This window comes from Lygodium microphyllum, chromosome 3 (assembly GCF_053477565.2).
Source record: "Lygodium microphyllum isolate KBCC chromosome 3, Lygodium_microphyllum_v1.1.10, whole genome shotgun sequence".
Lineage (NCBI taxonomy): Eukaryota > Viridiplantae > Streptophyta > Polypodiopsida > Schizaeales > Lygodiaceae > Lygodium > Lygodium microphyllum.
In genome coordinates, this window is record NC_141137.1 from 187,548,855 (window position 1) to 187,620,943 (window position 72,089).

The window sequence follows — 72,089 nt, forward strand, 5'->3', positions numbered from 1 at the left end:
GTTGATTAATCAAACAACACAATAAATGCTTTTACAATCAACTGAGTTTTGGATTATGGTTTGGATGATTATTCCAAGTACTTGTGTTTGATGGTAAATTTATGGCAGGGGTCTGTGATGACAAATTTCCATGAGGATGAAGGAATGTTTTCTTGGAAAATTTATATTAGGATTGAATGCCTTGTTTTTGCTTGATTGTTAAAGGATGTAATTAAGAAAGGATAACTTGCACGGGTGGATCACCTCCATGATTGCATCGTGGATTAACCCAAAGAGGGCACTACTCGATTCATGGGTCGAAGGTCGAGTGGTGAAAAGGCCAACCACGGGAATGATGTTTTGCTCTCCTAGATAGCTTGCGAGTCAGGTGGAGCTCTGGACACCCCTTACTAGGTCTAGAATGGAGTTGAAGACCTATGTGGCCCCCAATGTCCAGGCATGTTGGGAGACCCTATTCTAGATAAAGGGTAGAATTTGTGGTGCCATGTGATTTGGACCAGTTACTTCTGTTGGACAGAAGGGATATATAATTTCTCTTATATGGTGGGAGACAAAGATTAACGTGAACATGAGTTAAGGAATTTGTTTGAACTTGTTTTTCTTGCTCTGTTTTCGTGTCTGTGCTGTAAGTTACACGAACGAACCGTGTTCCCTAAAATGCTTAATTAATAAAGCTGACTTTAAGTGTCGCATATAAATGTGGTAGGACATAATTAGAAAACTTAAGCTATTGAGGGAAGCTGGTGGGCGGAACCCCTGGTGGGTCCATCCTACGGTAGGGTGGTCCTAGAGAACAGGGATGCTTCTCACAAGATTTTTCGACCTTTAGGTATTGTTAGGTTAAAATCCGATTCATTCCGTTTAAGAGGACCGAAATGGGACTATGCCCTATAAGCAGAGAGGTCGAGCAGCGCATCTCTCTCATTTCCTATTCTCTTTGAACTAAGTGTCACTATAAGGAATTGGGCAATTAGCGACGCCGATTAGCGATGGTGGATATCGGCGTCGCTATAGGCGTCGCTATTGGCGTCGCAACTAGCGTTGCTATTTGCGTCGCTATTTGCGACGCAAATAGCGACGCCGCAGGGAAAAAAAGCGCGGCCGAAACTAGAGCGCCGTTTTCATTTTCTTTTCTTTGCCTTTTGAGAGCGAGAGTGAGGGAGAGAGCGAGGGAGAGAGCCAAGGCTTTGTGAGAGAAGAAGAGGAAGAGACTTGCCGCCACCACCACCGCCATTGTTCGCGAAGGAGAGGAGGAGCCCTCGTTGCAAAGAGAAGCCACCCACGCTCGCCATATCTCATTGGTGAGTCTCTCTCTCTCTTTCTTTTACTTGTTGAAGGTTTAAATTGTTCTCTTTTGTTTGTTTAGGAGAGAAAATGAAAGAGAAGGAGAGGGAGAGGGAGAGAGAAGGAGAGAAAGAGAGGGAGAGGGAGAGGGAAAGGGAGAGAAAGAGAGGGAGAGTGCATTCTCTCTCTCTCTCTCCCTTTTGCTTGTCTAATGTTTAAATTACTTTCTTTTTTGCTTGTTTAGGAGAGGAAACGAGAGAGTAAGAGAGAAAGAGAGGGAGAGGGAGAGGGAGAGGGAAAGAAAGAGAAAGAGAAAGAAATAGAAAGAGAAATAGAGGGAGAGGGAGAGGGAGGGGGAGGAAATAGGAGAGGGAGAGAAAGAGAAAGAGAGGGAGGAGGGAGAGTGCATTCTCTCTCTCCCTCCCTCTCCCTTTTGCTTGTTTAATGTTTGAATCACTTTATTTTTTGCTTGTTTAGGAGAGGAAATGAGAGAGAAAGAGAGTGTGAGGGAGAGGAAGGGGAAGGAAATGAGAGAGGGAGAGGAAATGAGAGGAAATGAGAGAGAAAGAGAGTGAGAGGGAGAGGAAGGGGAAGGAAATGAGAGAGGGATAGAAAGAGAAAGAGAGGGAGAGTGCATTGTATCTCTCCCTCTCCCTTTTGCTTGGAGGATGTTTAAATCACTTTATTTTTTGCTTGTTTAGGAAATGAGAGAGAAAGAGAGATAGAGAGGGAGAGGGAGAAAAAGAGAAAGAGAGAGAGAGGGAGAGGGAGAGGGAGAGGGAGGGGGAGGGGAAGGAAATGAGAGAGGGAGAGAAAGAGGGAGGGGGAGGGAGAGGGAGGGAGGAAGAGGGAGAGGGAGAAAGAGGGAGGGAGAGGGAGAGGGAGGGGGAGGGAGGAAATGAGAGAGGGAGAGAAAGAGAACGAGAGGGAGAGGGTGAGGGTGAGAGAAAGAGAGGGAGATGGAGAGAAAGAGAGGGAGAGGGAGGGGAAGGAAATTTAAGATAATATACGTATTGATAATGGTATGCAATGTGCTTTGCATACGGCCACGTACTTCATCAAAATGAACCCAAAATTATTGTTATAGAAGAAGAAACCCTTAAATTGAGTATAGGATAATTTCTCTAAGGTATTATGACTATGAGTAGAATTGATTGAAATAGATTTTATTACTATAGTTATAAAATTTCATAGATGGCGCGCATTAATTTTAAAATGGATTACTTATACTCAAAGCCAAGATATAACAAAATATTATCTACTGGGACAAACAAATCGTTGAGCATGATACAAGGCCGAGATATAACATCGGAAAATCTCTCGACTACTATATACAATGCAAGGTTTATGGTCAACTTGCAACTTGACGTACATCTCCATAAAGCTATCCATTTAAGCCTCATTTGCTATAATGTAGATAAGATGGCAAATAAAGAAGGTCTTATTGTTCAAGACCGCGAGTCGTATCTTAATCAGTGTGTCCCATGTCCTTGCTCTCAATGCAAGTTGGCAATTAGACGAAAACGCCGATTGTCTATAGAACACGTACGACGATTTGGCGAGTTTCAATCTGAGATCATTGATCAGGCGATTGCAGATTTTTAGCAAACGGTAATTTGAAGTTAGCATTTTTCATGCATTTTACTCTCAAGCTAATTGAAAACCATACACAATAAGATTGGGTCTTGTTGGCAAATTTTGTATCCAGGGGGGTGATGTCTCAACCCAAGGGGGAGTGCACCCTTTGCGGCCAATTAGAAGAGTTCGTGGACGTGCGATGGATGGATTGTAGGAGCCAATCAACCATCGCAAGGCCCATCTATACCGTCAATGCCAGAGGAGACAGACAACCTTCCCGACTTGCCTACAATCTTGGAGCCTGAGATGGAGGCAATGATCGATGCATTGATTCCCATAAATGTTGAGACATCTGACCTGCTTAGAGAGGAAGCATCCACACCATTATATGATGGGTGCCGAGTATCTCGGTTGAAGACATTGCTTGCACTCTTAAGTGTGCAAGCAAAATACGGTTGGAGCGATACGAATGTGACTGAGTTATTCAGGTACCTTGCACACATACTTCATTGTTTTTTTTTTTAATAGTATTATTGCAAACATGGATGGATTTTTCAAGGTGTTTTATGATTTTTTTAGGTTATTGAAATATCATATATTGCCACCTGCAAACACCATGCCTGAGTCTCGTGATGATGCACGACATGTTTTACGGAAGCTTGGCATGGACTACAATAACATCCATGCATGTATCAATGACTGCATATTGTTTCGAGATGAATATGAGACTATGGAGACATGTCCAAAGTGTGGTGCTCACAGGTATCAACAGGACTTGCAAGGGCAGACCATCCCTCAAAAATTCCTTAGACACTTTCCGCTCATCCCCCACATAAACCACATGTTTCGCACGTCTGCCATGGCAAGCTTGACAACGTAGCATGTGCAGAATAGGTCGACGGATGGAGTGCAACGAATATCAGTAGATTCGCGCGTATGGAGCCACATTGACTCTACCTTCCCAGGCTTTGCGCGAGAGCTAAGGAATCTTTGCCTCGGTCTCGCCATGGATGGTGTGAACCCATTCGGTCTGCGCTCGACTTCTTACAGTGTGTGGCCTATAGTGCTTGTCAACTACAACATTCCTCCATGGCTTTCTACGAAGAAAGGACATCTCATCCTTAGCTTGCTCGTCCCGAGCCGCTACAAAGTAAAAATTATGGATGTGTATCTTCGTCCATTAGTCGATGAGCTTAAGATTTTGTGGGAGGAGGGGGTCGCGGTGCAAGATATGAGCAGGCGCGATGGTCGGCGGTCAGCCAACATTCGAGCCATTCTCATGTGGACGATGTATGACTTTCTGGGATTGGGAGAGTGCTCAGGTGAGCAGACCTTTGTTCTCGCTGGTAATATCTATATTTTATTTCATTCAATCAAGTATTCACTAGGTGGTGGATTGCCTTGCAGGTCTCGTTACCTCAGGTCATCATGCATGTCCATTGTGTCGCACTCCCTGGGTTTTGTCTACCAAAGAAGAGCGCATTGTGAAGCAAGTAATCAAGTCTATCCGCACTCCGACGGGTATGATGCGTTCTCTCAGGTCCACATTTTCTAAAGATGACCAAATGTCTGGGCTAAAATCCCATGATTGGCATAAGATATGTCAGGTTTGTGAACAGAATGGATTTTAATTAGCGTGGAAATTTTGAAATTTGAAAAGTGACCATTATTCTTAATGCTTTCTCATTTGTGGCAGTTTGTCCTACCGATCGCGATCGCGGGATGCCTAACTTCAAAAATTCGCGGGGCCATTTACAAGTTGTCGACTTTGGTGCAATGGATCTCACAGAAAGAGATTAAGACGTCCTCTATTGAATTCGCAAGGCGGGGAGCAGTTGAGACGGTCTGTCTCTTTGAGAAATACCTGCCCACTAGCATGCTCACGATACAAGTTCACCTTCTTGTGCATCTTGTGGAGGAAGTGGAGATTGCTGGACCTGTCCATATGCGACGGATGTTCTTCTTGGAGCGCTTAATGAAAACCCTGAAAGGCTTTGTGCGACAACGAGCTCGTCCGGAAGGTAGCATGGCGGAAGGTTGGTTGGTGTTAGAGGCGTTAGTGCATATCTCACAATGGCTACCAACGGTGGAACCAGACAATGAAATGCTATGGACGCTGAAGGATGATGACAGGATGACTGGAGATGTGGTGGTTGGAAATGGGGTAGAAAAAAGAATGGATGCCTCAATGGAAGAGAAGGTGAATCGCTTTTGTATGTTGCACCATGCCTCTATTGAGACGTGGCTCGCCAAGTACCAGATTGCAAGGCAAGATCAAGAGGAAGCGCGAGCTGAATTTCGACGCAGTACGCGTCACCGACCAATTCGATATCCCGAAGGCATGGAGGAGATGTCGCGGTTTATGTCAACATGATGGTTGCATGGAGCCTTGACCGCAGCATCCAGCGAAGGGACAAAGGTCTCAATGGAGGAGTGGGAGTTCTCGAGGGGATGTAGTCCAAAGGTAATGAGGGGTTTAGAATGTGTCTTATCTAAATTTGCTTGCTACATCTAATTTGAGTGTTTCAATGTGCAGTACAAAATATATAGTGCAGCGTGGTCGCGCGGACGGCATTTTCGCGTGGAGCGTATTGACCAAATGCGCTCCACAATGGACTCTGGTGTCATGGCAAGGTTTGAGCAAGAGAGTCGGCGACGAGCAATGGATCCGAACACGGTTGTGGATGAGATGGAGTATTTTGGGAACTTGCAAAGTATTATTACGGTGGATTACCGTAGCTTCTCCATGATAATATTCGATGTGCAGTGGTTCAAAGTGGTACTTAGAGGAGCTGGTACAACAGTTCGACGAGGTCCATCTCGATTTCTCGAAATAGATTCCGAAAAAAAATGGATGGATTTGCGTGACACCTTTGTGTTGCCGGCCCATTGTGAACAGGTACAGATAGTCATTTGCTTGCTAATTGTAATACGACATGGTTTATGTCACAATGGTTTGAAGCCGCTTTGTAAGTGTTTGTGAACAGGTAATCTTCTATCCAAATCCCCGACAACCTCGATGGTGGTATATTACACCTTCAACTTCTCAAGGTGCGAGAGTATACGATCAAAGCGATGTTCCAGGCATAGATGAAGAAAATATGCAAATAGAGGAATCGAAATTACAAGGGGTGGAGGCCACCGCAAGCTTGGAGCCCTCATCAGCTAACAATGATGGAAATACAGAAGTCGTAGAATTTTTTGAGAACGAGGCAGACTCGTTCTTTTGTGGTAACATGTCTATCGACCTTCCAGTGTATGCAGAGTTGTGTCAGGAGATTAACATGGGACCATAGAATACTTCATTCTTGGAGAATTGTATTACTCAATTCGTTGTTTAGATCTTCCATAAAGGTAGATAAGATATGCATTTTAAGAGGGATTTTTCAAAAATGATTTTTATCAATGTGCTTTGTATAGCTTAAATTGATTATTCTAACATCATTTTTTATCTGTGCAGGTATCGACATTTTCAGGATGAGTCGAGGGATGAGCGATGAGGAGTTTCAGGAGATGATGGCACGCATGTCTCCAGATTAGCTCGCGAGATTCAGAGAGACGGCAAATCAAGAGCTGTCTCATTCTTCATCAGGGCACTCTGCTAGATCAGCTTTAGCGCGATCAGATGCTTCAACTTTGAGCAGACGATCTCGACGCTCTCGACTTGGGCCAGAGGGAGGGACTGCGATTGCAGGAGGATCAGGGGGGTGCTGCTGTGGAGACATGGATGTGGTGTCTCCGTCTCGTCGTTCAGCTGGAGCTCGGTCACCTCCAGGATTTGTCACACCTGTGGGGACATCCACTCCAGTAACTCCGGCTTTTGCGCAACCGTCGGCAGATGGCACGCCTTTTGGTGGCACTCCTTTTGGTGGTACCCCCTTTGGTGGCACCCCTTTGAGTGGCACTCCGGGAGAGGGTACCCCCGTCGGTACATCGGATGTACATGGGTCTCCTCGATATGCCCAGGAGCGTGGACGGAGATGGGAGAAGGCCAATACAAGGCATACTCCTAGGGATTATGGATACCTAGTGGATGGCAGGTTAGGAGCCATCATCATGAATGATGAGGGAAGGAGGGTGATGGCTCACATGAGGGAGTTGTGCCAATAAGTTTTTTGGCACAACGTCCTGGATCATTGGAGGAACATACCGGAGGGGAGCAAGGAGTACATAGTAGCATCCTTGCACGAGGAGTTCCCGGTGCTAGCCGCAGTGGAAAGATTCTCTACGGGCTGGATGATGGATTGAATGCGTCCATACCTGTCACATAGACAATCCGACGCACGCAAAGCAATCAAGAGTGGGGCTCCAAAGCCCGAGTGGTTAGATGCAGACGACTGGCGCCGACTGAGGGAGGAGGCTACAAATTCGCCAGGACGTTGGAGTCAGCAACGGGAGGCGGCGAGGGCACGAATCGAGGCCGGATCGGTACATCATCTTGGGAGTGGCGGCTTTGAATAGAATTTTAACACTGTCAGAAGACTAGCACGAAGATGAATCAACTCAATAACCTTGACCTTGAATGTGATAAGAGTAGCATTACATGAAAGAGCCATGATTCTAATACACAATTCACACTTGATAGTGTAGCTAGAGTTCAAGTATCGACATTCGAAAGGCTAGGGTTATACGTATGGACCCAAAAGACGATGAAATAATACATCTTGCCTATCTTAGGGTTAACCTTACTGCAAAAGGAGAGCATTTTGTTGACACTTTCATTGACGAAGGAGCTGACTTTAATATTTTGACCTACAAAGCCTGGGCTGAAATAGGCCAATTAGAGCTTATACTGACTAACAAAGTCCTCAATCTCCATGGGAAAAAACCATATTTTCTCCTATGAAAATGTAGAATCATCACAATTATCAAGACCAAAAGTCTACATATCTTATTCCATGTACTCCCAAACCATGAGGACGTGGGAAAGGAAGTACTTCTTGGTAGAGCTCCTTAGTGTGAGGATAATTACAACTTTTAGCAAGGGTGATCATGACAATCCTCAAGGAAAAGGAAATACGAAAATATCTAACTCAAAAGAGATTTTAGCTAGTGAGAGTTATAGGAAAACAATTGTGGAATAGCTTCAAGTATGCAATAAAGAGACAGAACCTGTTGGCACAAATATGGGCACTACTACCATTGAGGGTGGAGAGAATATTTTTTTATCATGGGGGTTCAATCCTCCAATGGCATTAACACTTTGTAGGACAGGAAAAACATTAGCACAACAATGGACCTATAGAGCACTGCATTTGAATGGGATGGGAGGCAAAACAATGACATTCAATAAAGGAGAGGAGGTATGGCTTGACACCCCCTTGCAAGGCTGCATGAGAGTTTATTAGTGCGCACTTGATGAATGGGAAGTTGGGCGGACCAAAATCCTCCAACTCGTAAGTCAGTTGAAGAATTACTTTTGGTAAAGTTGTTAAACAAAAGCGAGTCCCATCAAGATTATGAAGTTTGTAAGGAAAACCAAAATTTGGGGAATCGACATTAGTGAGGACATGTTTAAAAGGGCCATGAAGGAACTATGGGTGCTCTATCTACCATTTAGAGATAGGATCTTTTCCTGGAAGGTGGAAATGGGTGCATTGCTATCTATAGATAAGCTAAAGAGTAGAGGATTCATGAATGGCTTATGCGGCTGTGGAACGGTGGATTCCATTCGTCACATTTTTTGGGATGGTTGTAGGGTGTCCATCACTTGGTCCCAGACAAGAGGAAGACTGAGCATGGAAGAGGATGACATGAAGGGTTCATTATCTTTGGTCAACATAGAAATGCTCAAGGATCATTACTATTGGACATGCAAAAGTTACAAGAATATTCACCTTGCAAGCATTATGGGAGCCTAGAATCAAGAAGCTATTTTAAGGTATTAGTGTAGGTTAGATAGGAAGATATACTGCATAGAGTAAAAAGGTACCTTAGTTTTGTAATGTGTGAGCTTATATTCAAAAGAAGTAAGTACAAAATCATCTTGATGCAATGGGCTCTAGGCCAAAAGACTAAGCTTTTTATAAAAGAGCTTAGCTTTCCCCTAAGGGACTTCAAAACATCAAGTATTTCGTGCTTGAGCTAATAGATAGAGATATCAAGCTTTCTCACTCCCTGCATAGTAAAGATGAAGGAGTTTCTTCCCCTCCAAATAAATCTCATGACCGTACCACTAATCAGATTGACAAGCCACCAGTTGGCATCATCAAGATTGCCTTGATTCACAAAAAAAGTATTGGTAAGTCCAAATTCAAACAATAGATTAGAGGATCTTAGCCATTTTCCGTTTGCCTTCCACAGTGCCATGACTGTCAAGATTGTGGGAGAGAAGGAAGGAGTCTCACTTGTAGCTTTCTTGCTTGCACAATGGGGGAATACACACAAGGGTGGAGGCTGAAAACAGTTTTCCTCTTCTTAGTTGTAAAAGCCAAAAGAACTCTAATACAAAGAAATAGAAGAACCCTATATATGGGTCTCAAACCAAAGACAACTAACTAAGGTGGCATACTAACTGAGCCATGAACTAGAGTAGATAAGGATAGCTGTCGCCTAGCTATTATTCATGGGCGGTATACCAACCGCATCTACAACTGACAAGTCGGTGACATAAATGCACAACGGTCACCCTGGCATATCACGAGTGGAGCTCGATATCTCAACACTCCCCCTCGAGCTCAATCCCAATTCCTGCACACCAAGCAGGTCTCTGAACTTGCGCATCTTCTCTGCGCCCAATGCCTTCGTAAATATGTCAGCTACCTGATCCTCTGTGCTGACATAAACTAGATCAATAAGACCTAGTAAAACCCTCTCTCGCACATAGTGATAATGCACCTCAATGTGCTTTGTTCTAGCATGATAGACTGGGTTATTTGCCAAGTGTATACTACTCATGTTGTCACAATAAATGACAACTGGCCCATCTGTAGACTGATGCATATCATAAAGTAGCTTATGCAACCAAGCTACCTCACATGCAGCCATTGCTGCACCCCTGTACTCAGCCTCTGTGCTCGACAAGGCAACTGTAGGCTGTTTCTTGCTGCTCCAAGTGACTGCAGCACTCCCAAAAGAGAACACATATCCACTGGTAGATCATCTATCAGAAATACTACCAGTCCAATCAGCATCAGTGTATCCATACAACTATATCTGAACCCCAGTCTCATAAAATAGTCCATACTGCAATGTGGACTTCACATACCTGAGTATGCGTCTAGCTGTATCCAAATGTGGTTTCCTTGGAGCCTGCATAAACTGACTTACCAATCAAATAGCATAGCTCAAATCTGGCCTGGTAATAGTCATATAAATCAAGCTTCCTACTATGCGTCTGTACATAGTAGGGTCTTCCAGAAGCTCACCTGCATCTGCGCTTAGCTTCACATTCTGCTCCAAACGAACTGAAATAGGCTTATAGCCTGTCATCCCATATTTGGACAGCATGTCCAATCCATACTGCCTCTGCAAGAGTTGTATCCCACTTGGTGATCTAATCACCTCAATGCCCAAGAAATAACGTAGCTCTCCCAAATCCTTCATCTCAAACTTTTGCTTCAATAGCATTTTCACATGAAGGATATCTTCATCACTGTCACCTATCATAATCAAATCATCAACATAAATGACAAGCAGCATAATACCTTTCTTTGTCTTTCTCACATAAAGTGAGAAATCTGCCTTGGAAATCTGAAAGCCAATAGTGACAAGATACTGCCTTATCTTGTCAGATCATGCTCTAGGTGCTTGCTTCAAGCCATACAAGGCTTTCTTCAACCTGCAAACAAACTCAGGATGAACAGCATACACATAACCTGGTGGCTGCTCCATATAGCTCTCTTCTTGCAAATCACCATGCAAGAAGGCATTCTTTACATCCATCTGATGTAAAGACCATCCCTTTGATGCAGCCATAGCAATGACTGCTCTTACGGTTGCCATCCTTGCAACCGGACTGAATGTTTTTTTATAGTCAATGCCATATGTTTGTGCATACCCCTTGACTACTAATCTTGCCTTGTATCTGTTCACAGAACCATCTGCATTGTACTTCACCTTATAAACCCACTTACAGCCAATTGCATTCTTACCTTTAGGCAAAGGTACCAATTCCCATGTAGCATTTGCTTCCAAGGCATCCATTTCTTCATCCATGGCTTTCTCCCATTTTTCTTTTCCCATGGCTTGCTCAAAAGAAGTGGGTTCTGGTTCCTGTATCACTTTGACCATATATGCATAGTGAATGGCTGTAAATCCATCATATTTCAGCCTATCCACAGGATACCTAACTCTGGTTGACCTGCGCAAAGTAGGTTCACTCCCAGGTGCTCTCAAAACATCCCTAGTCTTCCTTACTCTAGGTGTAACAATAGAAGGAATACCCAACTCATCATCAATGCTCTGTTCTGAGCTACTAGATTCACCATCCACATAAGAGTGACATGCATTCACATCAAACATGGGCTGATCTACCTTCTCTTTTCCTTTTCGTGACACCTGTATACCACTATCTGCATTGCTTTGAGAAGATTCTCCTGATCTCAATCTGCCTGTCCATGGCGAAGAATGTGAACCACTGCTAGAGGACACTCCAGGTCCACTAATATTTTGTGACTGCTGTTGTGAATTCTGTGCAGCATTACCATTTTGTGCATCTACATCATCAATCACATTTATTGGTTTATACCAGCTACTCATCTCATAAAAAACAACATCTCTGCTCACTGTAAACTTACGAGTAGAAGGGTTATAGCATCTATACCCTTTTTGCTGCAGAGAGTAACCAATAAAGATGCACTTCTCAGCTTTTGGATCCAACTTGGATCTCAACTCATCTGGCACATGTACATAGGCAATGCAGCCAAAAATTTTCAAATAAGAAATATCTGGCTTCCTACCAGTATACCTCTCCTCTGGAGTCATTCCATGTATTGCTGCAGTGGGAGTCCTGTTCATTATGTAGACTGCTGTAGCAACCGCTTCAGCCCAATAAAAATCTGGCAGGTCTTTTTCATTGAGCAGGGCACGAGATACCTCTCCAATATGCCTATTTTTCCTTTCTGCAATTCCATTTTGTTGTGGGGTATGACTACATGAATATTGCTGCTTTATGCCATGCTCTTGCAAGAACCTTGCAAACTCATTTGAGAGGTACTCTCTCCCTTCATCTGACCTTAGGAATTTTATTTGCAGACCTGTTTCTTTTTCAACCATAGCTTTAAGAGTTTTGAAATGCCCAAACACTTCACTTTTCTTCTTCATAAAATACACCCAAACTTTTATGCTATAGTCATCAATAAAAGTGACAAAATAATGACAGCCTCCAAGAGATGCAGCTTTAGTAGTCCACATATCAGAGTGGATTAATTCCAATGGCTTCTCACTCTCTTGAACATGTCTAGGAAATGGTTTACTTGCCTGTTTTCCAAATTGGTAGGCTTCACATACCTTATGCATTTCTGCAACCTTGAATTTAGGCAATCCTGCAACAATATTTTGGGCCTGCATTGATTTAAGTCGCTATGCATTAACATGACCAATGCGTTTATGCCAGATATCAATATCTGCAACTACACTGGTCCCATGTGCAAACATTGCTGCACTCAATTCAGACATGTTTGCATCCAATGTAAACATTCTGCCCTTGTTCTTTCCTTTTGCTATCAAGCGACCTTTATTTTTCATATCCTCAACAAAGCATCCATGAGGATTAAATCTGACCTGCAAGCCCTGCTCAACCATTTGACCAACAGAAACCAGATTCTTGGTGATATTTGGGACATGAAATACATCGGACATGTATTTCTTTTTCCCATCCTGCACAGACAATGGAATTTTTCCAATCTGCACAATAGGATGTGCAGTATCATCACCAGTCTCCACAAATCCTGGTTTTTCCATTTTCCTTGTATCCTCCATCCATTCTGCATGACCTGTCATGTGGTTTGGTGCACCTGAGTCAACATACCATACATCATTGCTTTCTTCTACACTTGTCACAGAATTATTCATGTGCTGCACCATGAACAAATGCTCATTTCTGTTCTTGAGCTCCTTACCACGAACAAGGCTCTGATACCATGTCAAGATTGTGGAAGAGAAGGAAGGAGTCTCACTTGTAGCTTTCTTGCTTACACAATGGGGGAATACACACAAGGGTGGAGGCTGAAAACAGTTTTCCTCTTCTTAGTTGTAAAAGCCAAAAGAACTCTAATACAAAGAAATAGAAGAACCCTATATATGGGTCTCAAACCAAAGACAACTAACTAAGGTGGCATACTAACTGAGCCACGAACTAGAGTAGATAAGGATAGCTATCGTCTAGCTATTATTCATGGGCGGTGTACCAACCGCATCTACAACTGACAAGTCAGTGACATAAATGCACAACGATCACCCTGGCATATCACGAGTGGAGCTCGATATCTCAACAATGACATGTAAGTAATCCTAGAACAAGTGTTTCTTTGCCTCCTTTGCTCCACCTTGAATGGAAAAAAGGAAGGAAATTCTAATCCATCTAGACAAACACACTTGCGTAGGGAGTTTTTCCAGCATCAGCTACCACCTTAGTGTGTTGATCGTGAAAGGAGGGGGTGGTCCTCCAAATTCTCCTCGCTCTCCTCTTCCATGTACTAATCTTGGCCATGATTTTCCCACTTGTCCTTCATCTACATTAAGATAGTAGGGGAGGTAGCTTTATAATCACACGTTGCCTTACAATGCCATAGTGGCTGACTTGATGGGATGACCAGGTCCTTGAAAATCGAGTCCTCAAACCTAACAAGTGAAGTGGGCTATTCACTTTTCATTTGCTAGGTAGTAACCACTAGCCAGTTAGCTTCCTTCTCGCTCAAGTGGTATTATTCAATCATCTACACAAGAGGCGTCCAACTCTAGGGCATTCCATAGATCTGCCCAATCAGCAATACCTTTGTTGTGCAGAGCTCTCGCAAGTAGAGGCTTCTTGTGAACCGGTGTCAACTCATGGTCATAGGCATATGGAGAGAGCGATATACTACTCCTCAACGAAGTGTCTCCTTTCCTTGCTCCCCTTAAACAACGTGAGTCCTCAGTGACCATTTTTTGCCAGCTTGCTACCATTGCCTAGGTTACCTTTGATTGTGGGATCTTGATGTTGACCCGGGGACCAGTTAAGACAACTTGCCAGCGGATACCATCTCAAGTAATTCCTTTGACTCGTGCAGATGAAATCATCTCTCGATAATAATCATCCACGACTGCCATCCTCTTTAGTAAACTCATGTGCAAACACTGGGCTTTATCAGTTAGTCTCTCCAGTCCAGCTCCTCCATGCTCTTTGGGCTCCCTCACGATTTGTAATGGGGATTGCTTGTCCATGTATGACCATAAAAAGCCTCTCATGAGCTTTCCAACTTTGGCCCATGCTCCTTGACTAAATGCGAAGAGTGAAGCCACACAGATAATTGATATATGACATGATCATACTCTTAATAACAATCGTCAATCTTCGTGAGAGGGAGCACGTGAGGGAATTCTAGGCTCTCATTTTATCCTGATATTTAGTGTGAGGAACCACTGAAAATGCTCGGAAGGAGAGATCCCCACCCCAACGGGTGCCCCTAAGTATCTCATCAACTCACAAGACTTCATAGCTTGGAAGCCAAGTTGTATGACCCACTGGTCTAGCTCTCTCCATGAGGGGAAAAACAACTTTGTATTGGTCTGATTGATTTTAGGAGTCGACAGGAGTGAGAACTCGGAGTATATATTTTCCAAAAAATGGGTATTTGAATCCTTTATGGCCTCCACATTGTTGAGGCATTTTCAGTAGCAAAGAACTAGGTTGCCAATTGGGAGCAATATGGGTAGGGGAGCCCTTTCATGGTTTCCTCTTCGGATGGTGATGCCGATTCTATGGAGCAGGGGATCCATGATGAGGGCAAAGAGCAGTTGTATCAGTGGACACCCCTGCTTGATAAACCTGTGTAGCAGAAAAGGGGAAGAAAAGACATCGTTAATGTTAGCAATAGCAGAGGCTCTTCTAAAGATGAATAGCATTGGTACCTTAGCTGGCCTGTCTGATGGGGGGAAATAGATAGCGGGGATTTGATAGTAGCCATGCTTAGGGCCTTTAGCTAAAGTTTCCCATATTGTAGTTGACAAGCATACTCTTTATTATTGATATCAAGTATCTACATGTGTCTTAAATGCATGATGCATCCTAAGTGATGCTTGTAAACACTCTTGACAAAAATATCATTTTATTCGCACTTAAGAAAAGGAGCGACTTTGCTATGTAAAGTGTCAATTCAAACTATTAACTCTCGGAAGTTTCACGCGGTCGAACAATCCAGATGCCAGCTCCGCGGCGAATGCCCCCGGCGCCCGGCGCCCGCATCTGATTGAGTTGACTGTCGCTTTCTTTCTTCTCGCTGTCTGACGACGTGTCCAAAAGCACGCGCACTGACGCACCGCGTTGCGCGGCTTTGTGTCTTTTCCTTCCAAATGCCAATCCATGATATATATATATATAGCTAGCGCCTTGTCCACCTTGTCGTTGCCTGGTATCTGCATCGATTTGCCTGCAGACGTCAACAGCAGCTCGCTCAACCTTCTCCCAACTCTAAATTACCAAGCGAACAAACATTAACATATCATGCAGCAGCAGCATGATCATCTGATCGAGGATGCGGCTGCGCAGAAGTATCGTGAGGATCTGGAGAGCCTGCAAAAGCTCTTGTTAGACGCACTGCTCCAGCTCCACACCACCTCAATCTCATATGATTGCAGCAGCGACTCCGACGCGCAGCAGCGACTCCGAATTCACCTCCACAAACGCAAAGTCCAAACACTGGTCGATCTCGTGGTCGACAGGGCATCTCGCCTCGCCAACATCCACAGCCCTACGTCAGCAGCTCATCAGAAGCTGGGCGCTCACAATCCCACCCAGGAGGAGATGATCGAGTGCGGCGCTGTGTTCGCTGCTGTTTACAAGAAGTTGCATGCTGCACTGCGCGAGTCATGTGATCATGGACTTAGGCGTGTGGCGAGCGACAACGTCGATTGTCCGCTACCTACAGCAGAGTCTGATTAACAACCCAGATCAAGGAAATCAGTTTACCGCAGCTTCAGGAAAGATGTGAGGATGCACAATGATGGAACTGTATATTATAACGATCAGAAGATTATTAAATCTGCGTCTGATTAACAACCCAGATCAAGGAAATCAGTTTACCGCAGCTTCAGGAAAGATGTGAGGATGCACAATGATGGAACTGTATATTATAACGATCAGAAGATTATTAAATCTGCATTATATGGACAGGCTCAAATGCTTTTTATTTATGACCCAAGTTGGGGGTTCTGCTGTACAACTTGGCTAAGTTATCTTTCGAGTTGAGGCTGAATTCTCTCTAATGAAGCAAAACTGCTTCTTATTTTCATTTCAGCTCTGATTTGCAAGAGAGCGCTAGTTGCCCTGAAGTCTATTTTTTGCACAATTTATTCCCAGAAGGATACCATATTGCTACCACATAGTACAGTAAAAGGCCTCATGCCCGCGCGCCCTCCCTCCCTCCCTCCCTCCCTCCCTCCCTCCCTCTCGCTGTGTGCTGCTTCTGCTGCTGCTGGAAGACCTGTTTTTTGACTTGATTGTGGTGGCAATGTGGCTGCATCAGCACGCACTTGGTATAACGGTTCAGATTGTACTTGTAAATACTGGTGTAATTGGGCAAAAGAAGAATGATGGGGTGTGTTCATGAGGGTTTAGGCTAATTCTTCATATGTATGGGACATTCAATCATGCGCATCTTTTTTCCTCCGAGCAGCTTGTCATAAGTTTTAGCTTGATAGATGCCCTACACAGCGCTCTCTCTCTCTCTCTCTCTCTCTCTCTCTCTCTCTCTCTCTCTCTCTCTCTCTACATATATATATATATATATATATATATATATTCAAGATACAAACACGTGTGTCCTCATGTCGAAGAACCACATTCTCTGACCGGTAAGTTAAGTTAATGAGACTTTTGACTAGGTTATATGTTAATATCTATGTTTAAGGATATAAATTCTTCAAACCTCAAAGTTGGCAACCTACCGAAAGCATGGCTGGGACCTTTTATGCGTCAAACGATTCTATCGATGAACAACTTCAAACAACTAAATCAAATAAGTCAGTGCTTGAGGACGAGGTTTCTGTTATGATACATTTTACAACGCACCATTAGGGTTATAGGAATATTCTCTAAAGCTTCCTCCATTATGGTTCTAGATAGCAGAGAATGAGTAATCCCAAAACTACAAACATGTGAATCAGATTTTAAAATAAAGATGTGTAGCTTGATTTGTACTGACATTCAAAGATGTCTATGACTGAGAGTAGTGAAGTATCAAGTGAAGAACGGAGAAAGAGGGACATTAAACATAATAGGGAAATGAGAGAGGGCGAGGGAGGGAGAAGAAATGAGAGAAGGAGAGGAAGAGAGCAAAAGGAAATGGGAGAGGGAGAGGAGAGAAAAAATGAGAGAATGAGAGGAGAGAGAAAAAGAGAGAAAATATGTTAAACATAATAGGGAAAGAGAAAAAGAGAGGGTGAGGGTGAGGGTGAGGGTGAGGGAGGGAGAGGAAATGAGAGAGGGAGAGGAAGAGAGAAAAGGAAATGAGAGAGAGAGAGAGAGGAGAGAGAAAAAGAGAGAAAAATCATTAAACCTAATAGAGAAAGAGAGAAAGAGAGGGTCAGGGTGAGGAAAGGAGAGGAAATGAGAGAGGGAGAGAAAGAGAGAAAAGGAAATGAGAGAGGGAGAGGAGAGAGAAAAAGAGAGAAAAATCATTAAACCTAATAGGGAAAGAGAGAAAGAGAGGGTGAGGGTGAGGGAGGGAGAGGAAATGAGAGAGGAAGAGAAAGATAGAAAAGTGAATAAGACCTTACAATAAGCTCATCCTAGGCTCATAGGGGTTAGGCCGATCCTCAACAAACCTAAGGGATATATGGCTAGAGAGCCTTAGCATACTTGTACCTCCTAGCATATTAATGTTCTTCCTGCAAAGAGACCTCTCATACATGGGGCTTGTCCTAACCTCCACCACGCAAGTATAGAACGAAAGCAATCAACCTATCAGTATGAAAAACATTCATTTTTCATAACATAAATCTAAAAATAACTTTGGATATTCCATAAAAATCAATCTCTTCTTAAAAAGACAAATACAAAAAACTAAGACAGCATCATTCATATGCTTCGCAAAACTAAAACAGCATCACCACAAGATCTCTTAGGAAACTAATCCTCAACTATCAATTTTAATTAATAAATATAATATAAAATCACTTTCAAGGAAGGACACTCTTTTATCATTAACTCTCTTTCTTCCTTAGAATAGTCTTAGGAACAAATTTCTGCTCTAACAAGCATATATTTGAGCATAATAACTATTTTAAGGTTTATTCCATGAGTAGTAGTATATATACAACCATGAAGCTAGAGATCATGCTTTGGTATTTGTAGAGATTCCAATCTCATGCCCTCATAGAGATTGTAGTGTGCAATAGTGTGGAGAGAAGGTGGGTGAGTTGTAAATGGTAAAGGAGAATTATATTGATGATAGAGAGAAGATGAGGTGAATCGCCAATTCTATTCTTAGTGAGTGCAACCTACCCATAGTATGGCATCCATGACCGATTGAAATCAGTAAGACTTTGAAATCCTACCTCGAGTATTATAACTATTATTTTGTGGTGGATTTTCTTGCCATAATTCAATGTCAATTTGTGCTTGTGTTTTCCACGGTGTGTTGACTATGGGTGTCAAATGCTCTACTCGAATCTCTCTCTCTTTCTCCTCTCTTTTCTCCCAACTCTTGTCTCTCTCTTCATCTCTATATAAGTAGTTGTAAGTAGTCGTGGTCATGGTCGTGGTCGTAGTCATAATCGTAGTCATGGTCGTAGTCGTGGTCGTCGTGGTTGTGGTTGTGGTCATCATAGTCGTGATCGTAGTCGTAGTCATGGTTGTGGTCATGGTCGTTATAGTCGTAGTCGTAGTCGTGGTCATGGTTGTCGTAGTCGTGGTCGTGGGTCATGGTCATGGTCGTCGTAGTCATAGTCGTGGTCATGGTTGTGGTCATAGTCATGGTTGTAGTCGTGGTCGTAGTCATAGTCGTAGTCGTAGTTGTAGTCATGGTCATGGTGGTCATGGTGGTCATGGTCGTGGTCATAGTCGTAGTCGTGGCCGTGGTTGTGATCGTAGTCATCGTAGTCATCATAGTCGACGTGGTCGTGGTCGTGGTCGTGGTCGTAGTCGTGGTCATAGTTGTAGTCGTGGTCTTGGTGATCGTGGTCATGGTCGTGGTCGTGGTCGTGGTCATGGTCGTAGTCGTGGTCGTGGTCATGATTGTAGTCGTAGTCATGGTTGTAGTCGTAGTGGTAATGTAGAAAAAGAGAGAGAGATGGAAGGAGAGGATAACAATTTAAGAAAGAAAAAAAAATGATAACAAAAACAAATTGTTTGTCATAACGTAGACAAAATGGAAAGCAATGAAGGTTGTGTTGTTCAAGATCGCGAGGTGTATCTTAATCAGCATGTCCCATGTCCTTGCTCTCAATGCAAGCTGGCAATTAGACGAAAACGTCGATTGTCTATAGAACACGTACGACGATTTGGCGAGTTTCAATCTGAGATCATTCAAGCGATTGCGGATTTTCAGCAAATGGTAAGAAAAGTTAATATCAATCATGCATTGTACTCGCAAGCTAATTGAATACCATATACAATAAGATTGGGTCTGATTGGCAAATTTTCTATCCAGGGAGGTGACGTCTCATCCCAAGGAGGAGTGTACCCTTTGTGGCCAATTAGAAGATTTCATGGGCGTGCAGTGAATGGAGTGTATGAGCTAATCCACCACTTGCAACACTACAACAGAAACAAGGCATAGATGCGCATGTTAGACGCGCAAAGTCGGGCGCGTCTATCACAGTATCTATAGGCGTGCCTAAACATGCGTGTAAATAAACACGATTTTTGCGTCTATATATCCGTGCAAATAGACACGCTTATACACGTAAAAATAGATGCACACGTCAAAATTCAAATCATACTTAAATCATTTCTTTTCAAACTAGGCCTTTCCTTACCTACATTTTTTGCGGTTCTGAAGCTTGAGTTTAGCCGACATGCAGTCTCTTCATGCCTCACCTAGTCTTTTCATGCCTCACTTCCTCATGACTCACCTCTTCTTTCATTTCAAACACATAAGAAGGGAAAAAGGAAAGCCAAGGAGAGGAAGAAAGAGAGAACAAGAGAGAGAAGAACAAGAAAAAGTAGCAAGCATCAAGGGAGGGTAACCTACTAAGAAGAAGAAGGAAGAAGCGCTACCACCCGCCACACCAAACACCCAAGGTGAGTCTCTCTCTCTCTCTCTCTCTCTCTCTCTCTCTCTCTCTTTCTCTCTCTTTCTATCTTCCTCTCTTTGCTCTATCTGTGTATTTAGGATTTGTGATTTCATTATGTATTGCATTTTGTAAATCAATAATGGCGGTCATCTGCTAAAATCATCCGACCAAGCGCGTCTGATAGCGCGTCTACATCTCAGTTTAGACACAGATATAGACGCGAAAAATGTTTCTCTGGGGGCGCGTCTTTGAGCGCATGTGTAGGTGCATGTGCTCTGCAGTGTACACGCGAGGATACATGCACTGACAGACGCTCACAGAGACGCAGGTATAGACGCGCACAGAGACGCAGGTATAGACGCTGTATGTAATATGTTTTATCTACACAGGGTAATATGATTTTTTTTGTGTAGATGTGGAATCCTGAATCCTCTAGCACCCCATTCAACAAGGAGCAATTCATGAGGGAAATGACCAATTACCTTGGTCGCCCTCCCATTGTTGCAGATGAGGTTTTCAGTGTGATGTCTGGGACACCTATCACATCTTTGCCTACACAGGAATTAGCTGAGGTACATGGATCGGCCGAAGCACGTACATCTGCAAAGGCATGTATATCGAGTGAGGTAGAGAGTAGTGCACGTCGAGGGAGGAGGGAGAGTGGTACGGGAGGACGAGGAGGTCGAGGGATTTGTGGAGGTTGCCTAGGTGATGGCTCTCGATTACCCTCACCGGAAAATGAGAGAGGTGAGCCTCCACAAATGTACTACTCTATCACTGATGTTGGTGGTATATTGCATGACTTCGAGGGGAGGAAAGTGATAGCCTACTTGAGGAGTGTCGTGCATGCCACATACAAAGATTGCTTGATTCCCTTCAAGCACAAAAAAAATGGTGTGTGGCAAGAGGTGCTGTGGGCAGTACATAAAAATACCCTAATCCGGAGAATTCACGATTCTCAGATGATTGGGGATGGTAAAAGGTGAGAGACGCGCTTCATAACAAGAGGTCTCACCTTATGACGCGCGCGAAGGAGTCATTGCGGAGACAAGAGCAGGGGCGCCCTAGATATGGCCAACCACCCAATTGCCACCGCAAGGAGTGGAAAGAGGCCAAGAAGAGAGCAACGGAGAAAATGACAAGTGGTCAGCATGCAGAGGCGTGACGTATCCAGATGGCAAACAACCATGGGATTGTCACATTATGGATCAGGTGGCAGGGAGTCATGGGAGGCTGAGTTTGTAAGTATTATTTGATTTCTTTTTTTAAATTAAATTTTGTAATTTGTTTTACTTCATTATGTAGTGTGTTTTAATACGTTGTATGTTCAAATTGTTTTGTAGTTCCATATCGTTGGTAGGATGCCTACTCCTAGAGAGGTAGACTACCATCGAGGTCATAACCGGGCATCCACTTGGTAGCACTTCTACGAGGAGGGACTCATCACGGAGGAGCAATATAATCGTGCCATGAGGATTCCACCACCAGAAGAGGTATGTTTTATTTTTTACATCAAAAGTATAGATCAATATGATTTATTGTTTGTAATGGTATTTATATACTTTAATCCTTTGTGTAGGCAAACCCTGATGCAGTTGAGGATAGCGAAGGGGGGACTAGTAGTAGCGGTGGTGGCAACGGCAGCGGCACAGGCAGCGGTGGTGGTAGCGATGATGATGCCTCTTTTGAGAAGATATAGAGGAGCCCCATGTATGCATGCCTCCCCTTGGCTTGTAATTTTCATTTTTGATATGTATTACTTTAAGCTAGTGCTTGCGATCATGACGTCACAAGCACTAGAACTCATAATGTAAAAATGTTTCATCTATATATATGAAATTTCGTGTGCTACATACATTGTTTTGTTTTTAGTATCCAATCTTCGAAATAATCTTTCTTTGTTTTCCCTAAGTATACAATTTGATGTTGATGGGGGGGAAAAAAGCCAGAGAGCATGTGGCCTACACATGCTCTCTGATTTTTTTCTCATACCTCCATTTTGCGCCTCTATCTGCGCGTCTAAATTACAGGATAAATGCACGTCTATTCTCGTCAAAAACTTTCAGAGTAAATGCGGTGTTAGATGCGTAGATACACGTGTGTATAGACGCACAATATGAATATATCCACTTTTTATAAATATGATTATATATTTACTTAGTGTGTTTATACCTGCGTCTATAGGCGCATCTAAGTGTGTGTCTACTTCTGCCTATAAGCGTGCTTTTAGACGCGATTTTGTAGACGCGTTAATAAACGTGCCCAACTTTTTTTTTCACAATTCAAATATTGCGTCTACAAGTGCGTCTATGGAGCCTTTTTGTTGTAGTGCAAGGCCAATCTATACTGTCAATGCCAGAGGAGACATGCAGCCTTCCAGATCTACCTACAATCTTAGAGCTTGAGATGGAGGTAATGATCGATGCATTGATTCCCATGGATGTCAAGACTTCTGATCCGCTTAGAGAGGAAGCATCCATATCATTATATGATGGGTGCCGAGTATCTCACCTGAAGACACTGCTTGCACTCTTAAGTCTGCAATTAGCAAAATACAGATGAAGCAATGCGAGTGTGACCGAGTTGTTCTGGTACCTTGTAAATACGCTTTGTTGATTTTTTTTCGGCACTATTATTAAAAATATTTGTGCATTTTCAAGGTGTTTTATGAATTTTTTCAGATTATTGAAATATAATATATTACCACCTACAAATACCATGCCTAAGTCTCGTGATGATGTACGACATGTTTTACGAAAGCTTGGCATGGACTACAGCAACATCCATGCATGTATCAACGATTGCATACTGTTTCGAGGAGAATACGAGACTATGGAGACATGTCCAAAGTGTGGCGCTCACAGGTGTCGACAGGACTGGCAAGGAAAAACCATCCCTCAAAATTTTCTCAAACACTTTTCGCTTATTCCCCACATAAACCACATGTTTTATATGTCCGGCATGGCAAGCTTGACAACGTGGCATGCACAAAATAGGTCGACGGATGGAGTTCAACGAATATCAGCGGATTCACACGTATGGAGCCACATTGACTCTACCTTCCTAGGCTTTGCCCGAGAGCCAAGGAATCTTCAGCTCGGTCTTGCAATGGATGGCATGAACCCATTTGGTTTGCGCTCAACTTCTTATAGTGTGTGGCCTATAGTCCTTGTCAACTACAATATCCCTCTATGGCTTTCTACGAAGAAATGACATCTCATCTTTAGCTTACTTGTTCCCGATCTCTACAAAGTCAAAAATATGGACGTGTATCTTTGTCCATTAGTCGATGAGCTTAAGATTTTGTGGGAGGAGGGGGTCACTATGCAAGATATGAGCAAGCGCAATGGTCGGCGGTCTGCCAATATTTGAGCCATTCTCATATAGACGATGCATGACTTTCCGGGATTCGGAGAGTGCTCAGGTAAATAAGATTCTGTTCTCGTTGGTAATATCTATATTTTATCTTGTTGAAGTTTGTATTCATTGGGTCATGGTGTTGGAATACGTTTGGTTACCTCAAGTTATCATACATGTCCATTGTAAGGGCCACAGTTAGACTCCCGAAGGTCACGAACCATGAAGAAGATGGTATATCAAGGACTCGCCGCTTTCTTGCCAGAGCATCATGAACTTAGGGAAGGTTTTCTTGGACGACCTCCAACATGTATGAACGCCGCAAGCTGGTACGAGTTGAAAATGGTCCCCGCGGAGTCACATCCAAACGGAATGCGGTGGTTCTCAATTTTCTACGAGTTGTCATATTGGACCCACTTACAGGTCAACCACTTGTTGGATCCCATGTATATTTTCAAGAATGTGGACAGCTTGCTATGGGACCACATCTCACATCACAAGAAAGAGAGACACTATAGGGGCACGAATGGATTTGAAGGAGGTAGGTAAGATGGAGGCGCTTTGGCCGTAGTCGAGTGCTGATGGTTGCGTGCAGCTACCTCGCACTCCTTGGGTTTTGTCCACTAAAGAAGAGTGCATTGTGTGAAGTAAGTAGTTAAATCGATCCGCACTCCGACGGGTATGATGCGTTCTCTCAGGTCTACATTTTCTAAAGATGACCAAGTATCAGGGCTAAAATTCAATGAGACTAGCATAAGATATGTCAGGTTCGTACTACGAATGGATTGTAATTGGCGTGCACATTTTGCTATTTGGAGTGTAGCCATTGTTCATAATGCTTTCTCATTTGTGGTAGTTTGTACTACCGATTGAATCCGTGAGGCGGGGAGTAGTGGAGACGGTCTGTCTCTTTGAGAAATATCTGCCTACCAGCATGCTCACGATACAAATCCACCTTCTTGTGCATATCGTAGATGAAGTGGAGATTGTTGGACCTATCCATACGCGATGGATATTCTTCTCGGAGCGTTTCATGAAAACCCTAAAAGGCTTTGTGCGACAATGAGCTCGGCCAGAAGGTAGCATGGCTGAAGGTTGGTTGTTGGTGTCTAAGGCACTAGTGCATATTTCACAATGGCTACCAATGGTGGGTCCAGACAACAAAATGCTATGGTCGCTGAAGGAAAATGATAGACTAACTGGAGATGTGGTGGTTGAAAATGGGGTAGAAAAAAGAATGGATGCTACAATGGAGGAGAAGGTGAATCGCTTTTGTATGTTGCACCATGCCTCTATGGAGACGTGGCTCACCAAGTACCAGATTGCTAGGCAAGATCGAGAGGAAGCGCGATCTGAATTCCAACGTAGAACACGTCATCGACCAATTTGATATCCTGAGGGCATGGAGGAAATGCCGTGGTTCATGTCAACACGATGGTTGCATGGAGCTTTGACCGCAGCGTCTCACGAAGGGGCAGAGGTCTCAATGGAGGAGTGGAAATTCTCAAGGGGATGTAGTCCAAAGGTGATGAGGTGTTTAAGATTTGTCGTATCTATATTTTATATGCGACATCTAATTTGAGTGTTTCAATATACATTACAAAATATATCGTACAGCATGGTCACGTGGATGGCATTTTCGCATGGAGCGTATTGACAAAATGCGCTCCACAATGGACTGTGGTATCATGGCAAGGTTCGAGCAGGAGAGTCGGTGATGAGTAATGGATCCAAACACGGTTATAGATTAGATGGAGTATTTTGGAAACTTGCAGAGTATTATTACGATGGATTTCTGTAGCTTCTCCATGATACTATTCAATGTGCAGTGATTCAAAGTGGTACTTGAAGGAGCTGTAGCAACAATTTGACGAGGTCCATCTGGATTTCTCGAAATAGATTTCAAAAAAAAATAGACAGATTTGCACAACACCTTTGTGTTGTTGGCCCATTGTGAACAGGTGTATGGACTCATTTGTTTGTTAATTGTATCACTACAACACAATGCCGCCATACACGCGTCCATTACACGCAAAAAGTTACGGGCGCGTGTATGGTCGTTTATACTTACAGCAATATCGGGCGCGTGTATACATGCATGTAACAGCGCGTGTATAATTGCATGTGAGGGCGCGTGTATTTGCGCGTTAAGTCTGTCATAATACACGCTCTGTTACACGTGACACAGAGCCTAACTACAGAAATCCATTTCTTTTCAAAACAGAAAACCATTACGTTTTAAAAATGTCATTGTGCATTGCAGTGTTTACAAACCATTACAAAATCCCACTACATGCACTTACAACAACGTAATATATTGAAAAATATATATTCATATGGTTATTGAAAGACAAAGTATACAATAGAAATGTCATGAATTTGGAACAATACAGTGATGGATTGGTTAGGGTTCGATCTCATCTTCAATAAGATCCATCCTTGCCAAACGATCAACATCAATATCCATTTGATCAATTTGTAAGGCTACGATTAAATTTATTCTACTATCGCTATTTTGCCCATTGATAATGGTACCGATGCCTTGATCATTCTCATCATCATCACCATCATCCTCAATGGAAGGGTCATCCTCATGATCATGAGAAATGGCACGCTCATCCTCATTATCATGATCATCTACATTGGCATGTTCGACATCATCTTCTTTGCGGCTTGCCACATCCTCCATATGCTCCATATCAGTGAATGTATTATACATTACTTTGGAACGTGGTGCAATAGGGATGACATACCACCATTTACTGTCATGCACCATTGGCAGATAGATAACCTGCTCAAATACACATAATTCATTAATTAATTAGCATATCAAAAGTCAAGGGGTGCGCGAGCTTAGATATATATGTACATGAAACACATTTGTAAAAAAATGCATACCTGCTCACATTGTTGTGGCAATACGAGCCTATCTTTCTTTGTTTGCCAAAACTTTGTAGAGTCAATAGTTACATAGCCACTTGCATGGCGTTTTATCGTTGCGTTAGGCCCTTTTTCCACCACGTTCATTTGCCATTTGACATCCAAAACATACACAAAGAAGCGGCGAAAGTCAAGTCTGTATATGTCTTGGATTGTGCCACAATAATCATCCATTTTTCCATTGGCTCCCTCAAAGCTACTAATGACACTGCAATCTTGTGTATTCCTCTTTTCATCTATTCTTTGTGTTCGAAAATGCTTGCCTTCACACCATATAGCATTGAACATAGTGCACTGGACCAAAATATAAGCAATATCTATGTAAGCAATTAATGTGAATAAATATGAAAAGCCAATCACTTACAAAGAATGCAAATTTACATTTGTTCTATGTACCTTTAACATGCATCCTCGTGCATACTCCCATTCTTCCGCCGTGATATGCAGCCCCTCATCTCTCTCTGCTCTCTCCATTTCCTCATGCAGCCCCTCATCTCTCTCTGCTCTCTCCATTTCCTCATGCAACCAATCAACATGAATATCATTCGGAAGTGTTGCTAGATGCTTAGGGTACGCCTTACGAGAGCCATGTTGCCTCCGAAAGAGAGCTCTGTCTGCTTGCCTTTTTGTCTTTGCATCCTCGTATCTTGTAACCCATCTGCTCATCACATCACTATTAAGGATGCAAGTGAAATTAAGATCATCAATCAATGTTCTCTCAATTACTTTGCTCTGTCCTTTTCCTTGAGGCACAATAGACGTCATCCTCAAGTCCTCTTCATTGCTCCATAGTCGCGGCAAAGAGCTATCCACCTGATCAAGAAATTCTGATATATATACAAGAGACTCTTGTATCAACCAACCCTCAGCCATGCTTCCTTCGGGCCTTGCACTTTGCCTCACAAAGTCTTTTAAGGTCTTCATGAAGCGCTCTAGGAAGAACATCCAACGGGCATGCACAGTGCCACATAAAGCAATTTCATCCACTAAATGCACAATGAGATGTAGTTGACTTGTGAGAATGGTTCGCGGAAAAGTCTCCTCTACCATACAAACCACCTCCACTGCCATAACACGCGCATCATCCAATGTGGCTGGATCAATTGCTTTGGAACTAACATATCTGAAAAATAAATGCACAGTACGTTATACCTCATGCACATTCATTTTGCAAGGTATAATGAAGGGTGATCTTACATGGGATTTAGATACCTCACAAGCTCGCCCATCTTATAAATACATCTTTTCAAACTCCTGTCTGCACAATGGTCGATGCTAGTAGGTAGTATGAACTGCGCACATAAGAGCACATGTATATTTGGGTTAGGGCATTACAAAATTTAATTTCAACCTACAATAATTGGAAAACACTTGGAGCATCTTGTGCCAATCGTGGGACTTCAACCCATGTAGTTGCTCAACCCCTCTTTTCTTAGTGGTTGTAAACGCTCCCTTCAACGATCTCATGCATCCAGTGGGAGTACGCAAAGTGGTGATGGCTTGCTTTACCTGCTTCTCCTCCTTCTTTGATATAATCCAGGGAGCAGGCGGAAGACGAACGTGCCCACCCTCCTCTCGTGGCCAAGCTTGACGCATACGTCCTGCGACCTGCAAGTCCTCCCGTACGCTAACATTGTCTCTTTTACCAATAACATGTTCCCAAATACTAGATCCCACATTCTTGAAGATGTGCATGGGATCAAGAAGATGGTTGATCTTGAGATGGGTCCAATATGGTAGCCGGAAAAAAATGGAGTACCTACACAAGGGATTGCAGACTGTCATCTTTATTCCAACTTTAGAGACTACACAAAACAAGATTGAAAACAATGGAGATGTACCTGTTCATGCCATCTGGAGGAAGAACATTTGAAGACTCCCAAATACGCTTCCAATCTTTTGCACGAAGTGTCTGTGGATGAATGTTCCTCTTACTAGGAGCATATTTGGGGTGATCTGATGGGAGAAATCGATGATGATTATCGAATATGGTCTTACACAAACCATCAGCATACTCATGTACCAATGAAGGGCCACATATAGGACATGCATGTTTACCCGATGTCCTCAAACCTGTTAAAATAAAAAAAAAGTTAGAATAATAAAGTCAATAGTTATAATTGATATAGCTAGTAGTATTAGAGTCGGGAGGTAGTTAGAATTCTTACCAGAACAATCGCTGTATCCTGAAAAGTCATGCATTGTCCACATCAACACTGCTTTTAAGTCGAAGTGTCGAGAGGAGGGAGGCCTACTAATGTCCACTACCGCAACACCTCTCCATAGTTCCTCCAACTCATCAATCAACGGTTCAAGATAAACATCCATATGCTTGACTTTATGTTTCCCTGGAATCAGAAGGGATAACATAAGATGTCCCTTCTTGATCGCCATTGATGGTGGAAGGTTGTAATTCACCAACACAACCGGCCACACGCTGTATGCGGTGCTCTTGAAACCAAACGGATTCACTCCATCCATACCTAGGCCAAGTCTCAAGTTTCTGGGCTCTGTTTTAAAGCCGGGCCACTCATCTTCAATATGCTTCCAAGCAGGAGTGTCTGCAGGAATTCTCCACATGCCATCATCCGATCGATGCGAGGAATGCCATGACATGAGCTCTGCTATGGATTTGCACTTGAACATGTGTTTGATGCGAGGAATTATAGGAAAGTGTCGCAAGACTTTACGAGGTACATCAAAACTCTTCACATCTGTTCTATACCTTGCTTCACCACAAGTGGGACACTGTCGAGCCTCCTTATGCGTCCCACGAAAGAGAATGCAATCATTGACGCATGCATGTATGCGATCATAATCCAATCCTCCAAGAGATGTCACATAGCGCCTCGCTTTGTCTCTTGAGGTGGGTAGTCTATTCCCCTTTGGAAGCATGTTTGATAATAGCCTGCATCCAATATCATCAATTAGCCCATAACCCTAAACCCTATACTGTAAACCAAAAACCACTAACTGAAATTTGCAAGTTACAATGCTTACTTCAATAATGCGTCAAGACTTGCATTGCTCCATCCATAAACTGTTTGTATATTGAGCAGTTCAAGTGAAGCACGTAAAATAGAGAATGTGCACCCTTCAAAAACCGGTGTCGATGAAGCGTTGTAGAGATGCTCTTGTTCCATATCATTGTCGTCCACACCTTTGCGATCATCCCTAAAAAGATTCCGCACCATGTCATCAAACACTTCCTCTTCCACAACTTCGTGGGGTGCAGGGCTATTGTCATCCCTTTCCCACTCATCTCCGACAACAGATCCCGAAGCTCCAACATCATCTCGTCGACGCTTTGCATGCTCTCGCCGTGCGTATGGCACCATGTTAGGGTGTGGTACTGCATCCTGCTTCAATCACAGTATATATATTACAACGCGCTCCATTAATTTGCACACCATGAGTTATTTTAATACTTTCAATTCACATCTTCTCACCTCTAAACCTGTTTGAATCCATTCTCCATACATCGAGATGTGATTCAATGTAATTCGACTCGCTCGTACAATGCACCCTTGACATCGATTACACGTACACTTGATCCTTTGTGCCAGCCACACGTCGCGATCATGATGACGCATTGTCTCATCCTCACCAGAACTGCTTGAAGAGGATGATGACATGCTATGTCCAAAATAACCAATACAGAAGTAGGATCAGTTTTTAGTGAAATCATACACATCCTATGCACAAAACAATGGATACACAAGAACAATCAGTTTTTAAAAAAAGTATAAACAGTCTCTGTGTCGCGTGTACAGGCGCGTCTACAATGTATTCTGCTGCGCTTTTACACGCGTGCTTTTTGCGTTTACCTACCGCGCGCGTCGCTTTCTTTCTTTCAAAAGCCCTCTTTCAAAACACTTCTTCTTCTTCTTTCTTTGTCGCTACAGTACCTCTGCCTCCAGCTCTTCCAAACCCCCGAACCTGCCTCTTCCAACCAGCCTTCTCCCTCTTGGACTACCCAAAAGAAGCAAAGGGTGCAGACAACACAGAAAGGGAGAGAGAAGCAAGAATCAACAAACTCACTTTTCAAAGACTTTTCAAAGAGGTTGGTTGTCGTTTGTTTGTTTTGGCAAATCTGTCGCTTTCTTTCTTTCCACCCGTGCTATGTGTACTTGAAAGCGACAGAGGATAGAATTCACACACATTGTATATGTGCTTAACTATTTATTTCTTGACAAACGACATCCGTCAAGATAGAGGAAAGAGAGAAGAAGGAACCCTTGTGTATGTGTTTAGTCATTTCTCCCTTGATGGACAATGTCCGTCAAGATAGAGGAAAGAGTTTTTGTTTTTCATGAATTTCGTCACTAATTCAAAATGAACTTCTTCTTTTGGCTTATGATCTTCTACTAATTCGATGTTTGGTATTGTAAGAGATATGTTTATTTTCTAGAATGGTAGATATATGTTGTAGGTTATATATTGTAGGAGATATATTGAGGAGATATATTGTAGGAGATATGTTTATTTTTTATATGCATGTTTTGCTTGGTTCATTGAGGCGGAATTTCGACGCTTTGCAGATTCTTCATGGATCCAGGCTCTTCCTCCGATCCGTGGGCATACGCCACTTGGATGATGGAGATGATAAACCATTTTGGGCGCCATCCTAATCCAGTGGAGCTGACAGAGTATATGTATGCCCATCCTCCTCCTAGACTCCCAGGTCACACCGCGCCCCCAAGTACACAAGCCTCTCCACTGCCGTCTACGCCTGCGAGTCCGGCGAGACGTACCCCTGCGCATACACGCTCACCGAGGAGACACACCCCTGCACGGACACACTCACGCACACCCTCCTCTGTACCATCACGTGAGGGCTCACGGCCACCATCACGTGCTCCCTCACAGCCACAGTCACGTACACAGTCACGTGCAGCCACCCCTAGTCATGGCTACTCCCGCAGTACAGATAAGAGCCGACGCCGCAGTAGGGAGAGCGGGAGTGGAGGATTATGCGGCGGGTGCTTTGGTGGGGGGGGTAGTGTTAGATATGCTCAATGCCCCACCCTCATTAGGTACTACCAATGATCCATGGTGCTCAAAGTTGTAAGGCCCCCATTATGAGGAGAAGCCAAGTGTGAGCCCGGACATTGGTGGAGTCCTGACTTGTATATCAGATGAGGTCTATGTGACCGGATGGCAAAAAGGTGACCATTGTGGGTCTAATCTTTGGGTTAGACAGAGTGGTTAAGCTGGTAGCAACTCGAGGCACATTGCATTGAGTTGCGTAGTAAGGGAGTTAAAAGGGGCCCCTATTGTGGGGTCCGGGGGCCGCGGAAGCGGCCCCTGGCTGGGGGGTCCCAGGGGGGCCAGCGGCCCCCCTGGCGGGGGTCCGGGGGCAGCGCCCCCGGCCCGATGGTAAAGGGAATATTCCCTGGAATATTCCCTGGCCGACTAGTGGAGGCTCATATGGTAGGTCGGTCAGCAGGCCGACCTAACGACCTACGCGGGCTATAAAAGCTAAACCCCTTCGCAGCCATCTTACACTCATCTTTCACCCAGTCAGAGTTGTTGTTCCAGCTAGCCTTAAGCTCTTCGCCTATCTTCTGTCTAGATCGCCATCTAAGCTTCACTCAGTGGAAGCGCACGGGTGGACAGAGCCATCTTTGTATCAGTTGTTTGGAGTTAAAGAATTTTACTGATTCTCCTCTTATCTGTTGTGTACTCTCTATCTCTTTCTCAGATTCTGTTCGCTGCGCCGTGTAATATTTTACAGGTAGTAGGGCACGCGGTGAGAGAGGGCATGGAGGGAGGCATGTACGAGGAGACAGTGAGGAGTCGGAGGAGGCGAGAGAGGTGGAGGGAGAGATTTTCTACGATGTTACGGATAGGGGCGGGGTAGTCATGGATGCGAGAGGGAAAGAGGTGATGGAGTATATGCGGGGGGTAGTTTCAAACATGTATAGAAACTGTTTTGTAAAATTTAAAGATCAGGATAGCCGGTTAGTTAGGGAGGTCCTAGATAGTGTACATAGTCGGTACCCCAATCCCCCACGAGCGACATTCTCGGATGTATGGGGAAGGACGCGAATAAGGGAGATCTTAAGTAATAAAAGATCTCACCTTAAGAAACTCGCGCACGATGATGGGGTGAATGTAGCTGCGGGTGGCTATCCTTGTGAGAAACCTGCCACTGCCCACAAACGCGAGTGGAAGGAGGCAAAGAAGCGCGCAGAGGGAGGCGTGAAGAGCAGGCAGCATGTGGAGGCACGACGGATCCAGATGGAGACCATTGGATCGTCGCATTTCGGATCTGGCGGCGTCGAGTCGTGGGAGGTAGAGTTCGTAAGTAACTTGCCTTTTTATTTGATTGTTTACCAAATTCATTGATTCTATGATTGTTTTGATCTTACAAACTATCTTGATTATGTTACAGCGACGGGTTATGGGGAGGAGGCCCACAGCCCACGAGACTGGGTATGCTCATCGCAATAGCAGACGTGACACGTGGGCCATCTTCAGAAACGAGGGACGTATTACGGATGCGCAGTTTGACGCGGCCATGAGACCATACGGTCGACAGGTACTTGAAAACTCTAAATGAATGATTTCGGTTTATTTAATTGCATATATATGTATACTTACATACGGTATATTTCTTGAACAGGCACAAGCTGCTGATGCTCCTGCCCCTGATGATCCAGTCGCCACTGCTGATGTTCGTGCCACTGCTCCTGGTGGAGGCGAGCACCACTCATCGGAATATACCGATGCGAGCTCCTCTGATCATGGAGAGAGCACAGGGTCCTCATCATCCTCTGATTAGCTTTCAGAATACTGTAGGATGTGGTTGTACAAAAAAATTTTGTAACTGAAGCCATGGGCTTTTTTGCACCTAGCTCCCTATTTGACTTTGTATATATTTGTTCCTAATTAAAGCCATGGGCTATTTTGACATATGGACTCCCTTGTACACAAATGTATCATGTATTGACAATGTATTGAATCGTGAGTCTTGAGTCGTGTATTAAGTTTTAGATAGTAATATTGAATCGTGTATTCATAGAGAGTGAGTCTTGATTCGTGTCTTGAAATCTAAATCGCTCTTTTTTTATGGTGCAATGCACCAAAAAAAAATCCAGAGAGTGCCTTTGGGTGGCTGGATGCTGGAACAGCATCCAGGCACCCAAAAGCACTCTCTGGTTTTTTTTTTCTCTCTGTAATCACGTGTATAAGCGCGTGTCATCTGTCAAAATCGCGTATATTTGCGCGGATAGTCTGTTAGATTCGCGTGTAAATTTGCAGCAAAACTGCGCAGAACGTGTGTATGGGGTCGTGTATTCGCACGACTGGCTGTCACTGTACACGCGCTTTTACACGCATGTCTCTGGCCGCGATGATACACGCGCTATTACACGGGCCCGACACTTTTTTTCCCAAGTCATTTTGTGCGGCTAGGAGCGCGGGTATGAGCCCGATCCCTTGTAGTGTATTACGACATGGTACATGTCACAATAGTTTAAACTCTCTTGTATGTATTTGTGAACAGGTAATCTTCTGTCCAAACCCCCAACAACCTCGATGGTGGTATGTTATACCTTCAGCTCCCCAAAGTGCGAGAGTATATGATCAAAGTGATGTTTCGAGCATAGATAAAGATAATATGCAAATAGAGGGGTCGATATTGCAAGGGGTGGAGGCCACCAAAAGCTTGGAGCCAGCATTGGCTAACAATGATGGAAATACATGAGTCCAAGAATTCTTTGAAAACGAGGTGGACTCATCCTTTTGTGGTGACATGTTTGTCGACCTTCCAATGTATGCAGAGTTGTGCCAGGAGATTGACATGGGACCATAGGATACTTCATACTTGGAGCATCCACTTACTCAATTCGTTGACCAATCACTTATAAGGGTACATGAGATATGCATTTTAAGTGAGATCATTTTTTTAGGATTTATATTACCGTGCTTTGTATGATTTAAATTGATTATTCTAACATCATTTTTATCTATGCATGTGACATTTTTAAGATGAGTCGAGGGATGAGCGATGAGGAGTTATAAGATATCTTCACGTGCATGTCTCCAGACCAGATCACGAGATTTAGAGACATGGCAAACCAGGAGCTATCTTGGACATCGTCAGGCCGCCATGCTAGATCTACTTCAGCGCGATCGGATGCTTTAGCTTCAAGCAGACGAGATCGACGCTCTAGACTTGGGCCAGAGGGAGGAGGTGCTTCAGGGCCAAGGGGATGTGGCAGAGATAGGAAGGTAGTGAGCCTGCGATCGGCATGGGATACAGGTGCGACTCCTCACTCTCCTGGCGGTTCCAGGGAGCGTGGCTCAAGCTCAGGTAGATGCTGTGGAGGCATGGACACGGTGTCTTCTTCTCGTCATTCAACTAGAGTTGCATCACCTCTAGGATTTTTCATACCTATGGGGACGTCTACTCCAGTTACTCCGGCTTTTGCTTAACCATCTGCATGTTGCCACTTCGACAGATATTACCTCGGTCGGTACACTGGATGCACAAGGGTCTCCTGGATATGCCCAGGAGTGTGGACGCAGGTGGGAGAGGACCCATCTTAGGCATAACCCAGGGGGGATATGCCTATCTAGTCGATGATAGGTTAAGAGCCATCATCATGAATGATGAGGTGAGAAGGGTGATGGCTCGCATGAGAGAGTTGTGCCAACAAGTTTTTCGACACAACGTCTTAGATCATTGGAAGAACATACCGGAGGGGAGCAAGGACTATATAATAGCATCCTTGCATGAGGAGTTTCTGGTTCCAACCTCAGTAGATAGATTTTCTATGGGTTGGATGATGGACTCCATGCGTGCATATATGTCACATTGACGATCCGACGCACGCAAGGCACTCAGGAGTGGGGCTGCAAAGCCCGAGTGGCTAGACACGGATGACTGGCGCCGACTGAGGGAGGAGGCTACAGATTCTCCAGGATATTGGAGTCAGTAGTGCGAGGCGACGAGGGCACAACTTGAGGCCAGAGTAGTCCATCATCTTGGGAGTGATGGCCACAGGATATATTTGGAGGACTTTGTAAGTTTTTCTTTTGTTTTGCTTGTTTATTTTTTTTACAATATTCTTTGTACTGACAATCATGTTTCTAGCAGTTAGTATTTTGTTTTCTTTGTAGGACTCCATTACAAATCGTGATCTGACCGGCCTTGAGACTCGATATGCAGAGAGGCACGGTCTCATTACATTGATCAACCGATTGTATAGACACGGCGACCCTATAAGTCACTCATCTTTCTTGTCCGTAGTTACCATGTTTAATTAGAATGCATTCTTGTATGGTGGACTACGTCTGTGTTGTTGTTTCTTTTTTTACAGAGTCCGTTCAATGCTCCTTTGTAGCAGGATGAGCTTTCGGATGGTGAGGATATGTAGCTCACCCTTGGATCCCTAGAACTTACACACCTTTCTTTTTTGGTCCCCTGATCTGTGTAGACATTTTCTATGTAGTAGTGATATCTTGTCATGATTGTATTAGTCACTTTCATTATGCAATCATATATTTATTTCATGTATCAGTGTTATGATTTCAATATACTTTGTTTTTGTTTACACGAGCATTGTACACAGTGCAGAAACTATTTTGTATGGCCCAAATAAAGCACACATTGCTATATGTGGTAGGGCAGCTTGCTGCCCTGCCACAATTTTTTTTTTCCTGTTACCGTCGCTATTATTGTCGCAAATTTACTACCCGCATCATTATTAGCGTCATTATTATCATCGCAGACCATCGGTATCAGTGTCGTTATTGGCGTCGGTATCAGTGTCGCAAATCGCTGATACCGATGCCAATAATGACACTGATACCGACTGTTCTATGGCGTCACCAATAACGACGCTTTTTACAACGATGGGGGAAAATTTTGATATTTACATTTTCTTCACTTTTAACATCGATATAAGGCCTATATCTTGTAGTGACAGCAAATCTTCACACAGCATCATAGTAAATATCCCCCACGGATTTGATAGAATCAACCATAATCTTCAACTTCTTCATAGAATCTATCAATAGATCAAAGAATATAAAAGCATACACAATTTTTGAATGGAATCAATCACATAGTATTCATCTTCAATGTCTTCATAGTTTTCTCTCTCAATCTCTCATATACAGATACACTGTTTTGATAGAATTGACTATCTTTGGCTCTCTCTCTATATCAATAGTACATCATCTCCTCACTACCATACTCAATAATGACTCTCAAAAATCCTTCTTAGGCCGTGGATACACCTCCCAAGAGGTATGTCTGATGTGAAGAGGCACCAGAGCCACTACAGTATCTCTTCATAGCTCACTACTATCACTTCACTTCAGTCTTCTCTTCAGTCTTCAACAGCTGCTTCTTCCATTTGTTTTAGCTCTTTTGAACTTAGATTCATCCTTTCCAAAAGTTAAAAAAATTTTCCAAAGTCACACATACATTCTATAGAATACTTACAGAAGATCTACAGAACAGGTACAGAACAGATACAGAGCAAAGACAGAGCAGAGATAGAGCAAAGACACAGACTCTACAGAAGATTTACAAAGGATTATGGAAGGTCATCAAAGAACATCAAATCCTCATAACTCATACTAAAACCATTTCAAACTATCAAAAACTATTCAATAAGCTTTCAAAATATTTCAATCTTCATCAATCATCAATCCATGCTTCATACAGAAGAAAATCAGAACAAAATAGAGGCTATACAGAAGGTATTAGAACCAATCAGAACCTCAACAGGACCTATCAGAACATCACAGAGCTTCATATTTCTACTAAGAATCATCATAAACTTCCAAAACATAATCAATATCATCCAAAACACTCTCAAACACTTCTATTAACAACCATACATCACTCTAAATCCATCAAAAATCAATCATTCAGACCTCAAAAATACCAAAAATCAGTCAAATTTTCAGTATTTTTCCACTCTCAACATATCTCCACACTTAGAAAGGAAGTGTCCTTGTGACCTAAGAAAAAAGAAGAATATAAGTTCACTAAAGAGCTCAATTTTCATCTTCTGTAGTGTCTTCAATAATCACTCCACCACGACCCCAACTTATAACCTGTATCTCTAGAAAAGAATACTACTAAAGGAAAACTTCATTATTCATTAATACATCCGATAATCAATAAAAAGTCATAACAAATTTGTAAAGGATATAAGAGGTTTTTCAACTCTCTATTGTAATCTTGTCATCCACAATCACCATCAATAGTTGAAAAGAGAGTTCTCGAACAAATTATTCAACCAGCACGAACTCATCACATACAAATTATTACAACACAAACACAACCATCTGAATGACACCTCCAAAAAATGTCTCATCAAGAAGCACAGAAGATACATCCATGGATATCAATGAAGATGATCCCGTTTGAAGGCTTGGTGATTTCAAAAACGATCCATGGAGAAGGACTCACCTAGAAATGTCTTGGGAGGATTTTGAAAGAACTGAAGGCAGCACATCCTTTCTAGAAAAATAAGGTATCTGCTAGGTAGACAAAGGGCATGAAAATATAGGACATCTAAATGTTGGCAATTAATGTTCACATTGACATTCATACAAAGCTTTGGAATGGCCTTTTGATCGTTATGGAAATGCCTATGCATATATGCTAAGCACCAAGCAAAATGGGCTATCAATCTCACTAAAGGATCTAGAGATTATGAATATTGTTGAGAAAAATGGAGGTAATTTTGGTATGCTTAACTAGTAGTTTTCCAGTCTCCTGGAATTAATGGCCAATCAATCACCCTCAGTTGGTTAGTGCTCTACACATAAGTAGAAGCTATATTCTGGCGTTGGTTCAGGACTACAGAATCAATCATTGAATGCCATGAAGTGTCAGGGAAAGTAGCCACTTTAGAAGAATAGCACAGAAACATATCATCTATCCTGAACTCCAAATAGTTGACATATAAGGTAGCTTGTAAGACCACATCCCCCACATACCAAGCTAGATCTACATCATCTGAAATTAATATATCACCTCGTAGATACATATAAGACATCAACATGGTATCCGTCGTCACAAAATCTTCAAAGACCATACGAACAACTTCTGTCAGCAAATCAGAAGACCAAGCCCCACTCCAACCATCCTCTGGAAGAGGGAGATCCATCGTTGAGAGCTTCATATAGAAGGCCAACTTCTGCAACTGATAGTGGACAAAAAAGGAATGGTCCGGAGGAACATACTCCTGAAAGTGCTCAAATGTAGACCATAATAAATCCATCCTGGATTGCAATCTTTCCACTTTATCTTGAAACAACAAACATAATGTGGCCTATCTCTGGAGAACTGCCAAGTCCTGCTGAGATATAGAATGAATTATAAGAACACTGGGACTTGGAGGAATGGACCGTGACTGCACGAGTTGGTCCTGCAATTGCTGAATCTGGGAAGCTTGTGATTCCAATGTATTATGAGTAGTCTGCAAAGCTGAGAGTTTCGTATCTAAAAGAGTCTTAAACTCTTGAGCTTCTTTGGAATTTTTCTCTTTCTCTTCCGAAACTCTAGTGACCTTTGATTGAGCCTCTGCTAACTGAATTTTCAAAGAAGATATTACTTCTCTCTGGGTCTCAATCATTTACGTCTGCTACTCCATCTGCTTAAACAGATCAACAAGAGTATCTTTAGCGGAGGTTAACTCTGTGGTTTCCTTATGCAATTGGTCATTGGATTGCATCAATTCTTCATAGAAAGAAGCATATAACTATTGAATACAAGCTCACTAAGAGTGCAATAGAACTCTGGATGTCATTACAAAGGAAAGGAATGGCATCCCCTGACACTAAACTGTCCAGTGAAGGAACTAATATGTCCAAAGAACCCTCTCCATGTGCTCTGAATAAATTGTTGCATGTGAAGTAGGCAGGAAGGTCACTTCTAAATATAGCAAGAACTGTTTTACTGAATGAATGATTGGGGGAATTTTCTCTACCACACGCTTCAAGCGCTTATGATGAATGACCAATGGAGGAGGGGAATTAAGATCCTCTATGTCAATGGGTTCAGAATCCTCTGAAGGTGGAGGGGGAGGTACTGGATCAGATGGAGGAGAAAGCACACTATTCTTAAGTCCTGAATATGTCAAGAAAACATATAAATATGAACCATAAGTGACATTTGTAACATTCCCTCTGGTCATTTTGACAAAATGTTGGTCCATCTTTGTAACAAGGTAAGTACTCCAGTCAATGGCAACCCCTTTTAACACCATCTTGGAAGCTGTGAAGAGCTCCTTGGACAAATAATGGGATGGTGTCTTGGCAGGCATGAACCTTTCTTGGAGAAATTGGCAGACAAACTTCCAAAGAGGATCAGTGATCATGGAAAAAGACACTCCTGAAGTGTTAATCACTTTCTTGACATCAAGGACCTCTTTGGTCTACTTTTGCAACAGCTTGAGAATTTTATCATTGGAGAATAACTGTCTAGCTGTAACAAAGGGTTCTCCTTTGTAGGGAAGAGACAAAGCCTTCTCTAACCCTCTAGGTGTCAAGACCATGGAAGTACCATGAACCAAGCCCGATTTCTTATTGTATGACTCAAGAAACTCATCACATAGGGATGGATCATCTGGAATCAAAGAGAGTGAAGCAGCCATGAAAGATGCAAGGCCAGCTTTCACGATAGGCTCAAAAGCCAGTAGGGAAGAATAATCCCTACTGATCAATGGGACATATTGAACAGGAGGAGGAGCTTGAGGCACCATTCAGATTGAATATACACACACCACAAACACAGACAATCATAGAGAATGTCTGCAAAACAACAAAATAGAGATAAAAAAGAAATCGATCAAAATAAGCACACATAGACATAACTAACCAATTGACCACCCCAAACAACCCACATCATCCTAGAAAAAATTCGGCATGACCCCTACACATATGCAACCGAAAGCTTCATGCTATGCAACAAGTAGGTACCCAAGACCGCATATCAGGCAAAAAAGAGAAAACTACAGACCGCACCTATAATCGTATCACACAAACAAGCATTAATATCTCAAAAATCTAATCAAGACATAACTAGAACTTTGACCAAAAATTTCAACTTAAAGGACTATACGTGTCCATCCCACGAAGTGTATATATTTAAAAAGGAAAAAGTGCAATGAGGGGAATGATTTTAGTGAAGGGTTTATTTTAAGAAATTATTAACAATGGTTGAAATTTTATTAGGTTATAAACCTTAATTAAAAATGACAGTTCAGTTTTAAATTGTTATTACAAATTTTTAATGTAAAATAGTGCTTTAACGAAACCCGGACTGCGATCCCTAGACTTAGGTCTCTAAATGCATATTCATTAATTAAAAATTTAATGTGTTAGAATCGCTCTTCTTTTTCAGCACGTGTATTTTTTTTAATGGCTGGTTCATTTTTATTAAAAATTAAAGTGCCTCTAAAGCGCACATAGCACGTGCAAAGTGAACGGCAGGTTGATTTTAAATTATTAGAAAAAAGTGTGTTTAGTGCGAGCACGCGTGAAAAAGTGGGTGAATAAAGTTCATTTTAACAATTAGCTGTGGTTAAGGGGTGACCAAAATAAATAAAGTACAAAAAATAGATACCTAGTAGGAGTGTGTATGCAAAAGACTGAGGGCGCATTGAGTAGTCCCAAATGCAAGGAGTCTAGTAAAAAAAGTAAAAACCACTGACTGGAAAAAATAAAGCACCTTAGTTTTTTTTAATTAAATAAATATCAAAGCAATATTAGGGGGATCACATGTGGTATAGTTAATGTGGATTAGTGTTTGGGTGAGATTGTTATATATATATATATATATATATATAGTTAGTTAGTTAGTTAGTTAGTGTTATTTAGGTGTGTTTTGATTTTTTATTTTATTTTATTTATTATTATTTTTTGTTGATTTTTTATTTATTTTTCTCAAATTGTATTTTTAGCGGGTTTGTGGAAAATCAAAAGAGATACTGGACTGCGTGTGAACAACTGAGTGTGCTCAAGGACGGCACGCACCACCGCATAGAGAAGACTAAATGCGTGTCCTCACGCGTGAACACCCGCTGGCCACTCCCGTACACACGCCCGCGCTGCATGTGAAGGGTAGGAGTAGAGTGGAGAAGGGGCTAAAACGGGGGCTAAAACGGTGGAAAACAGGGGTAGTGGAGGTTAGTGAAGTAAGTGAGCTAAGTTAGGTTAGGTGATGGTAACTGAGGTTAGTTAAGGTAATGAAGGTGATTAAGTGAATTAGGTTGAGTAGGGTGATTAAGTAAATTAAGTGGATTAGGGTGATTAAGTTGATTTAATAAATTAGGTTAATGAAGTAACCTAAGTTGATTAGGTTGCGTAAGTTACTGAAGTTGATTAGGTAGCTTAAGTTACCTAAATTGATTAGGCAGCTTAAGTTAATGAAGGTAAGTTAATTAGGGAACTAATGGTTAAGAAACTAACCAATAGGAGGAGGGGAAACGGCGGCGAGGCAACGGAAGAAGGGAGGTGAAAGAGGTGCTGTATGGCGGAAGGGCGGCGGAAGAAGGGAGGAGAGAGAGAGGGGCTGCGTGGCGGAAGGGCAGCGGAAGAAGGTGGAGAGGCGTCGTGGAGGAGACGAGGGAGGAAGGTGGTGGCGCTGAGGAGACGGGGGAGGAAGGTGGGGAAGGTGGTCGACGGTGCAGGTGGTGGCGAGATGTGTGGTGATATAGGAGAAAGGAGAGGCGATGAGCAGGTGGAGGGAGGGGAGGAGGTGACGAACGCAGGAGAGAGGAGAGGAGAGGAGAGGAGGAAGGGTGATGCGATGGGCGCAGGAGGCGAGAGGAGGGGGAGGAGGTAAGGAAGGGAGCGATGCACGTGGAAGAGACGAAGGTCGAGGAAGCAAGGGGGGCCGTGGCCCGGTACGTGGAGGAGACGAAGGTCGAAGGGGCGAAGGGGAGGAAGCCATAGGACAACGAATAGGTAAGGGGTTTTTTTATAAAAAAAATTGATTTTTTTTGTTTAAAAAATTCATTTTCGTCTTCTTTATCTTTATCTTTTGCTTGTTCTGCTAGTGGTGGTATGATTATTGTTTTTTTTCTTTTTCTTTTTTTTTTAAATTTATAATAAATTTAGGGGTGATTATGTGTTTTTGTGTTTGGTTGGGGGTGTTTTAGTGGTTAAGGTTGTTATGATGATTTTAAAAAAAAAATCGGTATTATTATTTGTTTTTTGTGTTTCTTGTTTTTGTTGTTTTTTGTTTTTTGTTTTTTTTTATAAAAAGTATTGGGTTGTTAGTTGGGTTTTAATGTGAGTTTTTTTTTTGTTTATTATTATTATTCTTCTTCTTCTTTTTTTAAAAATAGTTATGTTTGTTAAAAACGAGCGCTTCCTCGTCCCGCGCACATGCGCGGGGCGGGAGTTAAAAAAAGTTGCATCGGAGGGATCAGATGAGGCGGGGACGACGACACGCGAGGCACAGATGTGACGGGGGTGGCCCAAGGTGCGTAAAACCAAAAACATGTGCGTTCATGCGCGACACGAGAGACGCGGCCACACGGTAACAAATAAGAAAAATTTATAAAACCCAAACCGTACATCGGATTGAAAAACCGTAGAAAGGAAAAATGTGCTCGGAGATGAGGGGAAGATGATAGAAAAATGCGACACGGATCGGGGGCAAAAACAGGGTGTTCACATAGAAAAAACACAAAAAAGAGACTTGCAAACACATACGTGCGTTAATATCGAAAAATCCGCTTGTCGGAACGAAGGGCGGAAACAAGGAAAAATGTGTAGAATAACGTGTCCAACAACCCTATCATAGCAAAACACGGTTTCAACCAAGAAAGGATGCCTTCACATGGGAAAAACCCAAAAAAGGACCTGAAAGGGATTCGAAAATTAATATGGAATGATCCGTGCACCGGAATAGAGGACAATAAAAAGGAAAAATGTCATGAGGAAGGGAATGCACAAGATTGTCATGTCAAAATGCATTGCTGGTGGAGTGAAGAGGGGTTCACATGCAAAAAACACAAAAAAGACACGCGAAAACACATGGAAAAATTAATAACTAAAAATTCGACAGTCAAAAAAGGGGGGAGAAAAAAGGAAAAAGTGGGGGAAAGGCTAGCAGGACATGACTGTCAAATGAAACTGGAATTTCAGTGAAAATAGGGCATGTTCACATGGAAAAATGGAAAAAAGAGGCACGAAAAGGGCCTGAAAAACCCGCAAAAATTAATAGCGGATCAACCATGCATCGGAAGGACAGGGTCTAAAAATGAAAAATGTCAGCGGGAAGGTGTAGGTCAAGGCTGACACAACAGATCACTGTTCTGAAGCAATAAAAGCACATTCACATGGAAAACTGTTCAATTTACAGGAATTTCTTCAAAAATTAATAACTTAGAACCGTCTATCAGAACAGGGGTTGGTAAAAAGAAAAAATGGGTAGTTCAAAGGGATGAACATGGCTGTAAGGTTGGATGTGAGTTTTAGTTAACGTAGGGTACGTTCACATGGAAAAATGACAAAACAAAGCATAAAGGCAAATGATCAAGGAATAACTCTGGGGACGAGGTAAAATAGAATGGAGGAGTGGGGAAGGGACCCCATTAGAGCATTAAAAATGAATTTTTGAGTTTGGAGGTGGATAGATGTATTTCCATGATGATATGCAAAACGGATATGCAAGGACGCGTCCCCACACTTAAGACCTTACTGGGTAGGGTTAGATGCAGTAAGATAACCTAGGATTCGTCAATAAATTGGACACTGTCCTCCCCACACTTAAAACATAATGTACACTTGCAATCATAAGGATAAGGTTAGAAAGACTTGGCTCGTTTTGCGAATGGTCGAAGAAACCGTCACTGCTACAAAAGGGTTGGAGTTGGCTGCAGGAGGTACCATGGTTCGCTCCAACGTTCAATCAGCATGGCAGGGACCATGCAGCAGCACCCAGGGAGGTAGCTAGTTGATAAAGCCCGTCGGGGGAGGTGTCGTTGACAAAGGAGAGTCACTAAACTCACGGATACTCAAATGGAATGAGAGAACAGTCACTCACCCCATAACTTACATCACTCGAGTTAATATTGATAGAAACCCAGATCTCACACCCAGTTTAGGAATCGACAAGGGGGTGGTGTAGAGGGAGTATGCCAGGGTGCACAATTGATGGTGCATCAGTGCGTCCAACCCGTTTGGCATAGGTGTAAGCAGGAAGGCCAAGGAACCTTGTAGTGTAGTATACAGAACAGATGACATGCCATGTGCGGAGGGCAAAGACCCATTCTGTAGGTGCATAGGGAAACAGAAACATACCGGACTCCAATGGTCGTAACGTCCCTCAATTCTCACCTCTCAATAATTGATTGAAGAAAAGTCCATCACACTCAGCCCACCCTCTGTCTCACTCTCTGCTGAAAGATACAGAGAGCAGGCCATTCACGAAACCCATTAATGTAATCCTCACAGTCACTTGTGCAGAGGTTGTATGCCTTGTGCGCATTTGATGGTGCAACTGTGCATCCCGCCCTGTGCCGGCATATAGTGCAAGAAGGAAGGCCAGGGAGCCTTATGGTGCAGTTCACAATAACAAATTGTGCGTTGTCAAAGGGTTTGTGAAAGCAATGTCGCAACCACAGAGGACTTTGAATAATTTCAGGATAGAAGGTCAATATTAGTAAAGCTCTGTTGTCACAACATGAACTTTTAATTCAGGCAGTTAATTATTGTCTAAGTTCAAATCCACAGTTGTTGAAGATCCATCTTTTCTCACAGCAAGATTGCTCTGGCCTGGACATGCAATGAAAGCTCTATCTCTCTGTTTACTACAAGTCAGATTGTCAAACTCTATAGTGCTTTTACTGTAGTCTTTGATCTCTTCCCATTCATAGTTATTACTATGTCTTAAGCACCTTCATCAGTGCTAAGTTCAGAACTTTGAAAGCCCATGTATTGCAACCAGCAGTAGCCCAATCATAGCATCATAAGCAGAGAAAAAGGGTATGTGACCAGGCTGAATGCAACTTCAGCTTTCAGAAAGAGCAAGTAGTTCATGTGGAAATGATTTCCCTGTGCTTGTAACGAGGACAGTTATTGAAGCGCAATCTGCTACCATGCTCCATCACTCCATGATTGATTGTATATGTCTGATGACCAGAACAGGCTCGATTAATCCACTTGTTACTGATGGTTATGCTTGATGCATTGGCTCAACGAATTTCTGTCAATGTCCCACTGAATAAATGTTAATGTAAACTTTCTATACTCAGATTATTCGATTGTTCTCTGTCTCTCTGTCTTTGTTAAAGAGAGAAAAGTGGTTTGTCACATTACTATAGATTGACATGCTGGAAATGATGGCGGGTTGGTACATTAGTGCGCTGTTCAGAGTGTGTAATTGTAGTTGTCCATGGTTGCATTCATAGCGCTTCAGGCAGCGTTCACGTGAACCAGGTTGGCTTTAGCAGCTCTTTGTCGATGGTGCTGAGGATACGCACGTAGTAATTTGAACCTGTCGTGTTTTCTTTGGCAAGACGGAACACATCTCTGACCATTCGAGGACCCTCACCCAAATACTTCTGGACAAATTCCGATCCAACTACACAAATGAAAGCAGCAGTTGTATGGTGAGCAACAGCCTTAGCAAGCATGGTTTTCCCTGTCCCTGGTGGACCATACAATAGAACCCCTCATGGCGGATCTATACCAATCTGTTTATACAACTCATGATGTGTTAAAGGAAGCTCCACTGCTTCTCGAATCTCCTGCTTCTGAATATCACATCCTCCAATGTCATTATAAGTAACATCTGGTTTTTCTGATTGTGACAAGAGAGAGATACTCGAATCAGCCTTGCGAGACTCTGTTATTCTTTGTAGTGTAAGTGATGTTCTCGAGCAAGTAATTCCAGTTATCCTCAGATTCGATAAGGAATCCCTGATAGAGCTTCCCGCTCTTGAGCTCGATGGAGACGATATGGCCTTCGACTTCGTGCAGCAGCTTCATGGGTATACAGTCCTGTTCCAAATGCCAGTTTCTCCCTCAAAAGCTTTCCCTCCAATCCTCTCTCTGCACTTCTCCTCCCTCTCCCTCCAATCCAAGTCCACAATTCCGCAGTTGCAGAGCTCCTTGACTCCCTCGACTCCAATCAATGCTTTTCCTCTCCAAAAGCCAGTTCTGTCTCCGCTTGAGCCTGATTATCCTCCAGTATGGATTTCCCCAACAGCAACCTTCATCGTTCTTCTTTTCGCCTCTCTGATTCCCCTTCAAAAATCGTATGCAAGATCCATAATCATGGGAAAATCCCCCATTTTGTTACAGCATTGCATTCCTTCTTCTTTAGGCATTCGATCGAGACTCAAAAACCTTCCGAAGAACACCCAGTGGACAACTTTTTCTTCTCCTCTTCCATGCTCTGTTCCTCCTCACTTGTTCTCTGCGCCTTCCTTCCGAATACTCTGTCTTCTTTTTCCTAGATTAGTCTTTACCTCTTTTTCTGTCCCGCCCTCTTTAGCTTTTTTAAAATTCCCCTCTTTTACCTGCGTCATAAACCAGAAAAAACCCACTTATTTAGCCACACTTTCCTCTCTTACACACACAGAAAAGCAGCATCTTTTCCTCTTCACGTTGCATGTCCCTTCAACTCTAGGTCTCTTGCTTTGCTTCAAGCTTGGTAAAAGTACGAATACAAAGCATCTCAGAAAGTCCCCAAAGACTCACAAGAGCATCTGCACTCCCCATTGCAAAGTACCTCCCAGTCGGATCAATGGCAAATCAATAACAACCTGCTATGTGAGCATCAAGTGTGTGTAATGTAGAAAGAGATGGATAAACAAGATATCCACCGTTCCATTCTCAATTGTGAGGAAGAACAGTTCACCTCTTAAGGAACTTACGCTTGTTTCTTCTGTAAAATTGAACATGAACCAACTGAAAGAAAAATGTTCAAGCAAAGCAAAGCACAACGTCTACGTCAAAGTATGTACAAAGTAACAAATCTCATGCACAACTTTTGGGTGGTTTTCACACCTCGAATGCGCAGCAATACGACATCCACCCCCTCTAATCCTGCGCATCCTCCGGATGGGCCAACTACCCATGATCATTATCATCAAGATCCACAAACAGATCAATCTCTTCATTATGCATTTCCGGTAGATCAACAAGATTATCTGTCATATCATCTGTCTCTTCCATTGGAGTTTCTTGTCGTTGCTCTTCTCTTGAAAATTTCTCCAATGCATAATCCTCATCATCTCTTTTCTTGAAAATCTTGATTCTTTTTCCAGCAATAGGCACTCTAAGCATTGTCCCATCTAATTTTGTCAGCTCATATGTTGCATTATCAAAGACATATCTAACTATGTACGGCCCAAACCATCTTTTCACCATCTTCCGAAGTGCAGTATGTTGATTTTCAAGGCTGCTATCAAAAACCAATACCCAATCTCCCTCTTCTATTGCTCTTGGCCGCAAGCGATGCCTGCTATCAAACCTGTCCTTATTCCTTAGTCTAGCAACCTTCAACCTGTCAATAGCTAACTGAATATCCTCTGGTCTCCTCTCCAACTGTTGAATCCGAAGAGCTAAGAGCTCCTCTCTCGTCAAATCCTCCTGCCAAGGTAAAACTGACCAAGTCAAAGCACAAGTCTCAATCGGCATAACAGGTTTCTGACCATACATCAACTCTACAGGCATATATCCTGTGGTAACACTATGAGTCGTACGATCAGCCCACAAAGCAAATGGTAGAAGTCTTGGCCATTCTCCAATCTGTCCTCTGCATGCTTTGGCTAATGCTTTCACTATCGGCGGATGCCCTCTTTCACTCTTTCCATTTCCCTCTGGATTGTATGATGTGGTTAGAGCCAATTTGATTCCTAGCTGAGAGAAAAACTCCCTAGCTTCATCTGCATCCAATTCACCACGATCCGCAGTGATCTTACCCACACAACCATACCTGCAGAAAATTTCCTCCAATAAGAACTTACACACTGCACTAGTGGTCTTCGTTCTCAAAGATCTGCCCTCAACATGATTGGTAAGATCCTCTCTAGCCAAAACAATGTATCTCATCTGCCATAAACCCATACGCATGGTAACCAAATCAACTACCCACTTATAATGAATGCATAGTGGATAGGTCGGATGAAGCTCATCTCGATGACGCACTACTGAATACATCTGGCAGTCTCTGCAAGTCTCAACAAAGTGAGAAACATCTCTATACATGCCTTTCCACCAATATTTCTCCTTGATTTTCTCATAAGTATCCCATACTCCTCTATGACCAGCCCAAGGACTCTCATGAAACTCCCTCATCACCTGTAACTGTGTCTCTCTATCGCAGACAACCCGCAAAGGTAATCCGCCTCTTTTCTTCGGATGCTTCCAAAGAAATCCATCCTTAAGAAAATAACCATAGGTTTTCCTTCTGATCTTCTTGAACTCTTCATCTGTCCATTCATCTCTTTTGCTTAGTGTACTAAGGTACCTGCCAATCTGCAACCAATCTCCAACATAAAGTTCTTCTATGAAAGCCACAATATCATAGACATGACAAACATGATCAACCATAGTGGCTGAAATTTCTGCATCATCCTCTTCTGCAAGTAGAGTCTCCTCATCATCATATCTGGCTCTAGACAACATATCTACCACTGGATTATCCTTCCCTGCTATGTGTTTAAATTCCGGATTTAATGACTTGATGTATGCAATCCATCTCAACATGGCTATATCCGGAGTAGAGCAACTCGTGATCATACCAATCAATGGCAAGCAATCTGTCTCTACCACAACTGAAGCTCCAATAAAGTACCCCTTGTCACATTTGAGAGCCGTGACAATCCCCAATAACTCCCTCTTGATTTGCGGATATCTCCTCTGTCTCTCGTTTAGGACTTTCGCCCCAAACCGAATAGCATACCTATTTCCATCTGCATCATCTTGACCCACAGCCCAACCTATGCCAATTGGACTAGTGTCAACTGTCAATACAATAGGCCTATCACAATTATAATCCGCTTTTCTGAGAGTAGGAGCATTCTGCAATAACTTCTTCAATTTCCGCATGGCTTTAGTGTGGCTCTCATCCCAATAGAATTTCTGCCCCTTTCGAAGCAGCTGATACAAACAATCTGCTATGTGTGCAAAATGAGGTATCCAAATCATATAAAACACACAAGCACCAATGAATCTCCGTACCTCCGAAGTAGTAGAACAATACTCCGCAATCTTGCCTATAGCATTCACCTTATCAGGTGAGGGTTTCCTGCCATAATATCCACACATATGCCCAACAATGACAACCTCATTCACTCCAAAAACAGATTTTTGCCCTGAAAGTGTCAAGTTCACTTCTTCTAACCTGGCCAAAATCTTCTCACATGCTGAAATATGATCAGCCACAAAGTATCTGCATCCCTGCTCATTTAGGCTCTCATTCTTCTCTTCTTCTGCACACCCCTTAATGGGCACATCATCCAAGAAAGGCATAGTAAGCTGAGGTATGTAATCACGAAGGACCTTATGCATGGCATTCATCATATGCGCAACAGAATTAGTGGCACCTTGAGGCAAGGTACACATTCTGACAAGCCCAATAGGAGTTCTCATGGTGGTTATATCCCTGCTTTCCAAAGCCAGCTGAAACTGATCATATCCTGAATACAAATCACCCAAAGAATAGATGGCACGTCCATCTGCAATTTCATGAAACATGTCCAGGGATTGCACTGATACATTACTGTGACAACTCTGCATATCAGTTTTTAGCATATTTTCCACCTCTATCATCGTATTTGCACAAATCATACTGTCATACATCCCATCTATATGCTCATCATCCTCTAAAATACCTGCATTTTTCAAAATTTTCTCCTTCCTGCATATGTATTGCCTAGCAACTCTAGGCAACTTAGAAGTGTTCTGATAACTCATCGAACTGTTTGCTGAAATCCCAACAAAACTGGAGGATAAAACATTGCTGCCAGGAGGTGAGAACGCCAATCTCCTATGCTCTGTACCACCGTCGTCTCGCGAAACAACGGTACCTAATGAAAACGTGAATCCCTCACAGTGGGCAAAGGTGCATCTCTAAGAGTATCCCTGTTTCTAACATGGTTCACACACACAGTCATAAACTGAACTGCTCTCATACCATCTTTACTGCGAATTCGTGCATAAGCAAATCCATCATCCATTACTTTTGTTTCCATGCGCATCTCTGTGACGAATGGCTGTCCAAGAATTATGGGATAAGAGCATGAATCCTGCACAAAGAAATGGAAATCCTCCTCTACATCTCCAATAGAAACCCTGACACTGGGACATGCAGCATACAAATCACCTGCAGTGTTGTTGGTAGCTCTCATACGCCACCCATGCTCTACATCCATAGGCCATCTGTTACTTTCATAAACTCCACAAACTATGAGATTAATCTCTGAACCATGATCCACCAAAGCAACATAAGGCACTTGTTTCTCTCCAATTTTTACCATCGTTTCTGTAGTTGCCCTAGCGCAATGACTCCGCGAAAAGTGACTGTGCGGTATCAAGACAGGCTCATCAGTTTCAGCATAATGCATAGGCTGAACCCTCTTCTCTATTTGTGGAAACACGGAAGCATTCTCAAACATAACCTCATCCTCATCCTCATCCAACTCCCCAATCAAAACTCCATGTGTATCAGTAGTAGGCAATGCATGTCTTTTCCTCTTCAGGACCTCTTGGAACTGATCTTGAAACTCTCTTTTCGAGATGCCGAAAACCTTAGAAATAGTAAAAGTCACCTCACTGCCAAGTATCTTGTCATTAAAGATTTTCTTCATGTCCGTACATGTCTCAATATCGGACATTAATCTAAACCCTGGCTGCTTTCTCTCTCTAGGCTCTTGCCTCTTTTCTTTCTTCTGAGCATCTTCCATCTGTCGTTCTGGCCCTAGTCTCAAAGACCGTCGTGCAGTAGGTGGAGTAAAAAACTCATCCCCTCTAGTCTTTTTAGCTGCACTTGGATTTTCTTCATCCCTCTTCCGCTTCTCCTCAACAAGTACATCTGCTCCCTAAGACTTAGCCAAGTAGGCATAAATAGTATACCTGTCAACAGGCGAATCCCAACCTGTCTCAGATCTGATGCTAGAGCCTGCACTAGTCAAAACAGTTTGTTGAATTTTTCCCTTGTTCGCTGTCTCCATAGCATAAGTCCATAATGCTGACTGATTCTCTGATCCTTTCTCAATCTGGACTCCATATCCAGAAGCATCTTCTCTAGCTACCACATAAGAAGTACACGCAGCCATATCATCCACTAACTTCTTCATTCTGCCTTTACCGAAGTTGGTAGCAAGCGGAGCTCCTGTTTCAGTTAACCAGATCTTACCATCTTGTCCACAAAATACCAAATTCTTCCTCCTTGCATCCTGAAAAGATTCACAATCCCTACAATGCTGATGGTCCATACTATCACACCAAATACATCTTCGATCTCTTCTTGGTGCACTAGGAGCACTCCTAGGTGCAGTAGAAGCACTAGAAGAAATAGTAGGCGCAGTCGAAGCAAACTGCTCTTTCAAATTTTCCACCAATTCTGCTTTAACTGACTCTAGTGTCAAATCCGTTATGCCTTTGATTAGATCATCAAGAGAGGAAGGCACCAACGGAGTGGATGGTTTTGGAGCAGAAGAAGCTGGCATCGGTCTTGGAGCAGGAGAAATAGGAGGAGTAGAAACAGTAGGCACTGGCATAGGCCAAGAAACTGGTTGAGGAAGAGGAAGATTACTCGTGGCAGACTTGTGCTTGCTAGAGGCTCCAAGGCTGGCAGCCTCTATCCTCTTGTTGTACCTGGGTCCTCAGTTGACCATGTTTTGGTAGTGGGTTCTATCCCACATGTATCACTTTGGCATGCTCGTTTAGGGCACATGTCTTTGAAGGGAATGAAAATGTTATTTGGTTTGCAGTATCTTTCGCCTTTGGATTATGCATGTTTTGACTCGTGTGATCATTGTCTTTATGGTAAGCAGAATAGGTCTACGCATAAGAAATCGGGTAGGCCACGCATGAGTGAGCTCTTGGCATTGGTGCATTCCGATGTTTGTGGGCCTATGCCTTGCATGTCTATGGGTGGCGTGAAGTACTTTGTTACCTTCGTTGATGATTTTTCTAGGAAAGTGTGGGCTCGTCCCATAAAGCAAAAGTCCGATGTCTTGGCAGTCTTTCAGCATTGGCTTGCTCTTCTTGAGAACCAGACTGGGTATAGGCTGAAATGCCTTAGGACTGACAATGGGGGAGAATATGTCTCGCATGCTTTTGAGCAGTTTTGTGATGACAGGGGTATTAAGCGTCAGTTGACCGCCCCTTACACCCCACCCCAGAATGGTTTGGCTGAGCGCATGAATAGGACTATTCAGGAGTGTGTGTGCTCTATGCTTAGCCATGCAGGCCTACCCCACAGTTTTTGGCCTGAGGCAGTTAGTACGGTAGTGCATGTCATAAACTGATCGCCTTCCAGTGGATTGGATTTCCAGGTTGCAGAGGAAGTTTGGGCTAGTAAACCACCCTCTTATGCGCATCTCCGTGTCTTTGGATGTGAGGCATTCTGCCATGTGCCCAAGGACAAGAGGAGTAAATTGGATCCAAAGAGCATTAAATGCATATTCCTTGGCTATGGTGAGTCAGGAGAGATGGGCTATCACCTATGGGATCCGCAGGCGTGGAAAATAGTACGCAGCCATAAAGTCGTCTTCCATGAAGACAAGATGCACAGGCAGCCTGAGAAGGTGGTTGAGATCCGCAAAGTGATCTTTCAGGAGGAGCCTAGAGCTCTAGCACAGCCAGTAGTAGAGCCTGCAGCAGTTCCTCCACAAGGCCAAGGTGTTGGACAGGCAGTTAGACAGGCAGTAGAGCCTGCGGTGAGATGGTCTGCTAGAGACAGACGTCCACTTGACAGATTTCAGCCCTTTATGCATTATGTTTTGGTTACAAATGCAGGAGAGCCTTTCACTTATGATGAGGCTATGCGCAGGGGTGACATTCACTCTTGGGAGAGGGCTATGCAATCTGAGATAGACTCTCTAAATGAGAATGAGACTTGGGATTTGGTTGCCTTGCCTAAGGGCAAGAAGGCTTTGCCATGCAAGTGGGTGTACAAGCTGAAAAGTACCCCTAGACACCCCAAGCTGGCATACAAGGCTAGATTGGTAGCAAAGGGTTTTAAGCAGGAACATGGTGTGGACTTTGATGAGGTCTTCTCTCCTGTGGTTAAGATGACCACCCTGGGCTTAGTCTTGGCTTTCGTTGCACAGCTTGAATTAGATCTATGTCAGATGGATGTCAAGACGGATTTTCTACATGGGGACTTGCATGATGAGATCTATATGGATCAGCCTAAGGGCTTTGCAGAACCTGGCAGGGAGCACCTAGTGTGCAAGTTGAAGAAGAGCTTGTATGGCTTGAAGCAGGCACCTAGGGAATGGTATCATAAGTTTTATACCTTTATGCAGTCACAGGGCTACAGCAGGAGTGCTATGGATCCGTGTCTTTACACGAAGAAAGCCCGTGATGGCAGTTTGCTTATCTTAGTACTCTATGTTGATGATATGATGATAGCAGGGAAAGCTCACGATGAGCTAGATGCTCTTAAATCTCAGCTGAAGAAGAGCTTTGAGATGAAGGATTTGGGACAGGCCTCACATATACTTGGGATGCGCATTAAGCGCGATAGGCATCAGGGGCTTTTGTATCTCTCACAGCGGGAGTACATTCATAAAGTCCTTGAGCGCTTCCGCATGCAGGACGTAAAGCCTATTGGTTGTCCATTACCTTCTTATATGAAGGTATCACAGGCCGATTGTCCGCAGACAAATGAGCAGAGGGCCGAGATGGCCAAGATCCCTTATGCTTCTGCCGTGGCCAGTTTGATGTATGCCATGATAGCCACTCGTCCATATATTGCGCATGCAGCTGGTGTTGTGGCACGCTATATGGCTACACCTGGCAGCAGACATTGGAATGCCGTGAAGGGTATCATGAGATACCTGAAGGGCATAGCATATATGTGTATTTGCTATGGCAGCTAGGATACAGGGGTCGTGGGGTACACTGACTCCGATTATGCAGGACATGCAGATAGTAGGAAGTCCACTTCTGGCTATGTATTCACCTATGCTGGAGGGGCTGTCTCTTGGATGTCCAGGGTTCAGAAGTGTACGGCTTTGTCTACCACTGAGGCAGAGTATGTTGCAGCCCACTGAGGCTTGCAAGGAGGCCATATGGTTAGGCCATCTAGTTGACCTTGGGATTGATGCTACACCTACACTGCATTCAGATTCTATGAGTGCCATTCAGTTAGCTCAGAATCCTGTCTTCCATGCGAAGACGAAACACATTGAGGTGAGGTATCACTTCATACATGGTGTCGTGGAGGACAGGTCTGTTGACCTTGTCAAGATCTCCACTGACGAGATTCCTGCAGATCTGCTCGCGAAGAGCCTCACTACTGAGTGCTTTGCCTTCCTCAGGAGGTTGATGGGCGTTGGATGAGATGTCACCTTTCCTCATCCCTTGTACCTATGTACATTTGTACTGTCTTTTCTTTTTTCTTTTCTCTCTCAGTAGGGCAGATTCACCTTTAAGTGGAAGGTTGTTGGGGGTAAAGGCTGTTAGATATGATCAATGCCCCCACCCTCATTAGGTGCTACCAATGATCCATGGTGCTCAAAGTTGTAAGGCCCCCATTATGAGGAGAAGCCAAATGTGAGCCCGGACATTGGTTGAGTCCTGACTTGTATATCAGATGAGGTCTATGTGACCGGATGGCAAAAAGGTGACTGTTGTGGGTCTAATCTTTGGGTTAGACAAAGTGGTTAAGCTGGTAGCAACTCGAGGCACATTGCATTGAGTTGCGTGGTAAGGGAGTTAAAAGGGGCCCCTATTGTGGGGTCCGGGGGCCGCGGAAGCGGCCCCTGGCTGGGGGGTCCCAGGGGGGCCAGCGGCCCCCCTGGCGGGGGTCCGGGGGCAGCGCCCCCGGCCCGATGGTAAAAGGAATATTCCCTGGAATATTCCCTGGCCGACTAGTGGAGGCTCATATGGTAGGTCGGTCAATAGGCCGACCTAACGACCTTCGCAGGCTATAAAAGCTAAACCCCTTCGCAGCCATCTTACACTAATCTTTCACCCAGTCAGAGTTGTTGTTCCAGCTAGCCTTAAGCTCTTCGCCTATCTTCTGTCTAGATCGCCATCTAAGCTTCACTCAGTGGAAGCGCACGGGTGGACAGAGCCATCTTTGTATCAGTTGTTTGAAGTTAAAGAATTTACTGATTCTCCTCTTATCTGTTGTGTACTCTCTATCTCTTTCTCAGATTCTGTTCGCTGCGCCGTGTAATATTTTACATGGTATCAGAGCCCAGGAGGCTCTAGAGATCGGAGAGCGTGCAAGAGGCAAAGGCTTCAACAGCAAAGAGAAACGATGTCGACTCCGGGAAGCAGTTCTGGCGCATCAGGAAGCGGTGCAGGAGGTGGTGCTGCTGTACCGGCTATTCAAACACTGAGGATTCGTCCACCAACCTTCAGCGAAGGCAAGTTAGATGGTACAAACTACACCTTGTGGAAGTTCAAAATTACAACTATCCTTGATTCTTATGAGCTTCTGGAGACTGTGCTGGGGACTGACGCAGAACCACAGCCTACCCCCGACCCATCAAATCCTAGTGTGATGATTCCTCCGAATGCAGATCTTCTACGAGCTTGGAAACGAAGGAATGCAGATGCATTGTGTGCCTTAGTTACAAGCTGTTCTGACAGTGTTTTGACTCTGATTCAGCATACAACCAAAGCGTCAGAGGCTTGGAATGTACTAAGGAGTCAGTATGAAACACGAAACCAAACAAGGATTCAAAACTTGGAGAATCAACTAGCAGCGGAGAAGTTTGCTGAAGGAGAGACGGTTGAAGCATTCATCACTCGGATTAAGAATCTGCGCGACCAGATGGCTGGCGCTGGGATACAAAAGACTAGCGAAGAGCTAGCTCGGAGGTGTCTTCGGATTTGTCCACAAAAGTTTGATGGACTAGTAACTGCCCTTAATACTCAGGTGAGACCTCAAGCTTTGACTTTTGAGGAGTTTTGTGCATTATTAATGGAGGAGGAGTTGAGGCTGAAAGCCCGAGAAGGAAGCAACAATGGAGATGCTGCATTCTCTGCCAATGCAAAAGGCAAAGGTGTTTCCTCCACCAAAAATGATGGTGACAAAAAGAAAAAGGGCGGCAAGAAGAAGTTTCAAGGAGAGTGCTTCTACTGTAAGAAGAAAGGACATGCAATTGCAGATTGTCGTGTCAAGAAGGCAGATGAAAAGAATGGTACCCTTAAAACTAAAGGGAAAGAGACAGCCAATACGGCTGAAGCAGAGTTGGAATTATTCATGGCGACCGTTGAGGAAGTGTGCTCCTCGGCGCAAGAAGAATCTACCACTGACTCTTGGGTGTTGGATAGTGGGGCCTCCCGTCACATGACCAACAAGAAAGGTCTATACAGTTCTATGCAGCCTCTACAAGAATCCATCACTGTGACGGTTGGAAATGATGCTAAATGCCCTGCTGCGGGCACAGGTACTATTTCTTTTGTTGCTGCAAATGGTGAAGTCAAAAAGCTTTCAAATGTGTTGTATGTTCCCGAAATCAGGAGAAATCTCTTATCAGTTGCTGCCATAACTGATATTGGTCATGAAGTGAGGTTCAAGAAGACAGGTGCAGAAATTATTGATAGTGCTGGCACAATTGTTGGCAAAGGAGAAAGAAGGAACAACCTGTATGAGCTAAGTGCTCTTACAGCCACCGCTGGAGTGGGCACAAGTAAGCTTTGGCATGAAAGGTTTGGACACATCGGATTTGCAGTATTGAAGGAGATGCAAAAGCAAGGTATGGTTGCTCACCTACCTACAATAATTGAATTGAAGGAACCATGTGAAGCTTGTATGATGGGCAAGCAACAGAGAAAGGCATTTCCACAAGAAAGCAAGAATAGAGCACATGCTCCTCTAGAGTTGGTGCATGCTGACTTGTGTGGTAAGATGCCTACACAGGCCTTGGGGGGATCTTCTTATTTTATGTTGATTGTCGACGACTACAGTAGGAAGATGTGGGTGTACTTCCTTCGTGATAAGGCTCAAGCTTTTGGTAAGTTTAAAGAATGGCTAATACTTGTTGAGAATGAAACAGGGAAAAGTGTGAAGAAATTTAGAACAGATGGTGGTGGTGAGTTCAACTCAAAGGAGTTTGAAGGCTTTTGCAAGAGCAAAGGGATCAAGCGTCAATTGACGACGCCTCACACACCTCAGCAGAATGGTGTTGTGGAACGCAGGAATCGTACCATTGTGGAGATGGCAAGATGCATGCTAAAGGGCAAGGGATTGCCTAACCATTTTTGGGCTGAAGCTGTTAATACTGCAGTCTACATTCTAAATCGGAGCTACACAAAGGCTCTCAAGGGAAAAACACCTCATGAGGCTTACACTGGTAAGAAACCATCTGTTTCACATTTCAGAATTTTTGGATGTGAATGTTATGCACATGTTCCAGATGAGAAGAGAAACAAGTTACAACCAAAAAGCAGAAAATGTATCTTCTTGGGTTATAGTGATGAGCAGAAGGCTTACAAGTTATATGACCAAGAGGCAAAGAAGATCATCGCGAGCCGTGATGTGGTGTTCAAGGAGGAGCCGCATACAGTGGAGGAGGAGAAGGCAAGGTCTTCCACTTTATCATCAAGCGAAGAAGTAGTCCACTATGAACCTGTCCCGAGAGCTATCCCTATCCTTAAGGAGGAGGAAGCATCATCTTCAGATGATGAGGAAAAAGTTCACCAACCTGACATCACCCCACCGGAAAAGCCATTGCCGCGCTGGGTGAAGCAGCTCTATGACCACAATAATCCTATGCCTGCATCTGTTGAGGAGAAGGCAGACGGACCAAGGAGGTCTCAGAGAATAGAGGAGCAAAGGAGGGCTTCTGCTCACATAGTCAACATGGCCTTGATGGTTGAGATTATGAGACAAGTAAAGGAGCCAACTGACTTAGAAGAAGCACTTGCAGATCCATCATGGAAGGCTGCTATGCAGGCGGAGTATGACAGCATAATGAAGAATGACACTTGGGAGCTAGTGGATCGGCCAGCAAAGCGGAAGATTATTGGCACCAAGTGGATCTGGAAGGTAAAGTACAAGGCTGATGGTACCTTAGAAAAGTACAAAGCTAGACTAGTTGCCCAAGGATTTTCACAAGTTGAAGGGTTTGATTTTCAAGAGTCATTTGCCCCAACTGCCCGAATGACCACTATTCGCACGGTACTTGCAGTGGCTGCCCACAAGAAGTGGCCAGTGTACCAAATGGATGTTAAGTCAGCGTTCTTAAATGGTGACCTCAAGGAGGAGGTGTACGTGGCTCAGCCACCAGGGTTTGAGGCCCCCCATTCTGAGAACAAAGTGTGTAAACTGAAGAAGGCATTGTATGGGCTGAAACAAGCCCCCAGAGCATGGTACCAGCAGATAGATAGGTTCTTTTTAAACCTAAACTTCAAAAGATGTGCCTCAGATGCTAACTTGTATGTTTACAGGGATGGTAAAAAGTCTGTAGTGATTGTCCTATATGTGGACGACCTTCTTATTACAGGTGACTATGAAGATATGATCAACCAAACTCGAAAGGCTTTGAGTTCTGAGTTTGAAATGACAGACTTGGGCTTGCTGCACTATTGTTTGGGGATTGAAGTCTGGCAAGAGCCAGGAAAGATCTTCATCTCTCAGAAGAAGTATGCATGGGAGATCTTGAAGGCATTTGGCATGACCGAGTGCAAGGAGATAGCTACACCTATGGAGGTGAATGTAAAGTTATCCGTTGAGGATACATCAGCACTAGCAGACATTGGGAGGTATAGGAGGTTGGTCGGCAGTCTAATCTACTTGTGTAACACCAGACCAGATATCAGTTTTGCTGTTGGTGTTTTGAGCAGGTTCTCAAACAAACCTCATGAGAGTCATTGGAAGGCTGGGATGCGGGTGCTCAGATACTTGAAGAGAACTCTTGACTATGGTATCACATACAGTTTCGGAACTTCTCTTGTGGGGAACTGTGACTCAGATTGGGCAGGAGACATTGATTCCAGGAAGTCAGTTTCTGGTTATTGTTTCTCTTTGGGTTCAGGAATTTTTTCTTGGATTAGTAAGAAGCAACCAACAGTGGCATTGTCTTCTACCGAAGCAGAGTACAAGGCAGCTTGTTTTGCTGCATGTGAGGCCGTATGGTTGAGAAGGATTCTATGGCATATGGGAGTGCAGGATGAAGAACCAACTGTGCTGAGATGTGACAATCAGAGTTGCATCGCCATTGCCAAAAATCCAGTGTTTCATGCACGCACCAAACATATAGAGATCCAGTATCACTATGTGCGTGATTTGATGGAGGATGGGATAGTGGAATTGGTCTACTGTCCAACAGAGGAGAATGGAGCAGATATCTTCACCAAAGCACTTACGAAGGATCTGCTTCAAGTTCATCTTCAGAGACTCGGCATTGGGCCGAGGAGATAGTTCATCTATGGGTGGACATTGAGGGGGGGTGTTAGATATGATCAATGCCCCCACCCTCATTAGGTGCTACCAATGATCCATGGTGCTCAAAGTTGTAAGGCCCCCATTATGAGGAGAAGCCAAATGTGAGCCCGGACATTGGTTGAGTCCTGACTTGTATATCAGATGAGGTCTATGTGACCGGATGGCAAAAAGGTGACTGTTGTGGGTCTAATCTTTGGGTTAGACAAAGTGGTTAAGCTGGTAGCAACTCGAGGCACATTGCATTGAGTTGCGTGGTAAGGGAGTTAAAAGGGGCCCCTATTGTGGGGTCCGGGGGCCGCGGAAGCGGCCCCTGGCTGGGGGGTCCCAGGGGGGCCAGCGGCCCCCCTGGCGGGGGTCCGGGGGCAGCGCCCCCGGCCCGATGGTAAAAGGAATATTCCCTGGAATATTCCCTGGCCGACTAGTGGAGGCTCATATGGTAGGTCGGTCAATAGGCCGACCTAACGACCTTCGCAGGCTATAAAAGCTAAACCCCTTCGCAGCCATCTTACACTAATCTTTCACCCAGTCAGAGTTGTTGTTCCAGCTAGCCTTAAGCTCTTCGCCTATCTTCTGTCTAGATCGCCATCTAAGCTTCACTCAGTGGAAGCGCACGGGTGGACAGAGCCATCTTTGTATCAGTTGTTTGAAGTTAAAGAATTTACTGATTCTCCTCTTATCTGTTGTGTACTCTCTATCTCTTTCTCAGATTCTGTTCGCTGCGCCGTGTAATATTTTACAAAGGCGCCTCCGCCGTGCCGCCCCATGTATTACTACACTGACAGTACCCGCCACTGCACACTGCAGGTGGCGGGCGCCCGTCACGTCACTTTATTCTTTATTCTTTTAGTGACAGTTTGAATAAAGGAAGGCCCGGTCACACATTGTGACTGTTGGAGTTCCCATTTCTTGTCTCTCTCTTTCTTGCTCTTGCTCTCCCACCATAGCTCGTGTGCAAGCTTCGATCCTTCTCACCTTTCACCCTTTAGCCCCTTGCGTGACTCCCAATCCCGATAGTAGCGTGGTGGCTAGGGCAGTAGTGCTCTGTTTAATGGACATATTGTCCAAGAGTCGCTTTGCTACCAGTTCGCTCAATGTCATGTCAGCCTCTGCTGCTCGTTCCCTCTCTACATTAGGTCCAGATTTGGCCGCTCCAGCTAGATCTAGCACTCGTCTAGCCTCATACATATCTACATCTTGTTGTAGCCTTCTAGCCCTTTGCTCATGGTTGTAGACAATTATGCCTTCTAACGCTCTTTGATTGCTTTTCTCTCTTCTTCCAGGTTTGCTACCACTTCCTCTACAGGTCTACCTTGGATCACAGTCCTAGTGAGTAGATCGTAGTTGTGGACCAGTTCCTGGATTGAGGTTGGAAATTCTCCTAAGTCTAATTGGTCCTCTCTTCGTTCGCCTCTTGATCCTGATATTGTTTCTACTTCCAGCTCCACGAGGTTGTCAATAAATCCAAGCAGCTCCGATAGCGTCCAATCCTCTATATTGTTGCTTTCCGTGTCTTCGTGTCTTCTCCAGGTCCTACTATTAGGGCACTCAGGCACCTTTCTAAGTCTTGGGGTCTTCTCCTACTAGTGGGTTCCTTAATGTTATTAGATATCCTGATGTGTTCCTTGTTATTTGAAAGCAGCTGCAATCCTTATTCACACGTTATTCTTAGTGCTTTCGTGGTGCTTGGTGCGAAAACAGGCTTTTTTCTTTTCTTGCAGTGCAAACTTAGTGGAACAAAGAGTGAAGTGGTGATGCAAAAAGCATTTAATAGGAACTCCACTCTGTTTCTCTCCACATTCTTAGCCTAATTTGAGTTCTAAGCTCGGTTCCCGGCTATTCTATGGTCTTTCTGAAGGTCTGTGCTATGTTTTCTATTTTGCTCTAAGTTCGATTGGTCTTTGAGGTTCTAATGGTCAAACTGGATCTTGGGGGTGTTCAGGGTTGTGTCCTAGGGGTCAGGTCTGTGTGGCAGGGTCAACTAAAGATCCTTATTTTTCCTTCTAGCAGGATGGTCTGATTCCCAGAATCCGATTCTGGGAATCGGACAGGGCTGGTACTCTGGCAGTCGGACAGGGCTAGTGCGACTCTAGCAGTAGGACAGGGCTGGTCCGACTCTAGTAGTCAGGACGGTTTGATTCTTGTAGTCGGTCAGGGTTAGTCCGACTCCCTCAGTCGAACGGTCCGACTCCAGGACTCGGGTGGTCCGATTCTGAGAATCGGACCACTGCAACCTGGTCCGACTGCGTCTGGCGGCAGGCGCGATTTGGACGCATTTCGATCCCACTTGACGCCTGCTACACACAATCACAAGAGACTTTCCAGATATGATTAGGGCACTACTAAGAAGCACCAGACTCACTTGGAGTAGCACAAATCGCTGGCACCCAGAATCGTGATAGCGCTCCCTCTTCCTGGCAACCAGAAGCTCTCTCTCTCTCTCTCTCTCTCTCTCTCTCTCAGAAAGCTAACTAGTGAAATGAGGTTTGCCCTGGCCTCCCAAGCCTCTTAAGGTCCTTTCCTAGCATTCCAAAACCTTAAAGCCAATTCCCTTTTCCCCGTTTTACCTAGAAATTTTAATATGGTCCCCTGTTTCCCTGTTTCCAGCAGCAGCCAAAACCTTCTGTTTTCTCTTTTCTTAACCTAATCTAACCTTAATCTAGTGCAACCAAAATGCAAAACAGAGACATTGAATGGTAGTCCTACACTAATGCTTCCAATAAACCAAAACACTTACTTGTTTCACGGATTAAAACCTCCTAAATCTCCTAACTATCTCGAGCACCGGTTCGGGCTGCAAACCCTACTTCTATGCTCGATTTGATGTGCACAGCGCTCAAGGCTCGATTCCGTCGGTCCCGGCAACGGAACCAAAATGAAGGGGAGCTATAAGCTCTACCCCGAGACCTACGGACCACTTATTGCTCAAGTGTTTTGAACCGAGTGGCCATGGCTACCTCCACATAGCCGACGCGCAATGCCTACCTTACGGGTGTAGTGAGCTTACCTTGATGCTCGATCGAGTACCCTCCTCTTTCTTGCACACCGGTAGCTCCATGATCCTTGAGGCAAGCTCAAGCAACCTCAATCCCTCTCCCATGAGCTTCATCCTCCATAGCCACGCGCGAGACAAGAGAAGAGAAGAGAGGAGGGGAAGATGAAGAGAGAAGATGGAGAGCTTCTTCTCCAAGATCCCTCACTCTCACACAATCACTCCCTCACTCCCTCACACTCTCAATCCCTCTCTCAAGCACAAGCAAGAAGGCAAGAAACAAGAGAAGAAGAAGAAGAAGCTCTGGCCACACACAAGAATGATATTCTCATTCACTTTTTGAACTTTATATAGGTGCCCTACTTTTCATGGGCGGTCATCCCCTTTTTTACATGGCCGGCCATTAGCCTAGGTCCATTTCTCATTTCCCACCATTCTAATCTATCCTATTCCCAACTAATGCATACAATTTGCACAGGAGTGAGCCTGGCTCTCTTTTACAAGGATTCGGGAGCGCTTTCATACTTAATGGTGTGCTTTTTACTCTTTTACTTTCCTTGGGCGACTCTAAGACTTCCTGAGGGTCGTGCCCGTGCTTTTAATTTTTTCAGGGTCTGGTTACCGGTTAAGGTGCCTTTTTCTTCCTTTTGTCCTGGGCCTTTTTCTATTTCCTTTTTTCCATTTCGCGCTCCTTTGTGTTGCAGTAAACAGTCCTTGAGGACATGATTAGCCAGATGGATGGCATCAATTGACTCTGCCTTAGTATGGGAGTTCCATGACGGAATTCCATCTCCCAATCCATACATGACACTATCTTTAGGGAGATGAACGACCATGATATCTCATGCTGTGTTTGTGGTTTCTTTGTCAACCTCGACCATCTTGTGTTGGTTGACCTCCTCCAATGCCTCTACCGATTGGGAGAATGCCTTACTTGGCGGATCACTCCATAATGCATTTCCTATCTCAAATGGATCATATAGAATTGTACGGCTGTCCATCTTCGCCATCGTACCGACATGGGTGAGAGTGACTTATAAGGGGTCTTCCATGTAGCTTTCAGTGTGGAAATCTACACATTGACTTCTTGATTAGTAACATATTCTTCTTACCGAATGTTATTATGGATAATATTCTTGATACACATTTGTTACTTGTGTGTTTGATTGGTACAACTTGCACCATTGTAGCTTTGTGGGAGATAATGTCTTGCAAGGGGACTTTCACGTGACCTTTAGTATGGCCCTCTTTGCGATGACCTCATAATTAGCAACATATTCTTCCTTCAAAATGTTACTATAGATAGTATTCTTGAAGCACGTTAATTCACCAATGTCTATGGCTGACACGTCCTCTACCATTATAGGTTCATAATCAAAAATTGTATCGATCCCCTCTACAAAAAGAGGAACCATTCTTATTGACATTGTATTGTGGGGAAAAAAACCACGTTGTTACGCGACTGGTGATCGAGAGCAAGCCTCACTCACAACCCGATAACGAGATGTTAAGGAGTGTCGGTTAGGGTAATCGACTTTGTCGAATACACAACACAATGTGCAAAATTATTTAATAACACACCACGAATCACAAGACAACTCACAATGAAAGTAATAAAATTTTGACAACAAAACCAAGAAAACTATATTCTCATACCTTAATAGCCTTGATCCGAGGCTTGACACCACAAAGTCTAACTTCTTCCACTTTGACAATAGCACGTCCAAAAGTATTCTCTCGCATGCGACCCTCCTCTCACATCTCTCACAAGATGACAAGAAGATACAAGGGAAGGGGACCCCTAACTCTCCACTCTCCTCTCCTTTTATAGTTTTTTACATCCTCCCTTACGTTGGACATGCTTTTTCTTTCCCAAAAAGCCTTAGGCTTTTTATGCCTTTTCGGAAATTTAATATTTTTAACGTTTAAGATATTAAAGCTTAAGAAACTTTAAAACCCTTAAGGCTTTTTTCTCTATTCGTTTGTTGAACGGTCTGCTTTTACATTCCTTCGTCTTCGTTGTCACTTCATTGTTCTTTGCCTTCTGTTGTCCTTTGTCTTCAGCACTATTATCTTTGTTTTTAGCACGTTCTTCGACTGTTGTGTCGTCTCGTTCTTCTTCTTTCTGCCTCGTTTTTTCAACTTCCTCATCACCACAACTGCTCTCCTTCATTCGCCTGAGTTTCTTGCCATTTTCAACTTCATCGCAGCCTCCTGTTTGCTAAGCTTCTTGGCTTCAATCTCCTCCAAAGATTGGAGACCGTCATCCCAATCCTGATCAACTCCATCCCCAATGAGACTTGTCAGGCTCACAATCAATGTACATTGAAGAGGGCTGCCTCGGAGATGACCTCCATAGCTGATGAGAGAATGCGTAGGCCCTCTCCCCTTTCATTGCAACTTCCTGTTCTTTGCCGTCGAGTCTCACCTACTCCTTCAGATCGAGCACCTGCACTCGCTCCTCCGTCGGGACCCTTCTCTTTACTCCCTTTTTCGCCTTCTGCATCTTTGTCTTCTTTCTCGTCCTCTGAATTCGAAATCTGAGCAAGCTTCCTCTTCCCCATGTCTACCAACGCAGACCTTAACCCTAAATGACGAATGTATGTACCTTGCAATTTCAAGAAATTCCTCTCCTCTGGAGTAACTAGCATAGGATCTTCCAATTCATAACAATTGTCGTCCAGTTCAAATGCCTGATAATAGCACTTCTCAAGCTTTCCTCTTCCTATTCTCTTAATGACATATCTCACGGGCTTAGCTTCTGGAGCAGACTCTTCATCGCTGCCACCTCCTCTTGCTCCTCCGTCGAGACCCTATAGCCATGCCACGTCTTGAAAGGACCTTGCCGGAATGCTTCCTTTCCTGCAAGGGGAGCCTAAAATCTTTGTGCTGGAATACTCTAGCAAATCCTTCCACGGCCTAAAATAGCAAATCCTCCTGTGGCCTCTAGTATGCAGGGCACGCATTGAAAGGCACTACTCATCGTCTGCTCGGATTGAGAGGAGAATCCCTCGCTGCAATCGTGTGTTGTGCTCTGTAGCCAGTTTTGTTATGGACTTTTTGGATGTGCCTCTACAGTGTTCCATACTATGAAATGTAGCCAGGAGTAACTGGAGAGCACCAAGGTCAGCCCAATTTGCATTTTCAAACCTGTTCCAGACTTGCTCAACAGTATAAACTACAATTTGTGCATGATCCTGAATCCATGCTGCTGCACTCTCGTAGAATTTGGTGGTATGTGTATCAATTTGACTAATATCACCCTTCATTCTCACTATTGTCCCACACTCAGAATCCACTAATAAAATATATGTAGTATGTAAATCCCTCTGGATTGCAGACTTCAATTGAGCCATTTTGCGAGAAAGTAACATATGCAAGCCATAAAGCATAGCTTGTCCCACTAGTGTAGGTACAAGAACAAGCCCATTTGGCTGGGATGAGCTTTTAAGCTCAGTTTTCAGCAAGACAAACTTTGATATGTGCTCCCACAAAGCAAAAGCACCACTGTTACTCTTTCCTACAAGAGCGGCACAATGAGGCCTTTTCACCTTCGTTCAGGAAGTTTTTTCTCCATATGCATTCTTTGAGCCAAAGCCATGTGAACCAATAACAAAAATTGGGGAGGGTTCATCCACACTCCAAAAAGTTTCCCACAAGCCTTGAGCACTTGCATGTAAAAAATCCTCAATTGCAAGAGACATTTCAGCTTCCATAGATGCAGATGAGCGACTCTCTGGTGAAAAAATCAACACATTCTTCTCTTGTCACAAGCTCTGAAACCTGGTTTAGAGGACATTATCCAGATTTTCATCAGTTGCTAGCTTTTTCTCTTAGTGCTGACCATGAACTTGGCATCCTTCAGAATGCTAGGAGCGAAACCATTCTTGGAATTTTGTATTTTCATGCAATGTGCCCTAGTAGGAATATGATTTGCAAAAGAACTTCATGCACAACCATACATGATTTAAGAAAACATGCAATTGATCTATGATATGCAATCAATCAATCCATGCTACACACAAAATAATGTATGCATTGAAGATATTTGTGCCTAGCCTATCTAGAGGTGATTGTGAGTCATGCAAGATGCAAACAAAATTCCTTGTTAATTTTGAATTCCTTATCCTCACCTCTCAACTCTCATCAAAAATATATGATATACTCCACTCCACCCATCCAAAATCTCACAATCTCTCAAGAAAATGGTGGTCCTCAAGATGTTGACCAAATATGAACAACCCTTCTCACAATTGATGGCGTCCTTCACGACCCTCTAACTCACCCAACCACCTTACACTCTCAACCAGAAGTTCCTAATCTTGTGATGAACATCCCAAATGGTGCGTGCAAGAAATGTGTGTGCTCAATGACAGGTGCTCTCTCATGTGCGCGTGCATCTAAAATTTACTGCATATAGTTGCAGTGGACCTCATGCCGTGCTAGTGCTCAATGATGGTGCAAAATGTGCATAATCCCAACCCATGGCATGGAATTATTTGATAAGAACAGGAGATGACCCCCAAGTGCAGTGCATCAACAAGTGCAACGTGAAGTGCTCGTGAACCCATTATCCCTTGTGATGTGCAAAAGTCTTGACAAGAAAACATACCTTGTTCAAAATGTTCGGTAGCTATTGACAAACAAAATCTTCCTCTTGTTCAAAAAAATACCAAGCTCAACCAAGGCTATCAAGTTCCACACTCAACAATTCAAACAAAATGATAGAAGCAAATCCTAGGCTTAAACAAACACATGAAATCCAACTACGAAACAACAAAACAAACTGTCACACAAACAACTAAGCTAGCAAAAATCAAACCTAACTACAATTTGACTAGGGGTTTTCAGTTTCAAAAAAACGCTTGACAACGTCACGCTTGTTTATGGTAGTTGCCATCTCCCCTAAAACTAGCACAGCTAGTTTGTGCTCTTGCATTCTTTCCTTCCCTACATACAGATATAAATCTCTATTAGTATCATATAATGATAGAATATTTTAAAGCTATGATGTCATCAAATCATGGCATGTGCAAAATTCATGAGCTTCGTTTATGTACCCTAGTTCTTACATTCACCCAGCAAAGTTTGTATAGTCCCCCCTCTACATTTTCCCATACATGAACTTGAGAGCCAAAGTCACCATTACATTTTAGGAATGGATTGGTAAGATAGCACCAGAAACATGCTAAAAATGAAGGATATTGTGAACTAGTTGTTCAAAAGCCTCCATGCTGTTGCTAAGTTGGATGACTTGTGTAACTCTATATCTTCATCTGACTTGAAATCATGGAAGATGGTGCGAAACATTTTCTCTCAATGTTTGAATTTTCTCATCAAAACTCTCCATGTCCTTCAATATCCTTATGCAATTTGCCTTATTAGGGTTTGAGAATGCCAATGTGTATACTCTCCTCATTCAATACACCCCGCATCCTAGAGCTGCTGCAACCCATGGAGTTTGAATATCTCCTTGATGAATAATCTGGCAATATATGAAGCTTTATAGTTTGTCTTGATTGGAATGAGATGTGCAACCTTGGTGAGTATATCTACTATCACCATAATTGAATTGTATCCTTCTTGAACTCCAGGCAACCCAACAACAAAGTCCATGCTGATAAATTCCCACTTCATTGAGGAATGTCAACAGGTTGCAGCTTCCCAGGCATCTTGACATGCTCTACCTTAATGCAATGTGGCAAGTTAAACATTTCATGACATATTTTAGTACATCTCCTTAAGCCTTTCCCAATGGTAGCTCTTTTGGACCGTGTTGAGGGTCTTGATATATCTGGGATGGCCTGAAAAGGGGGAGTCATGTGCTTTCCAAATTATTCTCTATTTGAGTTTCTTGCTTGAGGGTATGCATAATCTTGTCCTAAAATAGGCAAGTCCCTCATTCATAAAGCATTCTTGATACTTGACCTTAAGTCAAGGGTTTTGGTCCTTTTCCAAAATCTCCTTTATCATCTTTAGATATTCTAGGTCATGGCTAGCTTCTCCCTTAGCTAGCCCAAGGATAGGGTTGGTAGGCATTGCCACCGTAGTTGCTAATGCTTTCGCCTTTGAGGGTTCCTCCATAATAAAAGAGTTGAGGAATGCCTTACGACTTAAGGAATCTGCAACCACATTCTCTTTACCAGGCCAATGCCTGGTCTCAAACTCATATTCCTGCAGAACCTCAATCCAATGTCATTGCCTCATGTTGAGGCTAGTTTGTGTGAAGATCCATTTGAGGGTCTTAAGGTCTATGAACAAAGAGAACTTGTTTCCAAGCAAATAGTTTCACCAAAGTTTAAGAGCATGAATAAATGCTAGTAGCTCCAAGTCATGAGTGGCATAAATCTTCTTATGAGTTTTTAGCTTCCTCGAAGAATATGCTATAGGATGACCTTTTTGCATTAGTATACAGCCTAGTGCAAGCAAGATAGCATTCGCAACAACTTTGAACTCCTTGCTCAAGTTAGGGAGCTTTAGAATTGGTGTTGTCATTAAGCTATGCTTGAGTTGATCAAAACTTGATTGTTTGGTGGGCATCCACACTTTGGCAACTTACTTTTTTTAGTAGATTCGTGAGGGGTGCTACGATTAAGGCATAGTCCTTAATGAAGATTATGTACCAACTTGTTAATCCATGAAAACTACACACTTCTTTGATAGTGGTTGGTGGAGGCCACTCTTGGACATCCTTAACCTTTGTAGGGTCTACAGAGATTCCTTCTTCTGACACAATAAACCTTAGATATTTGATTTGCCTTTTGAGAAAGGCACACTTTTTCTTCTTAGCATAGAGCTTGTGTGTCCTCATGGTCTCAAGGACAATGTAAACTTGGGTTTCATGATCCTCCTCTTCCTTGGAATAAACCAAGCTGTCACCAAAGAAGACAAGTACAAAACCATCGAGATATGGTAAAAAAATCTCATGCATTAGCCTATTAAATGTGGCAAGGGCATTAGTCAATCTAAAGGACATTACTGTGAATTCAAAACCATATCTGGTATTGAATGCCATTTTAGGAATATCCTTATCCTTGATGTGAATTTGGTAGTATCCTGACCTCGAATAAATTTTGGAGAAGATTTTTTCTCCTTGCAATCAATCAAGTAATTTGTCTATCCTTGGGATAGGATATTTATTGTTGATGGTCACTTGGTTCAGGCCTCTATAATCGATGCAAAGGCAAAGTCTACCATGCTTCTTCTTTTGGAACAAGACTGGAGCCCCCCAAGGAGAAGTACTAGGATGTATGTACCCTTGGTCCAATAGTTGTTTAAGTTGTTCTTTTAACTCGATAGCTTTAGTAATGGACATCTTGTAGGGTCTTTTTGCAACTCATGCAACACCTCGTATTAGCTTAATCTCATGATCCACTTCCCTAGGTGGTGATAATTCTATCAATTCCTCCAGGAATACATCCGCATACTCTTTTAACCATGACGGTTCTTCATTGGATACCTCTACTTGTTTTGACTTGTTTAGCCTAATCAAATAGATGGGTAATTCTATCCTTATTCCTTGAGCTATTCGCGTTGCCTTAGCTAGCTAGATCTTTGGTTTACCTGCTTCTCCTTGAGTTTTAACTAGCTCACCTTTAGGATTCCAAAAGGAGACTTTTCCTTTCCCACAATGGATGTGAGCGTCGTTGGGGATTAGTCAATCCATTCCGAGAAGGCACTCATGGAATCCTAGATTCATTTCCCTAAACTTAACAGATGTGGGATCATTTTCAAGTAGAAATTCCACCTTAGCAAATTTTCTAGTTCAAGTAATTTCTTGCCTATTTGCTAGTTCGACAAGCAAAGTAGGTGCAGCTACAACGACTATCCCTAGCCTATTCACACAAGCTGGTGAAATGGCGTGATTGATGGTAGTGAAATGGTGTGAGTGCTACCATCAATCAGGGTTTTGAATTCTTATCTTGGTAATCTGATGGTGTTTGGATCACCGAAAATTAGTGATTCAGCCCCTTTTTATAGAGAGTGGCATGAATGGATGCCCTCTCAATCTCAACTTCCATGGATGGGTCTTCTTCTTCACTGATTCCCTTAGTGGTGATATTGGAAGTTTTTGCCCTTCCCATTGTTGCACAATCGCGGCCATGGGTAGCCCTAGCTTTGGCCACTAAATTTTCTTGACGGCAATCTCGGCCAAGTTTGGGACATCTCCTTTTGAAGTGCCTAGGTTCATTGTAGTGGAAACATCACAGGCTTTGGTCACTTCTCTAAGTGGGGACAAAGTTACTAATTGCATTTTCCCTTGGCTTTTTTCGTTGGCCTTGACTCTCTCCTTACGCCCTTTTAAATTGAGCCTTCACCATTTATGAATTCTGGTTTTTGTGAGACCGGGGTCTGTTGAGATATTTACAATCACACCTACTTTAGTCCCTTTGTGAGAAGCAGTGAGGGCTGAGGACCAGAAACCCATATGCACAGTAAGAGAAAGTACCACCACTCAATTCCTATAAAGCATTGTACTTGGATTTATGAAAGAAAAACTAATGTGAAAGAATTTTCCAAGGATGTTTTCATTAATCAAGAATGAAAGTTGGGGGCTCGATGATTAGATACCATCCTAGTCTCAACCATAAACAATGCTGACTAGGGATTGATGAATGTTATTTTGATGACTTTGCCATATCAAAGTTTTTGGGTTCTGAGGGAAGTATGATTTCAAGGCTGAAACTTAAAGGAATAGAAGGGCACTACCAAGAGTGAAGTTTGCGGCTTAATTTGACTCAACACGAGGAAACGTTCAAGGTCCAAACATAGTAAGGATTGACAAATTGAGGGCTCTTTCCTGATTCTATGGGTGGTGATGCATGGTCGTTCTTAGTTGATGGAGTGATTTGTCTCATTAATTCCATTAACAAATAAGACCTCAACTTGCTAACTAGTTACACAAAGGATCCTCTTTGTGGCCAACTTCTTACAGGGACTATGGTCGTCTAGGCCATGGAAGTTTGAGGCAATAATAGGCTTGTGATGCCC

At 43.4% G+C, this 72,089-nt stretch overlaps 2 protein-coding genes and 1 pseudogene across 2 annotated transcripts; 2 read left to right on the forward strand and 1 right to left on the reverse strand.

Moving 5' to 3' along the window:
- Window positions 1-28,838: 28,838 nt before the first annotated feature.
- LOC148039312 (uncharacterized) lies at window positions 28,839-29,678 on the reverse strand. Its single transcript, XM_087675334.1, has 3 exons — window positions 29,536-29,678; window positions 28,972-29,443; window positions 28,839-28,883 (listed from the first exon to the last, which is right to left on the reverse strand). Exons 1-3 carry the CDS (start codon window positions 29,676-29,678, stop codon window positions 28,839-28,841), a joined length of 660 nt encoding a protein of 219 aa, XP_087531460.1.
- Window positions 29,679-32,400: 2,722 nt separating this feature from the next.
- LOC148039313 (uncharacterized) lies at window positions 32,401-33,322 on the forward strand. Its single transcript, XM_087675554.1, has 3 exons — window positions 32,401-32,841; window positions 32,933-33,079; window positions 33,164-33,322. The coding sequence occupies exons 1-3, from the start codon at window positions 32,401-32,403 to the stop codon at window positions 33,320-33,322; spliced, it is 747 nt and encodes a 248-aa protein (XP_087531680.1).
- A 38,436-nt stretch (window positions 33,323-71,758) lies between these two features.
- The window catches only part of LOC148039314 (18S ribosomal RNA), a pseudogene marked incomplete at both ends in the record, with an annotated part of 686 nt that continues 355 nt past the window's right edge, over window positions 71,759-72,089 (forward strand).

Bases quoted from the DNA above. Each gene is read 5' to 3' on its own strand.
- LOC148039312 (XM_087675334.1), bottom strand. From the start codon at position 29,678: ATGGAACAAGAGCATCTCTACAACGCTTCATCGACACCGGTTTTTGAA. The intron at 29,444-29,535 runs GTAAGCATTGTA...TATTGGATGCAG, and splicing joins AGTCTTGACGCATTATTGAA to GCTATTATCAAACATGCTTC. The intron at 28,884-28,971 runs GTGTGGCCGGTT...TTCTGATTCCAG, and splicing joins TCAAGAGCACCGCATACAGC to GGAAACATAAAGTCAAGCAT.
- LOC148039313 (XM_087675554.1), top strand. From the start codon at position 32,401: ATGGATGCGAGAGGGAAAGAGGTGATGGAGTATATGCGGGGGGTAGTT. The intron at 32,842-32,932 runs GTAAGTAACTTG...ATTATGTTACAG, and splicing joins AGTCGTGGGAGGTAGAGTTC to CGACGGGTTATGGGGAGGAG. The intron at 33,080-33,163 runs GTACTTGAAAAC...TTTCTTGAACAG, and splicing joins TGAGACCATACGGTCGACAG to GCACAAGCTGCTGATGCTCC.